This window comes from Acipenser ruthenus, chromosome 7, assembly GCF_902713425.1.
Source record: "Acipenser ruthenus chromosome 7, fAciRut3.2 maternal haplotype, whole genome shotgun sequence".
Classification (NCBI taxonomy): Eukaryota; Metazoa; Chordata; class Actinopteri; order Acipenseriformes; family Acipenseridae; genus Acipenser; species Acipenser ruthenus.
In genome coordinates this window covers 28,075,599-28,142,499 of record NC_081195.1, presented here as the reverse complement: position 1 = coordinate 28,142,499, position 66,901 = coordinate 28,075,599, and the positions used below count along the sequence as shown (strand labels likewise).

General features: G+C 43.2%; 1 protein-coding gene and 1 long non-coding RNA gene across 3 annotated transcripts; both read right to left on the bottom strand.

Annotated features, from left to right (window-relative positions):
- Positions 1-12,993: 12,993 nt before the first annotated feature.
- LOC131737583 (protein TsetseEP-like) lies at positions 12,994-17,017 on the bottom strand. 2 transcript variants are annotated; one of them, XM_059027839.1, is made up of 4 exons: positions 16,605-17,017; positions 16,167-16,220; positions 15,825-15,962; positions 12,994-14,240 (listed from the first exon to the last, which is right to left on the bottom strand). In XM_059027839.1, the coding sequence occupies exons 3-4, from the start codon at positions 15,834-15,836 to the stop codon at positions 13,656-13,658; spliced, it is 597 nt and encodes a 198-aa protein (XP_058883822.1). In that variant the 5' UTR covers positions 15,837-15,962; positions 16,167-16,220; positions 16,605-17,017; the 3' UTR covers positions 12,994-13,655. The 2 variants fall into 2 exon arrangements, 1 of the variants encoding a protein (XP_058883822.1); XR_009329225.1 differs by lacking the exon at positions 12,994-14,240 and adding an exon at positions 14,263-15,249.
- A 2,164-nt stretch (positions 17,018-19,181) lies between these two features.
- Positions 19,182-21,635, bottom strand: LOC131737586 (uncharacterized). The gene is made up of 3 exons (XR_009329235.1): positions 21,455-21,635; positions 20,734-20,870; positions 19,182-20,395 (listed from the first exon to the last, which is right to left on the bottom strand). It is a non-coding gene; the product is annotated as an uncharacterized LOC131737586 (long non-coding RNA).
- Positions 21,636-66,901: the final 45,266 nt, after the last annotated feature.

Genomic DNA, 66,901 nt, shown 5'->3' with positions numbered 1-66,901 from the left:
AGAAAACTTAAAAAAAGAACATCTCCTGCTGCTGCCTACCTAGCGACAGGTGAGGACGAGTCTGTGTGGGGGCCCCTTATGGACTCTCACGACAGCGGCGTAGGGTCTCAACCCTCCGCTGTGGTGGAGCCGAGTGCCGGGTCTGAAGGACAAGAGAAACGCGTCTCTCATCCCGCGGATCTCGTGTCTGAGGACCCGGTGCTGGAAGGGAGCGGTGTTGGGGGGGATAGCCTCGGGGCTCAGGCAGGCCCTGTTGGCGTTCCCCCCAGTGATGAGACTCCTCAGCCTGCTGGGTCGGTAGTGGAGATGCCGGCGGCTGATGGTGATTCTGCGGGCGAGGAGGAGGACGGATCGACGGGATCGGACGAGGATGGATGGGAGGACGGGCTCTCTGACACCTCGCAGCTCTCTGACATCACAGCCAGCCAAAGGGGGAAACTGTATTCACTGAAAGATATCAGAGACTTTCTTGAAAGACTTTCTTGGGCAGCAGTGTGGAGTAGTGGTTAGGGCTCTGGACTCCTGACCGGAGGGTTGTCGGTTCAATCCCCAGTGGGGGACACTGCTGCTGTACCCTTGAGCAAGGTACTTTACCTAGATTGCCCCAGTAAAAACCCAACTGTATAAATGGGTAATTGTATGTAAAAATAATGTGATTTCTGTATTAATGTGAAATAATGTATAATGTGATATCTTGTTACAATTGTAAGTCGCCCTGGATAAGGGCGTCTGCTAAGAAATAAATAATAATAATAACAAAAAGGTAAGAGGCGAGTAGACATTAAATCCATCTTCCCAGACCAGAAACTGTTTTTTGTGTTCTGCAGACTTAATATTAGGGAAATCGTCTATAAATGAGTTTGAACAGAAAAAGAGGTTCAGGCTTAAAATATATGTCAGCTTAGTTCGGAAAACGTTAGCCGCATCTAAACATTTTTTATGGCTAATTTTATTAAGAACATTTTTATTTTAACGTGTTTGTTATTTTTGAATAATCTATTTTTATCAATGGAGAAAATTATTTTAGGCTCTTTTAACGTGAACGGGTACAGGGATTTTAATAAAAAAAAACACAATTAATTGATTTTTTAAACAGCAAGCGTTCAAACGTGATTTTATTGCAGGAGACACACTCGGACAGCAGTAATCAGTCTCACTGGCAGTCTGAGTGGAGGGGAGACTGTATTTGAAGCCACAGTTCTAATTTTAGTGCTGGGGTTGCTGTTTTATTTTCTCCAGGATTTGGGGCAGATATTTTATCTATTGAGGAGATTATTCAAGGTCAACTTTTAAAAGTACAGATAAAACACGTGCGCCAAATGTTGGGGAGGAGAAGATTTTATTTTTTAAAAAGCTCAGTCAGGTACTCAGGGGTTGCAGTATGGATACTTTCCTCGTGGTGGGGAGAGATTTTAATTGTACTATGGATATCAATAAAGATTGAAACCACGGGGAACCCCATCCCCAATCTGTCAGGGAGCTGGCCACTCTATTAAAAACTTTTGACCTGGTGGACATTTGGAGGATTTTTCAACCCACAAGTAGACAATATACCTGGATCAAATGTAATCAAAATCAGCTGTCAGGGGCACGCCTGGATAGGTTCTATACTCCACAACAGCATATTAACAAATTCACTAGTAGTAGCATACAGTAGCTTTTCTGGTCATCACTTTGTTTCCGTCACTGTTTTACTACCAATCAAATCACATTCAAATTCATATTGGCACTTTAACAACAATCTGCTACAGGACAAAAACTTCACTGATTACTTTGAATTGTTTTGGAAAAATTGGCAAAATGAAAAAACAAATTATAGTAGTTTAAGACAGTGGTGGGATATAGGGAAAATTCAAATAAAACTTTTCTGTCAACAATACACACAAAATGTCACCAGGTCAGTGGATGCAGTGGTCAGTGAGCTGGAGAGAGAGATTGTTGAGTTTGCGAGCCAGCTGGCCAGCGAGAGCGATGAGGGGGCATATCGGGGCCTGCAGCAGAGGAGGCAGCTCCTGGGCAGCCTGTTAGAGAAGAAGGTGAAGGGCTTTCTGCTCAGAGCCCGCTTTACTGAACTCAAAGATATGGACGCCCCCACAGCCTTCTTCTTCGGCCTAGAGAGGAAGACAGCAGAGAGGAAGACAATGTGCTGTCTGAGGCTGCCCGGGGGGAGAGAGGTCTCCAGCCCTGCGGAGCTCAGGCATGCTGCAGTGAGCTTTTATTCTGATCTCTACAAGGCTGAGGGCTGCGACCCGGGAGAGATGGAGTGGCTTCTCCAGGGTCTCTCCAGCCTGGACAAGGAGGAGAGCAGCAGACTGGACACTCCACTGGCATTCCCAGAGCTCACTGCGGCCGTGGCGCAGCTCTCCAAAGGGAAGGCTCCCGGACTGGATGGACTGCCTGCTGAATTCTATCAGAAGTTCTGGAGCTCTGTTTGGTGAGGACCCGTACCAGGTCCTGTAGGAATGTGTTCGGGATGGGGAGCTGCCGCTGAGCTGCCGCAGGGCAGTGATAACACTGCTACCCAAGAAAGGAGACCTCTGTAACATCAAGAACTGACGCCCTGTCTCCTTGCTGTGCTCCGATTACAAGCTGCTTTCCAAGGCTCTTGCTAATCGCCTAAAGACCAACATAGGATCAGTGGTGCACACAGACCAGTCACATTGTGTGCCCGAGAGATCGATTTTTGATAATTTGTTTTTATTAAGAGATGTTTTTAATGTGTCCAAATTTTATGTTGATTTTGGTTTAATTTCGCTTGATCAGGAAAAAGCTTTTGATAGAGTTGACCATGAGTATCTGTTTCATGTTTTAAAAGCTTTTGGTTTTGGCACTGTTTTTACTTCTTTTATAAGACTCCTTTGTCACAATTTTTTTAGTGCTGTGAAAATTAATAACGGTCTGACTGTCCCCTGTGCAGAGAGGGATACGGCAGGGCTGCTCCCTCTCAGGGGTGCTCTATGCCCTCTCTATAGAGCCCCTGTTACATCAGCTGAGGGAGAAACTAGCTGGATTGGCAGCTGGGAGGATACACCCTCCCCCCCCCCTCCATTACAGCCTTCAGTTTTAAGCTGGAATAAAACTGGGGTCAAACTTTTAGGTATTTATTTTGGGAATGAACAGTTCATGCAGCAGAACTGGGAGGGGCTGCTGGACAGGGTGAAGGGTAGGCTGCAGAGCTGGCAGTGGCTCCTCTCTCGGCTCTCCTTCAGGAGCAGGGTCCTCATCATTAATAATCTTGTCGCCTCCACGCTTTGGCATTAGCTGGTGTGCCTGGATCCTCCCCTGGTTTTTTAAATGAGATACAGAAATGCCTGGTGCAGTTTTTTTGGAACGGGCATCACTGGCTGCACCCCGCTGTTTAGTATCTCCCCCTTGAGGAGGGAGGACAGGGGCTCATTGATATCCCTAGCAGGATGGCAGCGTTTAGGCTGCAGGCTGCTCAGAGACTGTTGTACACCCCACAGCTGAGCTGGAGAGACCTGGCATTTTGTTTATTGCAAAAGACAGGGAGGCTGGATTTTGACAGACATTTGTTTTTAATATCTCTTGATTGTTTTAGTGATGCAGGGTTGGAGGATTTTTATAAGAATCTGTTAAATGCTTGGAGACTTTTAAAGATCACAAGGTCAGAAGAATCACAGAGCACACAGTGGGTTTTTGAAGAGCCCCTGTTTTTTAACCCCATTTTTAAATGCAAGGTTTTTAGCTCTGTTTTTTTTTTATCCACTTTGTTTTTTAAAGCCGGTTTTACTAAACTGGGGCATTTAATTGATTTTAACCTTTTTAGTTGGAAAGCCAGCAGGGTTTTAACCCCTGCACTGAATATTAGATCAGAGTGTTTCCTGGAGAAGGTGCTGAGTGATCTCCGGGCATCCCTCTGTCCAGCACTCTCCCAGTTTCTGAGCAGGTTTCTGGAGGAGCGCGTGGGCCCAGAGCAGGAACTCCTGTTCCCCGCAGTGCTGGTCTCCCCATCAGTGACAGAGAGGGGAGGGAGGAGAGTAGATAGTCGAGTTCATCGAGAAAGTGAGCGAGAGGTCCAGGGGGGCGGTGCAGTACAATTAGCAGGAGTTGACAGCGAGAGGTTAGTTGGACGGCATGAAATTCAAAGGTATTAACAAAGAATGCGGAGAGGTCGGAGGGGACAGAAAAGAGTAAGGAGGGAGAGAGAAGAAGGCCAGTCCCACTTCCCCATCTAGTGAGATGCGGGGTATGGGACAGGACGTAGAGAGAGGACAGGGTGGCAGGAGTTACAGTGCTTTCAGGGGACAGCCAGGTTTCAGTGAGAGCAAGGAAATCGAGAGAGGTGGGAGGCAAAGGCAGAGATGAAATCAGCTTTGTTAGCAGAAGAGTGACATTTCCAGAGTGCACCAGAGAGTGTGCGGGAGCAGAGGGATGAGGTTAGAGGGGTTGGGGGAGCAGAGGCAGAGAGAGGGCAGAGGACGAGGGTGAGAGGACAGAACAGGAATGTGAGAGACAGTCATAGCAGGACAGGCAAGCCAAATAGGCACAAAGGGAGTGGTGGGGTGGAGGGTACAGACCTGACTAGTAGATGGCATCTTCCAGAGCGCCGTTAGGTTCGGATCTATTCCAACAGTGTCTCGGCGCAGGCCTCCCCTCGCTGGACTCCCACAGCTAGACTCCCACAGCTAGACTCCCGGCTCTCTTGTTGAGGCCCTTCGGTTAGCTGGTGCTTCGTGCTGGCGTGGAAATAGCCTGCCTGATTAATATAACAGCTGGGTGGGAAAAGAACAGCTAAACTGTGTGGAAACCAATCAAATAGCAAATCAACTTCTATTCAATTTAACCACTCTCACTTGGTACTAATCACACACTACCTAACCTAATTCAAACACCACCTTACAATGTTACTGAATGTAGTTAATTTAAAATTACTTGAAGTAGGAACTTACCTATCTGCCTCAGACCCTGGTTACCTGTAGACTGACCACTAGTAGATTCACAGGTTCCACCTCACTTTGCAAGGGAACTGGCACAGCTGCGTACTGCTCTAGAGACAATACTTTCACACACTTCAATAGGATCACACCACTACAGGAGGCTGTGTGGAGACCAATCCAATTGCAAAACAACCTCTATTCAAGTTAATTAACCACACTCCCTGGTACTAATCACAAATTGCAAATCAACCTCTATTCAAATAACCACAATACCTGGTACTAATCACACACACACACTACCTCACTAAATTGAAACACCAACTTAATAATGATACTTAAATAGTTGTTAGTGTAAAATCCTTAAATTAATAATATGGAAATATTCACTAAAATTAATCTACAAATACAGTTGTATTAAGCCAATATTAAGTAAATTGCAATATGTTAATGTAACATTATTCAGCAGTTATTAACATTATTCGACTATGAAGCAAAATTCTAGTGTATATTTCCGTATTATTAAAGTTTTTTTCATTTTTTTATTTATTTAGTTGCAGTGTAGATAGAGGGGCAGAAGAGAGCTGTGGGTCCTTCAAGATCTCCTTCTCCTCCGTCTGCTTGCGTTTTCCGGGCCCCTGCAAAAAAACGTCTGCCTGAAAATGAAGAGGACCACGGGGAAACTGTGGGCCCTTGACCGGGGGACTGAAGGGATTCCCCTGCTTCCTTCTTGGGCATCTTGGGTATCCGCCCGGTCCCTCCCACCAACCATTGCCTGTTCTACAGGGTTCCAAAACCGATTCCTGCAAAGAAGGCACCACCGGTTTCTGAGGCTTGAGGCCGCTTGGGTTCCGAGGCAGCTAGTCTGAGAGGCTGTTCGGGTTCTAGCACTGGGGCTGAGGCTTTGTTCGAGGCAGGGGGGGCTTGGGTTTAGGCAGCTCCTTGTACTCAGGAGCTGAGATCTCAGAAGTCGAAACCCAGGGAGAGGGAGGCAGGTTGCAGTGCAGGAGAGGGTTCGAGAGTGCTTGCCCTCAGGGTTGTAGACCTGAGGCATGCTGGCTGCTCATGCTGTAAGATCTGATCTAATAGAAGCATTCCAAATACTGAAAGGTATTGACAATGTCGACCCAGGGGACTTTTTCGACCTGAAAAAAGAAACAAGGACCAGGGGTCACAAGTGGAGATTAGATAAAGGGGCATTCAGAACAGAAAATAGGAAGCACTTTTTTACACAGAGAATTGTGAGGGTCTGGAACCAACTCCCCAGTAATGTTGTTGAAGCTGACACCCTGGGATCCTTCAAGAAGCTGCATGATGAGATTCTGGGATCAATAAGCTACTAACAACCAAACGAGCAAGATGGGCCGAATGGGCTCCTCTCGTTTGGAAACTTTCTTATGTTCTTAAGATGCATGTCCTCTGTGCCTCTGTACAGTCTGCCTCCAGGGACACCCCGCTTTGGCAAGACTGCTTTGTTTTTAAAGCTTCAACCTGCGGCTTCGCAAGGCTCTGTAAGCCGTCCCTTCAATTCCTCATTATACTCCAAGCCCGCGTCCTGCAATCCCTTTTCTCCCAGTGCCTGGAATTCCACGGACTGGATCTTCAAATTCCCGGGATAGGCGACACTTGGGAGCGTGCTCCGCGAGTGCAATGCCAAAAAGGTCCCGGATCACCGCGAGGAATGTTTCTGCTTTTGTTCTCCTGGTTGATCTCCTCCTTCTCTTTCTTCTTTTGCTCCCCTCCCCTGCTTTCTTCGCTGTCCTCCCCGCATTCCCCCACCAGCACAAACCTCTCCTTGCCCCGCACCCGGGTCACCCAGTTCTGGAACTCTTGTTCATCCTGTATCTCCGTCCTGAGGCATTTCCATATCTGTGTGTATGTGTGTGTGTGGATTGAGATCTGGTGACTGGGCAGGCCACTGCAGTAAGCTGAATTCACTGTCATGTTCGTGGAACCATTCCTGGATAATCCTAGCCTTGTGGCATGGGGCATTATCCTGCTGAAAAAATCCATTAGCAGATGGGATGCACCTGATTGGCAATGATGTTCAGATATCCTGTGGCATTCAAACGTTGCTCCACTTTTATCAAGGGGCCCAATGTGTGCCATGAAAACACACCCCACACCATCACACCACCACCACCAGCCTGCAATGTTGACACGTGGCATGATGGATGCATGTACTCATGTGGTTTTCTCCATACCCTAGTCCTCCCATCAGCGTGAAACAGCAGGAACTGGGATTAATAAGACCAGGCAATGTTTTTCCAATCCTCCAGTGTCCAGTGTTTTCTTTCCTTAGCCCACTGCAACCGCAGTTTCTTGTGTTTTGCTGAAAGAAGTGGAACTGTTAGGTCGTCGGCTGCCATACCCCATTCGTGTCAAGGTAGGACGAGTTGTGCATTCTTTTATGGGTCTTTCGGCACCAATGTTGTACTGGATTGTCAGTTGACTAACTGTAGCCCGTCTATTGCTCTGCACAATTCGTGTCAGTCTCCTTTGGCCTCTTTCATCAAGAGCCGTTTTCGACCACTGGCCTGCCGTTGGCTGGATGTCTTTTGGGTGGTGGACCATCCTTGATACACACGGGAAACTGTTGAGAGAGAAAAAGCCAGCAGCGTTGCAGTTCTTGACACACTCAAACCGGCACGCTTGGCACCTACTACCATACCCCGTTCAAAGGCACTTACTGTAAATCTTTTGTCTTGCCCATTTACCCTCTGAATAGCACACTGTGGCAAAGTGCCTGGTAAGGGTAACAGGTGTAGCGGTGATGCGGTGCAGGAGTGACAGGCCCCTGCCATTTAGCACACAGTTTTGATTCTAATGAGGGAAGTAGCAGCATTACCTTGTCCCCTGGTCGAAAGGTTCGAATCCGTGCATTTTTGTTGTAATGCTGCTGCTGTCGGTGCTGAGCCGATCTGAGGTTGTCTCGGGCCAAACGACCGACCAAATCCAGGCGATCTCTTAGTAGGAGCACATACTTCACTACATTTTTAGACGAGCCTTTGTGCTCCTCCCACCCCTCTCTCAGCAGGTCGAGAATGCCGCGAGGCTGCCGGCCGTACAGGAGCTCAAAGGGGGAGAACCCCATGAACTCTGCGGCACTTCTCTCACCGCAAAAAGGAGGTAGGGAAGAAGCGATGCCCAATGTTTCTGCTCTTGTGTTACAAATCGCCTCAGCATCGACTTTAAGGTCTGATTAAAACAACCAGACCGTCCGATTGTGGATGATAAACGGACGTCCTGATGGGACGTATTTTCAATATTTTGTACACCTGCTGTAACGTATTGGACAAAAAATTGGTCCCGTGATCGGTCAAAATCTCCTTGGGGATCCCTACTCTAGCCATAATCTGCGCTAACTCGGTGGCTATTGCAGCGGCACTAGTGGACCTCAATGGAACTGCCTCCGGGTATCGCGTTGCATAATCCACCACCACTAATATATGCATATACCCGGAGTCAGAAGGTAGCAAAGGGCCCACTATGTCGATTGCAATGCGCTCGAAAGGAGTGGAAATAATCGGCAGTGGGACCAAAGGTGCGGGGCGCACTCGACCTGGCGCTACTCGCTGGCAGTCTGGGCATGTGGCTACATATCTCGACACATCAGTATGAAGACCTACCCAATAGAATCGAGCCAATATCCGTTCCCTCGTCTTCTCGGCTCCGAGGTGCCCCGCAAAAGGGATATCATGCGCCAGCCTCATGACCTCGGTCCGACAAGACGGGGGAACCAACAATTGTGTTACAGGCTGTCCTGTGCCCGTGGCTAGATTTACCCTATACAGTAATTGCCCCTTGATACTGAAATGTGGATATACTAGCGCCCCAGCGCCGTCAACATCCTTACCTTCAATGGACCGGACCTGCCCCCAAGCGTGCACCAGTGACGGGTCGTTATGTTGGCCCCACACTAGGTCCGCGCTTGAGTACCACGGGTCCGGTACATTGAGAGGGGCTGGAATAACCTCTGCTCTAGTCGGTCCAGTAACCTCGCTCTCTCGGTCACACTGCGTTCCCACTCCCTTCGACTGGCGTTTGTTACCATTGCAGCACTCTCCCACCAGACCCCAGCCTTGTCTCAAAAACGCTCCCTCCATTTCGCAGTCCGTCTCTCCTTATTTGTTTTTCTAGGACGGAAAAGAGGGGAAAACATTTCAGTGTGAAAAGGAAACACATCACCAATCCGTTCCTTTTTTTTCTGCCACGTTTACGTGTGTGGCTGAGACTGCCATTATTTGCATCAATTCTTTGAATTTTGGCCAGTCTCGACCCAGAATAACTGGGTGTGGCAACCTTTCCGCCACCCCGACTACAAGGTGACGTTTTATCGGTCCTACCGATAAATATACTTTTAATGTGGGGTATGCCGCCGTGTCTCCATGGATACAGGAGATGGCCAACTGACCTTGTGGCCGCCACGACACACCGCCCAGGAGAGCTGTCCTAATCAAGGTCTGCTCACACCCTGTGTCCACTAATGCGTGGGTTTTCACATTCCCTAACAAAACATTAATCAAACAAGGCCCCTCCCGACCATTTTCCCCACGCTTGCCAGTTTCAGGTGCCCAATTGCACGCGGCCACGTCACACTCCATGGCAGCGGGGCATGATCTGGCCAGATGTCCCGGCTGGTGGCACCTAAAACAGATAGGAGGGACAGAGGGGGCATAGGTTAGAAATCTGTCCCGCTGCTGGTATGGCAACGGGGCAGGGGCAGCACCTCTACCCCAGCTGGGGGCCAACCTTGGTCTCCATGGGGGGGAGGCAAGGGGGCCCAATGGGGTCGGTGCTCTAGGAGGTCTGGGTCCCGGGAACGAGGGGGGTGGTGGTGGTGGTGGTGTTGGAGGAGAGGGAGGGAGAGGTCGGCTGCTCCGAAGGGCAGGGGCCGACAGGATCCCGACCCGGGCAGAAGTCAGGGAGTCTTCGAAATCTTCCGCCAACTTGACCGCCACCTCCAGAGTGTCAGGGTTGTGGTGCCGTATCCACGCCTGGGTCTCGGTGCCGACCACATGGCAGAACTGCTCTACCACAATGGCTTCCCCCATCTGCTGGGCGGTCTTCTTCCCGGGGGTCAGCCAATGCACCATGTGGTCGCACAACCGCTCTGCAACCACCCTGGGGCGTGTCCCCGGGGCTCTCTGGTACTCCCTAAACCGCGCCCGGTGAATCTCTGTAGTGATGTTTAGGCGGCGGAGGATAGCCTGCTTGACCAGGTCGTACTCGGTGGCGTGATGGTCACTCATCGCTTGGTAGGCTGCCTGAGCCTCCCCAATCAGGCAGGGTCCCAACTGGCTGGCCCAGAACTCCCGCGGCCAAGCCACCGCGGTAGCCAGCCGCTCGAACGCCACCAAATATGCCTCCGGGTCATCCTCCGCCGACATCATCATTGCCCGTGCCTTCGGGGGCGACATCAGCGGTGTTGTGGTAGGGGTCGTCACTGCGGTAACGGCCAGCCCTACCCGTTCAATGAGCGCCATGTAGCGCTCCTCCCTCTTTCTCTCCTCTGCGTCGCGTCTGCTCTCCAGCGCCTGCAGCAGCTCCGCCAGTGCGTTGCGGTCCATAATCCCAGTGCCTGGTAAGGGTAACAGGTGTAGCGGTGATGCGGTGCAGGAGTGACAGGCAGACAACGGTATTCCAGTGAAAAAGTGCTTTATTCCTTTTCCAGGTCTGGTGACCGAAAAATAACTAAATCCCCGGCGATACACAACAATGTGTAACGCACGGGGATAACAATAAACAAGGCACAGTCCTGAACAAAAACAAACAGACGGACACCAGTCCTGGGTGAGTGCAGTCGTGATGGTGCTTTAGTGCAAACACAGATAGTGCGGGGTGCAGTGGTGCTCTGGATAGTGCTGACCCTTGGCGACAGCTCCGGAGTAGTGCTTTAACTGTCTGGTGGTGAAAAACACAGACAATTACACAGACACACACAACACAACACAACACATAATTCTTTCTCTTATTCTCTATTAACAATGAGAGCTCCTCTCTCGATCCTTCTCTCTCCAAACGTTTAACCCAAACGAAGGAAAAGAACAGCGTTACCCTGGCCCCTATATGTAATCCTGCATGATATCTAGGTAAACGGTTGCAGCTGCCTTATTACTTGCAGCTGCCCCTCGTTTACCTGTCAAATCAATACGGTCTTACAACAGAGTCTCGCTTCCTTCCAGGCTGACCCACTTCCCGGTCCCGGAAACGAACTGTCAGGCCAGCCCTTCCAGATACTTCTCCTCCCGTTCTTTAGCGCCCTCACAGGTCGGGAGGAAGATTTATCACCAGAACTCATTGTATTTCTGTCACACACACATACACAATCCATGTCTCAATGGTGTGAAGGTTTAGAAATCCTTCTTTAACCTGTCTCCCCTTCATCTACATCTACATTCATCTGATTGAAGTGGATTTAACAGGTTACATCTATAAGGATTCATAGTTTTCACCAGGATTCACCTTGTCAGTCTATTTCATGGAAAGAGCAGGTGTTCCTAATGTTTTGTACACTCAGTGTATATATATAAAGACATGCTCAAATTTGTTGGTACCCTTACAGCTCATTGAAATAATGCTTCATTCCTCCTGAAAAGTGATGAAATTAAAAGCTATTTTATCATGTATACTTGCATGCCTTTGGTATGTCATAGAATAAAGCAAAGAAGCTGTGAAAAGAGATGAATTATTGCTTATTCTACAAATATATTCTAAAATGGCCTGGACACATTTGTTGGTACCCCTTAGAAAAGATAATAAATAATTGGATTATAGTGATATTTCAAACGAATTAGTTTCTTTAATTAGTATCACACACGTCTCCAATCTTGTAATCAGTCATTCAGCCTATTTAAATGGAGAAAAGTAGTCACTGTGCTGTTTGGTATCATTGTGTGCACCACACTGAACATGGACCAGAGAAAGCAAAGGAGAGAGTTGTCTGAGGAGATCAGAAAGAAAATAATAGACAAGCATGGTAAAGGTAAAGGCTACAAGACCATCTCCAAGCAGCTTGATGTTCCTGTGACAACATATTATTAAGAAGTTTAAGGTCCATGGAACTGTAGCCAACCTCCCTGGGTGCGGCCGCAAGAGGAAAATCGACCCCAGATTAAACAGAAGGATAGTGTGAATGGTAGAAAAAGAACCAAGGATAACTGCCAAAGAGATACAAGCTGAACTCCAAGGTGAAGGTACGTCAGTTTCTGATCACACCATCCGTCGCTTTTTGAGCGAAAGTGGGCTCCATGGAAGAAGACCCAGGAGGACTCCACTTTTGACAGAAAAACATAAAAAAGCCAGACTGGAATTTGCTAAAATGCATATTGACATCTTTGGACAGATGAGTCAAAACTGGAGCTTTTTGGCAAGTCACATCAGCTCTATGTTCACAGACGAAAAAATGAAGCTTTCAAAGAAAAGAACACCATACCTACAGTGAAACATGCAGGAGTTATGTTTTGGGGCTGCTTTGCTGCGCCTGGCACAGGGTGCCTTGAATCTGTGCAGGGCACAATGAAATCTCAAGACTATCAAGGCATTCTGGAGCGAAACGTACTGCCCAGTGTCAGAAAGCTCTGTCTCAGTCGCAGGTCATGGGTCCTCCAACAGGATAATGACACAAAACACACAGCTAAAAGCACCCAAGAATGGATAAGAACTAAACATTGGACTATTCTGAAGTGGCCTTCTATGACTTCTGATCTGAATCCTATCGAACATCTATGGAAAGAGCTGAAACTTGCAGTCTGGAGAAGGCACCCATCAAACCCGAGACAGCTGAAGCAGTTTGCTCAGGAAGAGTGGGCCAAACTACCTGTTAACAGGTGCAGAAGTCTCATTGAGAGCTACAGAAAACGTTTGATTGCAGTGATTTCCTCTAAAGGTTGTGCAACAAAATATTAGGTTAGCGGTCCCATCATTTTTGTCCATGCCGTTTTCATTTGTTTTCTTATTTACAATATTATGTTGAATAAAAAATCAAAAGCAAAGTCTGATTTCTATTAAATATATATATATATATATATATATATATATATATATATATATATATAGTAAAACGAATCGCACCCACACGGGTTCGTTGCCCCTTTAAAACCACGACCCAAGACACAGGAATGGATTTTTTTTCCCGCGCTGACGCGCTATTTTTAATACAAACAAAACAAAATAAACACCTAGCTCTTTCTGAGCACTGACTAAACTTTCGGGAACACCCTGACACCCCACCAAACACAACACCACAAACAGACCATATCACACAGGTTTACACCGCTTACGTTTCCTCCTGACTGCTCGGAAGCAGAGCACCTCTTCTGCCTCCTTCTATTCAGCAGCCATGAGCAGACTAACTGCCTCCCTTAAATACCCTGCACCTGGTCCTAATTTGACAATATTTACCAGGTGCAGGGGATAATTAATAATAAAACAATTAACAAATTAAATTCAACGATAAAGCAAAACAATTAAACAATAAACAAAAACAAATAAACTAAACAAATGTGCATTCCGCACATGTTTTTCTTCAGGGAGGCTTTAACCCCCTCCCTGCTGTCTCACATATCCCCCCCCCTTGTCTTTTCAAGACACCGGCCATTCGTCGGCCACCTCCTCCCCTAAAACACAACCACCCACCCTCGAGTCCATCAATGTCTCTTTTCGCCCTCTTCCATGGGCGGACTTGAGGGTGGGCCGGTCCATGTTCTGGCCCCGCCAGGTAGGGACCGCGCACCTGTGACGAGGGACCCCACCGGTTTGTCAGGGGCGACCGGCGCGACAACCGGGGCACTGGAGGTCTGCAGCCGGGGCCCGGTGCAGCGACGTCCAATCACCCAGGGGGAGCAAAGTAGTGACCAGGGGGAGCTCAAGCGCCGTCTGGGAGCTGCGCAGCGACGTCTTGGTGCTTGGGAGGAGCGGAGCATGGAACCAGGTGGAGAACTGTGACCGGTTCTGCAGACTCCTGGGCTCCAGGTCTAGCGAAGGGAGGTCCAAGCAAACCGGAAGGGTGTCCAGGAGCAAGGGGCGAGGGACCGCACACAGCGGCGGTGCCGGACTGGACCGCAGGGGTGGTGGTCGGGGCTGTGGTGCCGGCGGGCTCTTCACCTCTTCCCCCTCTTGCTCGGGCGGCGGCAGCTCCACCCCCTCTGGCTCTCGGGACGGCAGCTCCACCCCCTCTGGCTCTCGGGACGGCAGCTCCACCCCCTCTGGCTCTCGGGACGGCAGCTCCACCCCCTCTGGCTCTCGGGACTGCAGCTCCACCCCCTCTGGCTCTTGGGACGGCAGCTCCACCCCCTCTGGCTCTCGGGACGGCAGCTCCACCCCCTCTGGCTCTCGGGACGGCAGCTTGTAATAGAATATGTTACAGAAAAATAGAATTGGCTCGACATAATGTACTGGCATTTTGTACTCCTATAACCTTGCTCGCATAAGCTTGTATGCTTTGCCTAAGATAAAGTTTGTTACAAGGAACCGCAAGATGCCTACACTGCAGCTGTGGCTGTGAAGAGAAACAGGATGAGCCAGACTTGTTTCTTTGTACGTACACCCAAACCACCCATCCTGTTATCTGTTTGCTTAGCTATATGCCAGGTATGCACAGTTATAAGTTGTTTTTCCTTATATGCTAATATCTGAATCATCATTGGCTAACCCTCTGCCTTGCTGACAGTTTTAAGGTATATAAGAAACTGATCTAACTCTGTATGTTGAAACACTGCTCGATGATTATCTAGCACCCTGTGTGTTGAGAGTGTTTTCAGTTTGCAAACTTAAGAAATAAAGGCCTGTGTGTTTGGAACTCGCAGTCTCTCTTCCTTTTATTTAGAATTCCACGACATGTCGCTTTCATATTATGTTACCAAACTGTGAATTATTGGAAAATATTTTTGTTAATTTAATGAAATGTTACCAGGTATATAGCAAACAGCTGGTGTCAGTCTCATAGCCTCTAACAGGATGGCACTTGCATAAAAATGTTTTTAAAGTTTATAACACAGTGTAAGATTTTTCAATGTTAAGAAAACTCAGTTGAGCTGTTGTTTAAACTTCCTTTTCATTTATTAATTTTTATAACCAAAAACCGATTGATCTCTCTAGTTATTGTATTGGATACTGGTGTAGGTCATGTACTGCACTCAAAAAGCACCCACCCAATTATCAATATCGGAACTCATTCCAGGCCAGTAATATCTGGAGGAAATTGCCTCTCTGGTTCTGTGTTGGCCACAGTGTGCCCCTATAGCACTTGCATGAAATTCCAGGAAGAGACTGTCTGCCTCTTCAGTGCCTTTGACCACCTTCACCTTCATTGATGGCTCTGTACCCTTCTTACATATATAATAGAGCTCTCCATCTAATAAACAATAGAAAATAATAAGGAAAAAAACATGTAGACTGGGTTGTAAACACATATTCAGCTATGGCAGTGATTTTCACCCGTAGTCCTGTAGTTAGCCGTGCCTGCTTTTTTCTAAGTGAGATTGGTTACTAGGGATGAATATCTCTGAGTTTTGTTAAACGAAACGTTTGGTGAACTACAAAGTTAATATACAGCTATCCAACAATATATTATTAGGCTAATACGATTACAGTAGCATCTGTTGCTGAAAATAAGTTACGTTGGCTAATTATGTTTTCGTTGTAGTGAAGATACCTTAGACATTATTATTATTATTATTATTATTATTATTATTATTATTATTATTATTATTATTATTATTATTATTTATTTCTTAGCAGACGCCCTTACCCATTAACGAATGGTCATCAACACGGTAAAGCAACAAAAATAATATTAGCCTATTATTTATTTGGCAAATAGCGCCACCACCACCTCTCCAGGTAAGTTAGCTATACATTTTGGGGTTTTGTGAAATTTAATTTAATTTGAATTTATAGCATTTGCAACCCATCCAAGCTTTGAATTACCTTGAACCACATATTGTCCTGCACGCCTCCGGATGATGAATTTTTCCCCCTTCCTGGCCTTCTCGGGGTATTTTCCCATTGTCTTGTACAGTAATATTTCCCTGTACATTGTTGGATCCATAATCTTCGTTAAGATGACTAGATCAAAAGAGTTAAAATAGGTTTTTAATACATTTGCTACACTCATCATTATACAATCGAATATGTTGCAATGCCCTGCTGTTCATTTGATAAATTAACATAATACACTCATCTTCTCTCAGTATTTCATATGGAAATCAAACGTTACAAATCGAATCATAATTGAAACATTGTACTTCTATTTTTTTTTTTTTTACTAACCCTGTTTCTATTGTCCTCGTCACGGGCGTGACTTCACGATTTAAGAAATAATTCCTGAATAAAACAAACAAAAAGAAACTTCTCACTTAAATATTAACAGACAAAAAAACAGTACCAAGTAATATTTTAAAAGAAAAATGTGTTCTTCAATGAGAAATAAACTAAAGTATTTATGTACAAGTTTCCAGAATCTTTTCTGCTACTGCACGCTCCTCACAACACTGTCAGCAGGAATTGCTTACAAATAAATAAGTAAATAAACATTTAGAAGATTGTACTGCATTCAACTGAATTATAAAATAACTGGGTTAATTTACACGTAGTAGATTACCTCTGTAGTAATAATAATAAATAAATATAAACGAGAGTGTTTCAATGTGTTTATTGTGCTCTGTGAAACATACTGGTACAATTTGTCACAAGACTTCATTTAATTACCGTTGCGTTTTGTTTTCTTCCTCTTTTTCTTATTCATTTTCTTAGCAGACGCCCTCACTCAGGGCGACTTACAGCTCTCACAAAATATACATATTTCACAATGCAGTAAGAGCAGATAAAATATACAATAACTTCAGAGCAACGTTTACTAAAATATGTCCATGTACACAGTTCGATAATCACAATATAGTAAGAGTACATACAATACTTCCGTCCTAATAAGAGTAAGTAACTAGCTCATTTATACACATTTGAACAAACACAATATATAGTTGTTGTTGTTGTGACTGTGTTTAAACAATTTGTTCTGGATGTAGAATCGCTGAAATCACAAGCTTGCACAAACATTTTCCGTCCAGAAGCAATAAACTCGCTCCCGTTTGCAGCAGACCGCACGTTCACGTTGCAGCAGGCGCTGCTCTACAGTCTAGTGGATTGCAATGACAGGTTACGCGCTTTGCGTCGTGAGCGAGGAATCACACGCGATCCGTTGGCAGATCGCAAGGTTTGTTGCAAGCGCATGCGCACATCCGCCGAGGACACATCAATCCTAGGGGGTGTCATGGCAAATTTCGCCCCCCTGCCAAATTTGTCCCCCCCTGAGTCATGTGACATATTAGCGTACGAGTCACGTGACGATTAAGTTTCGCGATGCGAAGAGAGGATAGGGTAAAACATCTCGGCATTTTACTTACTGAAAGTTACGTTTGCTTTTTTTATTGGCATTTTTTTTTATATTTATCAATGTTTTTTGTATCATAAATGGTTGTATTTAATTTGATTGCTTTTGTTTTACTTACTGAAAATTACGTTTGCGTGTTTTTTTTACATTTATTCGTATTATTATTAGATTTATTTTTAATATTTAACAATGTTTTTTTGTATCATAAATGGTTGTATTGCATTTGATTGCTCTTCACGCGATTACATAAGAACTTTTACAGTAAATATAAAAGACATTAAATATGGTTTAATTACATATATATGCTAATAAATAATAATAATAAAGTAGAACAGCTAAATGATCACAAATGTAACGCAAACGTTATATTAAAATTGTAACTTTTCAAATAAACAAAATGTTTATAACAAACAATAAGTTAGAAGTATAGTCTGGTAATAATTTCTACACATTTGTGGGTAGTCATGTTGATGTTTAGTCTTGCTATACTTATGGATCACAATCAGGGAGTTGTCATGATTACATACAGTTGCAGACAAAATTATTGACACCCTTAACTAAAGATCATTCAAGACGCTTTTTATTTTTTTATTTTTTTATTTGAATTGTTGTCAAATGTGGTTACCATTAAGGTCGCGTATAAGCCTTTTGTGTTTAGATGACTTTGTATAGTTATTTCATACACTGCAATACCAGATGTTTCTTTAAATTCTTGGCTGTTAATGGTGGATTTTTGCGAGCTGCTCGAACAATTCTTTATGCTATAGTCGTAATTTTCCTGGAACGTCCACTTCTTTCCATCGTTTCAGTTGAATTAGTCTTCAAATACTTCTTGATTATTGTGGATTTTTGTATTACGATTTTTTTTATCCACAACGCTCTTTATCGATTCCCCTTCTGCTGTAGTAGTCACTGTAACAAGTGGTTTTCTCACATCTAGATCCAACTCCTTTGTTTTGACCATGCTGTGCTAAGTGCACAAACTATTTTGCTTCAGTTTCTGTGCATGTTTTACAGCTAATGGGTTTTTTTTGGGGTTTTTTTAAATAATATTGCTAAATTGATAAGTAGCGGTTTCTAATTGATTAATAGTGACTAACTCAATTAAGACTAACCTTAACTTACAGACTTTAATTTAAAATGTGCCAATAAGTTTGTGATCAACAAATATTGTTATTTACTCCAATAAGGCAGTATGATTAATATAGGTTATACAGTAGCTTCAGTGTATATTGTGAGAAATATTTAGGGAATGTTAAAAATTAAAGGAATTAACAGGTCAAAAGGTTTAATATTTAGCATTATTCATGCATGGTCTTGCACTAAATCTGCAAACAAATTTCTCTTAGTTTAACCATATAACTTGTCATAAAAAAATGAAGTAATACACCCTCATTGTATGTGTTGCCACTTCCTACAGTGTTTGTCAGATCATTGGCATCATCCTGGAATGGAGCCTATCATTTCTCAAAGCAGGTCTGCAGATTGGTTGTTGTTCCTTTGTTATGAGTAATACTGTATATGCATTTGTTAAATATGTATGAAGCCAAATTATATCATATGCTATAAAATAAGAATGTTTCTTCCATAACTTCGAACACTCAAAAGTACAAATTTGGAACTAGAAGCAATGTGATTGTTAACCACTACATATTGTCCCTGACTTTAGTGTCTATAATTCAGGCTCTTAACTAATGAAGCATAGAGGATGTCAGATTTGTGTAAATGCTAGAGTAGAAGTCAATCTAGATCTGAGTTGTCCAGTCTTAGTGCTGGGGAACCCTTAACAGAGCACTGCATGGCGAGCAGAAATCTGAACTCAGTCATTTTAGTGAGTTGTGTATCAGTTGTAGTAGTCAGAACCAGAAAGACATTCACAAAAAAGGCACAACATGTTGAAAAATGTAACAAACTTTATTTTCTGTATTCTTCACAATAAAACATGATCAGTACATGATCAGATTGCATATTTCCATTGTAAAGTGCTATCCAGGACTTAATGCGTAAGCAGTGGTGAAAAAAAAGCTATACTGTAGGTCAGCTTTGGTAAAAAGCCCACTCACCACGTCAAGGTCCTGACCTATGGAGTGGGGTGTTAGGAGCAGGTTTAACAGAACTTTAAAATGCCTTCTCACATAACCCACAAAAAAAGAAAGACTTTAAAGAGGCTGTCTGTCTAAAAATGACATTTCATACTGTTAACTTGTATAGTACGTAATTGTCTAATATCATTTAATAGGAATGGAAATCGAATTTGAAATTGAAGCATTACATGTACTGTCTGTAACATGCACATGTAAAATGTGAAGTTGTTTATTACTTCAGAATTACATTTACTGTACTTTTATATCATGTTACACCCACCTTATTTGGCACAAATTCACTTCAATACAGTGAATCAACCCCTCCCCCAGCTGGTTCACAATAACTACATTAAAACAAGGTGGGTGTTAGAACTGACATCCAGTTTACTTTGGATATCTCTGCCCTGGAAATACTCAAGTCAGGCAATAATTCAGTAGCTCAGAAACTAAGACTACCATACCAATTAAAAATGAAAGTGCAAAAGCATCTGCAATATTTCTCCAAATAAAAACGTCTCAATACAGAACCAAGGTCTCCTGAAAAAAAAAGTCTTCAAAATAAGTAGTTGTGTGTTCATGAAAAATAAACACTGAAGACAATGAGCCTTATTAACAATGCCCTACTGTACATATGTAAATAGTTATAAATTATGGTAAAGTTGTTTGACAGGCATTACCAAATTTTAGTGTTAGTATAATACTAAGCTGGAATGCTTAGTATAAAATGTTCAAAAAAACATATAGTAAAAAACAAAATAATAAATCTGTTTCACCTTTACTTACATGCTTACCCATGTGTGTAACTCTGCAAATGCAGCACATATACTCCTCCATACTTATGAGGTCATCTGGCTGTAGATCTTCACACTGGCCATGGAACCATTCGCCACACCTCCCGCATTCCACCATCAGCTCCAGTCCAATCCTGTATGGTCTCCTGCATGTGCAGTAGACCTCCACATCACAGAAATGTACCTCTGGGAGGGGAGTTCTCTCACAGCTCGGGAAAGGAGTAAGAGATCCAGCTACAAAACAAGAAAAAAGATATATATATATATATATATATATATATATATATATATATATACACATATATTCTTCTTTAATACAAATTCTGTTTTCTGGTACTCACATTTCTGCTATTAGTTATATATAGAGAGATGTTTTAATCTTTTAAACCTTTTCTTTCATATATATATATATATATATATATATATATATATATATATATATATATATATATATTACACACACACGTTTATCATTTATTTAAATGTCTATGTACATCTTCAAAAATACAGGACGGCTTCAATAACTTATAATGTATTAATATTAATTTTCGATATTTATTTATTTTTTTTACCTTTCAAAACGAATGTACTGGCTTTCTTTCTGATACCCCTCTTCTCTTCTTTGGTGGCTTTTTCAGGATACTCACCTGTGCTGAGGTAGCGATATACCGCTCTTAAGTGATCCATATCGATTTATAAATGTAGTTTTCTGAGGGGGAAAAAACACAGTATTACAAATTTGTACTGTAAAAAGAAAAATGATTTGATTACAATTGTATGACGGCACCAACGAACTCCAACTGTCAGTGTCAAGATCTGTGGAGCAAAAGCAGTGACGCGCATAGCAACAGAACGCTGACATGTCACATGACTCAGGGGGGGACAAATTTGGCAGGGGGGCAAAATTTGCCATGACAGGGGCACTGAATTCGTCGTAACATCGGCACGTTTTTGCCAGACCGTCGAGAATTAAACAGTTTGAAGTTGATGAACCGTATGAATATATATATATATATATATATATATATATATATATATATATATATATATATATATATATATATATGTGTATATATATATATATATATATATATATATATATATATATATATATATATATATATATATATATGTGTATATATATATATATATATATCCTTTTACGCCCCTCTTGCCCCGCCGGCGGAACACGGAACTGCACGTAAATATTATATTTCATAACTCATTTTTAATATTATTACAAAAGCAAAAGAGAAAAAAGCTGACTCGATATCAAAATCGTTGTTTTCCTACCGTCAAACAGCGAAGGAATTTTTCGAATCCGTCATTTCACCGCTGAGATATCCCATTCGCAATGTGTCTAGTACCCCCATGCATTCAAAACAAAAGCAATCGACTAGCTTGCGTTTTGCTGCTGCCTTTACTGTGTTTGTAACCCAATGCATCACAGAGTAATTGATGTGCAAACAAACACGCCCACCTCTTGAATGAGATAAGGGAAAAAAAAAAAAAAAAAAAAAAAAAAAAAACCTTTCAAAGGCAAATGCTTGTGGCAATGGCTAGCCTGTGAGGTGCCAGAAGATAACATCCCTTTTAGAACTTAGTATATCAATTGACATAAAGATTTACACAATGTTTATTTTTGGAGAGGTTTGGGGACCCTTGGGCTTAGCTTTGTAAAAACTCCTGTAGAATTTGATCCCTTTGTTCAAACAGTTCCAAATTTTTACCCAGTATTAGACATGTTGGTGAAGCACTGGAAAAAAAATCTGGCTCTTTTCATATGCTACAAGTTGAAAAAATGACTATAGAACATAAAAAAATGAAAAGCGTTTGTTGTTTTTTTATGTATTTTTTCTGGATATCTCCTTCCAGTGTGGTACTGAGTAAGACTTTTATCACACCTGAGGTTTTAGTCTTGATGCCCAAGGGGTTACCTTGAATTCAAGCCCTGAACCATGCCTGTGCTGTCTATACTTTGGAAGATATTGTGATTTATTTAAGGGCACAGCCTCCCAGGCGGAAATTGTCTGTGAGGGGCTGGGGTTTTGAGAGGAGATATATATATATATATATATATATATATATATATATATATATATATATATATATATATATATATATATATATATATATTGTTGCAAACAATAACTGCATACCATGGGCAATAAAAACGTTTTCCTGTTCCGGCAATTGAATAACAAATGCTTTCTGTAACAATATGTTTTAGGATGAGATGTCAACGAGTAAGAAATTTGCTATTTTTTATTAAAACTGCCCAAAACTTCTGAAAAACTTCTGAATGGCAAAATAGCACCACCTTGTGGACCGCAGTGGAACTTGTGTTTTTCTTCGTTTTAACGTTCTTCATATATTACCAAATGCAAGGATGGAGCTGATTCAGCAAACAGGAGGAGAACGCTTCTGAGAGAGAGAGAGAGAGAGAGAGAGAGAGAGAGAGAGAGAGAGAGAGAGAGAGAGAGAGAGAGAGAGAGAGAGAGAGAGAGAGAGAGAGAGAGAGAGAGAGAGAGAGAGAGAGAGAGAGAGAGAGCCTGCAGTAATGTGGTGAGCAAGATACTCAGGATTAGAGACCATGTGGTAAAAAAACAAAAACAAAAAACAAACAAACAAACAAAAAAAAAAAACAACGTACTGACGGACAGACTGACCCAACTTAATGACGGATATAATTAACCCCGCCCCTCGACTCAAGGCTTAAAAGTGCCAGTAAAAAAGTGATACCTGCACTGGACCAAAAATATCAATATTACTGCAGAAATGTTCGATTCGGTACCACAGAACATCTTTGACTGGACTGTGTTTGGCAAGTTTGAGTCGGGCAGCGGTAGGCAGCCCTGTCCTAGGAGCTAGAGGGGTCCTTGCGCGGCTGTCTCTGTCAGTGCCTGAACCATCCGGGCCACTTTGGTTAACCCTTCGTTTTCCAGGATGTGCTGCGGGTGACAGATGAGGTCCTGGAGAGAGAGAGAGAGAGAGAGTGAGATGAGAGGAGAGAGGAATGTTAGGAGGCTGGACTACACAGCATGGGCAGCTCTCTGTTCATTAATGAGTAGATAATGCTGACCATGCAGCTCCTCCCCAAAGCTAATCTACAATGCTTTGGTTGCAGGCAAACACCACTGCTTACTCACCCAACCATTTTTGTTTATAGTGTTTGAGGACTGTACATTGACTCTTCTATAGTGTAGGGGATCAATGCTATATATATATATATATATATATATATATATATATATATATATATATATATATATATATATATTCAAATTAGAATGAAACCCACAACCACCAACTTGTGACAAAACTAAATAAACTCAAACCACCAGGAAACAGACAGAAGACTTTAAATCTGGGATTCAAGCTGGCCTTTTGGTGCTGATGTCCTTATAGCGGTAGGTTAGTCAGTTAGTCAGTTTTAAAAACAGATCTTTTTTTTTTTTTTGATTATTCTTCAAGTAATCGAGCTCTTCAGCTCTGTCTGGCTGTCGGTGAAACACACAGCTGGATACCGACGAGCGAGTGAGCAAGTCGAAACCGCCGATAGCTGGAGTTCGTTGATTATTGATCAAAGAAGATTAGTTCACAGATTGTAGATCCCACTAGAGTTTTCGTACACTGTGTTGTATGCGCTCCGTGCGCTACCATTGCTGGTAGAGTCACGTGAGCTGTTCAGTGTGTCGATCTGTAAATAAACCCTCTTCACCTGCGGGGGGCGTATCAACTTCAACCTCAGTCTCGATCTCCTGCCTGTCACTCAGCAACGAATGCACGCGCCCACACGGCAGACAACTACTCTGTCACAAGCATTTATACCCTGTATCTTTCTAAACCAGGTTTTTAGGGAGCTTCCTAATAAAAGCTTAATCTCAAAACAAGAATTGGGTGACTATAGTAACAGGATTCATTTATCTGACTTTTTACATATCCGCCCTTACCCTGGTCCCACCGCAGTACAGGACAGCAGCACCATAATAACATTTTTTTTTAAATCTCACTTTCTTGTCAGCCGTTTTATTAAAACAGACTGGCTATACCTCAGAATGCCAACAAGATTTTTTTTTATAATGCAATACTGACATCTTGTGGCCATAAACAGCGTTGTACCATCATTTGAAAGATGGATTTTTCATGTTCCTCTAGGAATGTGCTCATTTCAATATTAATAAAAGCAGACTTCATTGAGGGGAGCTCTGAACCCCAGGACTGGGTGCAGCAGCAGCAGCAGGGCTAGTGTGAGTTTGTAACCCTGCTCAAACTCCTGGATCCTGATCATTTCAATATTACTAATAATAACAGACTTCATTGAGGGGAGCTCTGAACCCCAGGACTGGGTGCAGCAGCAGCAGGGCTAGTGTGAGTTTGTAACCCTGCTCAAACTCCTGGATCCTGATCATTTCAATATTACTAATAATAACAGACTTCATTGAGGGGAGCTTTGAACCCCAGGACTGAGTGCAGCAGCAGCAGCAGGGCTAGTGTGAGTTTGTAACCCTGCTCAAACTCCTGGCTCCTGATCATTTCAATATTAATAATAATAACAGACTTCATTGAGGGGAGCTCTGAACCCCAGGACTGAGTGCAGCAGCAGCAGGGCTAGTGTGAATTTGTAACCTTGCTCAAACTCCTGGCTCCTGATCATTTCAATATTACTAATAATAACAGACTTCATTGAGGGGAGCTTTGAACCCCAGCACTGAGTGCAGCAGCAGCAGCAGGGCTAGTGTGAGTTTGTAACCCTGCTCAAACTCCTGGCTCCTGATCATTTCAGTATTACTAATAATAACAGACTTCATTGAGGGGAGCTCTGAACCCCAGGACTGGGTGCAGCAGCAGCAGCAGGGCTAGTGTGAGTTTGTAACCCTGCTCAAACTCCTGGCTCCTGATCATTTCAATATTTCTAATAATAACAGACTTCATTGAGGGGAGCTCTGAACCCCAGGACTGAGTGCAGCAGGAGCAGCAGGGCTAGTGTGAGTTTGTAACCCTGCTCAAACTCCTGGCTCCTGATCATTTCAATATTACTAATAATAACAGACTTCATTGAGGGGAGCTCTGAACCCCAGGACTGGGTGCAGCAGCAGCAGCAGGGCTAGTGTGAATTTGTAACCTTGCTCAAACTCCTGGCTCCTGATCATTTCAATATTACTAATAATAACAGACTTCATTGAGGGGAGCTTTGAACCCCAGCACTGAGTGCAGCAGCAGCAGCAGGGCTAGTGTGAGTTTGTAACCCTGCTCAAACTCCTGGCTCCTGATCATTTCAATATTTCTAATAATAACAGACTTCATTGAGGGGAGCTCTGAACCCCAGGACTGGGTGCAGCAGCAGCAGCAGGGCTAGTGTGAGTTTGTAACCCTGCTCAAACTCCTGGATCCTGATCATTTCAATATTACTAATAATAACAGACTTCATTGAGGGGAGCTTTGAACCCCAGGACTGAGTGCAGCAGCAGCAGCAGGGCTAGTGTGAGTTTGTAACCCTGCTCAAACTCCTGGCTCCTGATCATTTCAATATTACTAATAATAACAGACTTCATTGAGGGGAGCTCTGAACCCCAGGACTGGGTGCAGCAGCAGCAGCAGGGCTAGTGTGAGTTTGTAACCCTGCTCAAACTCCTGGCTCCTGATCATTTCAATATTACTAATAATAACAGACTTCATTGAGGGGAGCTTTGAACCCCAGGACTGAGTGCAGCAGGAGCAGCAGGGCTAGTGTGAGTTTGTAACCCTGCTCAAACTCCTGGCTCCTGATCATTTCAATATTACTAATAATAACAGACTTCATTGAGGGGAGCTCTGAACCCCAGGACTGGGTGCAGCAGCAGCAGGGCTAGTGTGAATTTGTAACCCTGCTCAAACTCCTGGCTCCTGATCATTTCAATATTACTAATAATAACAGACTTCATTGAGGGGAGCTCTGAAATCCAGGACTGGGTGCAGCAACAGCAGCAGGGCTAGTGTGAGTTTGTAACCCTGCTCAAACTCCTGGCTCCTGATCATTTAAATATTAATATTAATAACAGACTTCATTGAGGGGAGCTTTGAACCCCAGCACTGAGTGCAGCAGCAGCAGCAGGGCTAGTGTGAGTTTGTAACCCTGCTCAAACTCCTGGCTCCTGATCATTTCAATTTTAATAATAATAACAGACTTCATTGAGGGGAGCTCTGAACCCCAGGACTGAGTGCAGCAGCAGCAGCAGGGCTAGTGTGAGTTTGTAACCCTGCTCAAACTCCTGGCTCCTGATCATTTCAATATTAATAATAATAACAGACTTCATTGAGGGGAGCTCTGAACCCCAGGACTGGGTGCAGCAGCAGCAGCAGGGCTAGTGTGAATTTGTAACCTTGCTCAAACTCCTGGCTCCTGATCATTTCAATATTACTAATAAGAACAGACTTCATTGAGGGGAGCTTTGAACCCCAGCACTGAGTGCAGCAGCAGCAGCAGGGCTAGTGTGAGTTTGTAACCCTGCTCAAACTCCTGGCTCCTGATCATTTCAATATTAATAATAATAATAGACTTCATTAAGGGGAGCTCTGAACCCCAGGACTGGGTGCAGCAGCAGCAGCAGGGCTAGTGTGAGTTTGTAACCCTGCTCAAACTCCTGGCTCCTGATCATTTCAATATTTCTAATAATAACAGACTTCATTGAGGGGAGCTCTGAACCCCAGGACTGAGTGCAGCAGGAGCAGCAGGGCTAGTGTGAGTTTGTAACCCTGCTCAAACTCCTGGCTCCTGATCATTTCAATATTACTAATAATAACAGACTTCATTGAGGGGAGCTCTGAACCCCAGGACTGGGTGCAGCAGCAGCAGGGCTAGTGTGAATTTGTAACCTTGCTCAAACTCCTGGCTCCTGATCATTTCAATATTACTAATAATAACAGACTTCATTGAGGGGAGCTTTGAACCCCAGCACTGAGTGCAGCAGCAGCAGCAGGGCTAGTGTGAGTTTGTAACCCTGCTCAAACTCCTGGCTCCTGATCATTTCAATATTAATAATAATAACAGACTTCATTGAGGGGAGCTCTGAACCCCAGGACTGGGTGCAGCAGCAGCAGCAGGGCTAGTGTGAGTTTGTAACCCTGCTCAAACTCCTGGCTCCTGATCATTTTAATATTAATAATAATAACAGACTTAATTGAGGGGAGCTCTGAACCCCAGGACTGGGTGCAGCAGCAGTAGCCGGGCTAGTGTGAGTTTGTAACCCTGCTCAAACTCCTGGCTCCTGATCATTTAAATATTAATATTAATAACAGACTTCATTGAGGGGAGCTCTGAACCCCAGGACTGGGTGCAGCAGCAGCAGCAGGGCTAGTGTGAGTTTGTAACCCTGCTCAAACTCCTGGATCCTGATCATTTCAATATTAACAATAATAACAGACTTCATTGAGGGGAGCTTGAACCCCAGGACTGAGTGCAGCAGCAGCAGCAGGGCTAGTGTGAGTTTGTAACCTTGCTCAAACTCCTGGCTCCTGATCATTTCAATATTACTAATAATAACATACTTCATTGAGGGGAGCTCTGAACCCCAGGACTGGGTGTAGCAGCAGCAGCAGGGCTAGTGTGAGTTTGTAACCCTGCTCAAACTCCTGGCTCCTGATCATTTCAATATTAATAATAATAACAGACTTCATTGAGGGGAGCTCTGAACCCCAGGACTGAGTGCAGCAGCAGCAGCAGGGCTAGTGTGAATTTGTAACCTTGCTCAAACTCCTGGCTCCTGATCATTTCAATATTACTAATAATAACAGACTTCATTGAGGGGAGCTTTGAACCCCAGCACTGAGTGCAGCAGCAGCAGGGCTAGTGTGAGTTTGTAACCCTGCTCAAACTCCTGGCTCCTGATCATTTCAATATTAATAATAATAACAGACTTCATTAAGGGGAGCTCTGAACCCCAGGACTGGGTGCAGCAGCAGCAGCAGGGCTAGTGTGAGTTTGTAACCCTGCTCAAACTCCTGGCTCCTGATCATTTCAATATTTCTAATAATAACAGACTTCATTGAGGGGAGCTCTGAACCCCAGGACTGAGTGCAGCAGGAGCAGCAGGGCTAGTGTGAGTTTGTAACCCTGCTCAAACTCCTGGCTCCTGATCATTTCAATATTACTAATAATAACAGACTTCATTGAGGGGAGCTCTGAACCCCAGGACTGGGTGCAGCAGCAGCAGCAGGGCTAGTGTGAATTTGTAACCTTGCTCAAACTCCTGGCTCCTGATCATTTCAATATTACTAATAATAACAGACTTCATTGAGGGGAGCTTTGAACCCCAGCACTGAGTGCAGCAGCAGCAGCAGGGCTAGTGTGAGTTTGTAACCCTGCTCAAACTCCTGGCTCCTGATCATTTCAATATTAATAATAATAACAGACTTCATTGAGGGGAGCTCTGAACCCCAGGACTGGGTGCAGCAGCAGCAGCAGGGCTAGTGTGAGTTTGTAACCCTGCTCAAACTCCTGGCTCCTGATCATTTTAATATTAATAATAATAACAGACTTAATTGAGGGGAGCTCTGAACCCCAGGACTGGGTGCAGCAGCAGCAGCAGGGCTAGTGTGAGTTTGTAACCCTGCTCAAACTCCTGGCTCCTGATCATTTCAATATTAATAATAATAACAGACTTCATTGAGGGGAGCTTGAACCCCAGGACTGAGTGCAGCAGCAGCAGCAGGGCTAGTGTGAGTTTGTAACCTTGCTCAAACTCCTGGCTCCTGATCATTTCAATATTACTAATAATAACATACTTCATTGAGGGGAGCTCTGAACCCCAGGACTGGGTGTAGCAGCAGCAGCAGGGCTAGTGTGAGTTTGTAACCCTGCTCAAACTCCTGGCTCCTGATCATTTCAATATTAATAATAATAACAGACTTCATTGAGGGGAGCTCTGAACCCCAGGACTGAGTGCAGCAGCAGCAGCAGGGCTAGTGTGAATTTGTAACCTTGCTCAAACTCCTGGCTCCTGATCATTTCAATATTACTAATAATAACAGACTTCATTGAGGGGAGCTTTGAACCCCAGCACTGAGTGCAGCAGCAGCAGGGCTAGTGTGAGTTTGTAACCCTGCTCAAACTCCTGGCTCCTGATCATTTCAATATTAATAATAATAACAGACTTCATTAAGGGGAGCTCTGAACCCCAGGACTGGGTGCAGCAGCAGCAGCAGGGCTAGTGTGAGTTTGTAACCCTGCTCAAACTCCTGGCTCCTGATCATTTCAATATTTCTAATAATAACAGACTTCATTGAGGGGAGCTCTGAACCCCAGGACTGAGTGCAGCAGGAGCAGCAGGGCTAGTGTGAGTTTGTAACCCTGCTCAAACTCCTGGCTCCTGATCATTTCAATATTACTAATAATAACAGACTTCATTGAGGGGAGCTCTGAACCCCAGGACTGGGTGCAGCAGCAGCAGCAGGGCTAGTGTGAATTTGTAACCTTGCTCAAACTCCTGGCTCCTGATCATTTCAATATTAATAATAATAACAGACTTCATTGAGGGGAGCTTTGAACCCCAGCACTGAGTGCAGCAGCAGCAGCAGGGCTAGTGTGAGTTTGTAACCCTGCTCAAACTCCTGGCTCCTGATCATTTCAATATTAATAATAATAACAGACTTCATTGAGGGGAGCTCTGAACCCCAGGACTGGGTGCAGCAGCAGCAGCAGGGCTAGTGTGAGTTTGTAACCCTGCTCAAACTCCTGGCTCCTGATCATTTTAATATTAATAATAATAACAGACTTCATTGAGGGGAGCTCTGAACCACAGGACTGGGTGCAGCAGCAGTAGCCGGGCTAGTGTGAGTTTGTAACCCTGCTCAAACTCCTGGCTCCTGATCATTTCAATATTAATAATAATAACAGACTTCATTGAGGGGAGCTCTGAACCCCAGGACTGGGTGCAGCAGCAGCAGCAGGGCTAGTGTGAGTTTGTAACCCTGCTCAAACTCCTGGCTCCTGATCATTTTAATATTAATAATAATAACAGACTTCATTGAGGGGAGCTCTGAACCACAGGACTGGGTGCAGCAGCAGTAGCCGGGCTAGTGTGAGTTTGTAACCCTGCTCAAACTCCTGGCTCCTGATCATTTAAATATTAATATTAATAACAGACTTCATTGAGGGGAGCTCTGAACCCCAGGACTGGGTGCAGCAGCAGCAGCAGGGCTAGTGTGAGTTTGTAACCCTGCTCAAACTCCTGGATCCTGATCATTTCAATATTAATAATAATAACAGACTTCATTGAGGGGAGCTTTGAACCCCAGGACTGAGTGCAGCAGCAGCAGGGCTAGTGTGAGTTTGTAACCCTGCTCAAACTCCTGGCTCCTGATCATTTCAATATTACTAATAATAACAGACTTCATTGAGGGGAGCTCTGAACCCCAGGACTGGGTGCAGCAGCAGCAGCAGGGCTAGTGTGAATTTGTAACCTTGCTCAAACTCCTGGCTCCTGATCATTTCAATATTACTAATAATAACAGACTTCATTGAGGGGAGCTTTGAACCCCAGCACTGAGTGCAGCAGCAGCAGCAGGGCTAGTGTGAGTTTGTAACCCTGCTCAAACTCCTGGCTCCTGATCATTTCAATATTAATAATAATAACAGACTTCATTGAGGGGAGCTCTGAACCCCAGGACTGGGTGCAGCAGCAGCAGCAGGGCTAGTGTGAGTTTGTAACCCTGCTCAAACTCCTGGCTCCTGATCATTTTAATATTAATAATAATAACAGACTTAATTGAGGGGAGCTCTGAACCCCAGGACTGGGTGCAGCAGCAGTAGCCGGGCTAGTGTGAGTTTGTAACCCTGCTCAAACTCCTGGCTCCTGATCATTTAAATATTAATATTAATAACAGACTTCATTGAGGGGAGCTCTGAACCGCAGGACTGGGTGCAGCAGCAGCAGCAGGGCTAGTGTGAGTTTGTAACCCTGCTCAAACTCCTGGATCCTGATCATTTCAATATTAATAATAATAACAGACTTCATTGAGGGGAGCTTGAACCCCAGGACTGAGTGCAGCAGCAGCAGCAGGGCTAGTGTGAGTTTGTAACCTTGCTCAAACTCCTGGCTCCTGATCATTTCAATATTACTAATAATAACATACTTCATTGAGGGGAGCTCTGAACCCCAGGACTGGGTGTAGCAGCAGCAGCAGGGCTAGTGTGAGTTTGTAACCCTGCTCAAACTCCTGGCTCCTGATCATTTCAATATTAATAATAATAACAGACTTCATTGAGGAGAGCTCTGAACCCCAGGACTGAGTGCAGCAGCAGCAGCAGGGCTAGTGTGAATTTGTAACCTTGCTCAAACTCCTGGCTCCTGATCATTTCAATATTACTAATAATAACAGACTTCATTGAGGGGAGCTTTGAACCCCAGCACTGAGTGCAGCAGCAGCAGCAGGGCTAGTGTGAGTTTGTAACCCTGCTCAAACTCCTGGCTCCTGATCATTTCAATATTAATAATAATAACAGACTTCATTAAGGGGAGCTCTGAACCCCAGGACTGGGTGCAGCAGCAGCAGCAGGGCTAGTGTGAGTTTGTAACCCTGCTCAAACTCCTGGCTCCTGATCATTTCAATATTTCTAATAATAACAGACTTCATTGAGGGGAGCTCTGAACCCCAGGACTGAGTGCAGCAGGAGCAGCAGGGCTAGTGTGAGTTTGTAACCCTGCTCAAACTCCTGGCTCCTGATCATTTCAATATTACTAATAATAACAGACTTCATTGAGGGGAGCTCTGAACCCCAGGACTGGGTGCAGCAGCAGCAGCAGGGCTAGTGTGAATTTGTAACCTTGCTCAAACTCCTGGCTCCTGATCATTTCAATATTACTAATAATAACAGACTTCATTGAGGGGAGCTTTGAACCCCAGCACTGAGTGCAGCAGCAGCAGCAGGGCTAGTGTGAGTTTGTAACCCTGCTCAAACTCCTGGCTCCTGATCATTTCAATATTAATAATAATAACAGACTTCATTGAGGGGAGCTCTGAACCCCAGGACTGGGTGCAGCAGCAGCAGCAGGGCTAGTGTGAGTTTGTAACCCTGCTCAAACTCCTGGCTCCTGATCATTTTAATATTAATAATAATAACAGACTTCATTGAGGGGAGCTCTGAACCACAGGACTGGGTGCAGCAGCAGTAGCCGGGCTAGTGTGAGTTTGTAACCCTGCTCAAACTCCTGGCTCCTGATCATTTAAATATTAATATTAATAACAGACTTCATTGAGGGGAGCTCTGAACCCCAGGACTGGGTGCAGCAGCAGCAGCAGGGCTAGTGTGAGTTTGTAACCCTGCTCAAACTCCTGGCTCCTGATCATTTCAATATTAATAATAATAACAGACTTCATTGAGGGGAGCTCTGAACCCCAGGACTGGGTGCAGCAGCAGCAGCAGGGCTAGTGTGAGTTTGTAACCCTGCTCAAACTCCTGGCTCCTGATCATTTTAATATTAATAATAATAACAGACTTCATTGAGGGGAGCTCTGAACCACAGGACTGGGTGCAGCAGCAGTAGCCGGGCTAGTGTGAGTTTGTAACCCTGCTCAAACTCCTGGCTCCTGATCATTTAAATATTAATATTAATAACAGACTTCATTGAGGGGAGCTCTGAACCCCAGGACTGAGTGCAGCAGCAGCAGGGCTAGTGTGAGTTTGTAACCCTGCTCAAACTCCTGGCTCCTGATCATTTCAATATTACTAATAATAACATACTTCATTGAGGGGAGCTCTGAACCCCAGGACTGGGTGCAGCAGCAGCAGCAGGGCTAGTGTGAGTTTGTAACCCTGCTCAAACTCCTGGCTCCTGATCATTTCAATATTAATAATAATAACAGACTTCATTGAGGGGAGCTTTGAACCCCAGGACTGAGTGCAGCAGCAGCAGCAGGGCTAGTGTGAGTTTGTAACCCTGCTCAAACAAGAGAAAAACAAAAAAGAGAGAAAAAGAGAGACAAAAAACACAGAGGCGTTAACGATAAGCAAAGCACGATTAATCACATGGATGTTAATTTCCATCAGGATTAAACACGTTTTTAAACGTTTACATTTTAACGTTACAGGGATGGAAAGAAGGACAACCCATTGCATAGCAGCTTGATCCATCCCTGGTTTTACTGCGAGTCTAAATCAGACACACCTGAGCTTGTTACCTAGACACACTGGGGCTCATCAAGCTCGTAGTAAAACCTGGAATGGGTGAAACTGCTGTGTAACAGGAGTCTTAGAAAATCCATTCCTTTTTATACATCACTGCAACATGTATTTGTGTGTAAGTGTACAGCATTTCATAAAGAAATACTGTCTGTGAAATTCACTTGCACTGTACACCATCGTATGGCAACACCAAGATGGACGCCTACGTTTGGGCTGCAAGTTTCTGACAACCCTTAAATGCCTGAGCAAAATTCAAAATTTCTAAACATGGGTCGAAGATTTAAACTTTAGGCTATTAACACCTCTGATTCAACACACACGCACACACACTCTCTCTCTCTCTCTCACACACACACACAGCATTTTGATTGGTGGCATTTATATATCAATTCTTACTTCCAGCTCTGTACTAGACTGTACTTTAGCTAGAACTAAAAAGGGCGCTTCAAAAAACCGAGAGTACTGTGAGATTACAGTCCTCTGAAAACAAATACTGTAAAACCTACGTCTGTGACCAAAAGTTTCGCACCCCCCTCTAGAATGAACACATTTTGCTTCATAAAGTCGAATGAAACCTGCTGAATAATGTTACGTTAACATATTGAAATTACACACCGCTTTGTAGTTTTCCACGTATACTTAACGAAAAAGAAATAGAAAAATGTGGCATTTTTCAAATCGAACATGAAATACTACTGTACTGCTGTTATGTTAGGCTATTTTTGTGATATCATCGATTCTTCAGTTACACAATGTTAAATAAAAGATCTAAATGATGTTCATGTAGTTTTAATTTTTTATTTATTTTTTTTAATGTCTCAATCCTAAAATTCTAGGTGATGCAAAACTTTTGGCCAGAGCTGTAGTTTTAGGTGCTTCGATGGCCATTAAGCTAACTGTAAATGGCTTGCTGACTGTGCAGTGTGTTGTGTATACTGCTCAGTACATACAGAATATCATAATCTGGTTCTGTGCGATACAAATAGAGACCTTTTCACCTTTCTGGAAGCCGTGACCTGGAGTGGGTGAACATCACTGTGTCTCTTACACTGCACCCCTAATACTATATATATTTAATTGTACAAAGTTCACTAAGAATAATCAAACAGCACAGCTGATCTTAATGGCTCGTCATTGCCATCGGACGCTAACTATTTGTTACACAGAGATTTCAGACGGCTGCATCACATTCATATCGGGGTCTGCTACATGTTACAGCATCTTTGTCCTTTGGATATTTATAGTGGTTCATTTTGAGGTCCTTGACAATTAAAAAAAAAAAAAAGAAATAGGAGGCAGTGGATATGAAGAGCTTTTTAGTGTTTACATTTGTCACACAGACACATATATACATATACATCCCCATTCTGACTGCGTGACTCCCCCCTGCACACCACACGGCCGTGCCTTTACCAGGGGAGACCCTCGGTGAACTGTTTATGTAAACCATTGGTACGAAAAGTTGCACTGCCATGGTTCTGAAAAAATAGGTCAGCATTAAAAAAAAAAGTATAGCATAGCTGGAAAACTTAATATGGTGCAATTATAGATATTGAATGACAAGCTTATTGCTTCGGCCCCCTGTGAATGAAGAGACCAGGACAGGAGGGAAGTGGATGACCAGCTCACCTCAGACACTCCCAGGTTTCTGCAGGCGTCGATGAAAATTCTGCACATTCCGTCTGCTTTTGGCAGCGCTGATCTTCGGCTGAAGGACAAACAAACAAACGAATTAATTCCAGTACAGACACAGTGGTGTCGTGGAGCCGGCACGCAGCTCCTCTGGTTTTCTCTAGGCAGCTCGGACATCCTCGCTCTGCCACCTGACTGACACACTGACCCGTAAAGTAAAGGCATTCTGACAAGAGGGAGAAAGACACTGTGTGGAAACACTCACCATGGCGGGGGAGGGCACGTGGATGATGGCCACACTCCGTGGCCTCACGTGGTTGGCCAGCTGGCAGAGGGTGGCTCTGTTTGAGAGAGCCTCGCCCTGATCTTCGTGCAACGAGCGCCGTAACCTTGACACGAGGGGCTGAGAGAGAGAGAGAAAGAAAGAGAGAGAGAAGAAAGAAAGAAAGAAAGGGAGAGGGAGCGAGAGAGCGAGAGAGAGAAGGAAAGAAAGAAAAACATTAGAGAGAGTGAGACAGACAGAAAAAGAGAGAGAGAAGAAAAAACTTAATAAAAGACATCGAGACACAGGGGTATTCCGTTACTGAACCACTGCAAAGCTACACAGAGCTGACATATGCATCGCCATCAATTTGTAGATCTCACATTTTCAAATATGTGATTATTTAAGGCAATACACAGAAGTAGGCTATTTAAATTGTATTTGGATGCACACACAATTCTAAATAGTATGCTGTCATATAGTCTTTGAAAATAATGCATATAAGAGGCTAACATTGTTCTAAATTCTAGATCACTCTTTGTTTGAGTTTGTGTGCGTGTGTGTGTGCGTGTGTGTGCGTGTGTGTGAGCGTGTGGTGCCCTATTCTTCATTTTGCAATATAAAATAAAGTCTACAGCATGTATTGGTTTTTGTATATTTTAATGCCACTATCATTTAATGTGCATTTTTTTAAAGCAATATAAAGTGATAATAGTGTAACGATTGGCTATCAGGGGTTCCTGGCAAATACACAATTCACCATATTTAATTGTGACCAAACCGCTACTAGGACATAACATGTGCACGATTTATGAGTAACACCACTCGAATCCTATGCCAAGGAATTATAAACAGGACAGAGGAGAGAAGAAGCTGGAACAGAACCCAGAGAGACAGTACAAATTGAGCAGTTATTGTGCTCTGCAGGTAATAGACCTTTTGGAGAGTTGGCTCAAATACAGAACAAATTATTTCATAATAAATCACATGATGATTTCCATTACACGAGAGTAGATGTTAAAACATCATGCTGATTTGAACTCGGCTCTCACCAAGATAAGCACCAACTAAGATGTAGCTTTACAGTAAACTAATGTGATCCATCTGTGTCTCCATCCATTTACGTTTCCTTCCATATGATGATGTAGATATCCTTCTGTCTGGTGTTGATGGCTGAAGTGTAATGCTGGCTCCAGGGATCAGCTTATTTTGCCTCCCTGGCGCATCAGCACACACAAAGGTTGCGATGCCGGCCTCCGGGGATCAACCACAGTGCGGTCTCCCCAGCGGATCAGCATGACAACCGTCTGGATTGAGCTAAGTAGGGTACATCTCTGGGGTCTTCAAGTGGGCACCTTCTATCCTCAGTGTTTCGTCGACTAGCCCACGACACCTCAAGAGGGCTCGACGGTGATTCTGGCGTCCCAGCATCACCCCCCTCCGTCCCCCACTCAACTCAGCCCAGCTTACTTACCTGTACATCAGCGTTTCTTTCTTTCTATTGTGAGATCCCCAGCTAGAATCTTTCCGTCTCAACCACAGCCAGTTGCTGCTCTGGGTTGTAGAGTGTGCCACAAATCCTCGACAACCCACCTCCACTGGGTAAACCCGAACTCTCCATCCTCACTGTTCCACTTCAGTGGCTAGTTGAGCATACCGCAGTTTCTTCCTCTCATACGCCTCATCTACAGCGTCCTCCCATGGCACTGTTAACTCTACCAGATGAACAAGGCGTGCTGATCCAGACCACAAGAGAAGAAGATGTTTGAATTTTGATGATTTTATATGTTTATGGTAATTTTATGCCATTAATCAATGTGGTTGCCAAACCACAGAACCAATCAGCTTCATATTAACAACAGTTAATCATGGACTATCCCTCAACATGTATAGCAATTTTCAGAACTCTGCAGTAAGCGGTTTCCGACACATAATTCTGCAAAATCCAATATGGCTGCCGAACCATGTGACTTGTGCAGATTTGCTGAATATCACCGACTATCATCCATAGGCATCTACCGGTGTACCGAATCTCGTGAGTTTTTGAGCATGTTTTGGCAGAAAACAAAATAGAATAAATAATAATAATAATAATAATAATAATAATAATAATAATAATAATAATAACTAGAGTTGCGAGCAACTTTACGGCTTCCAAGCAGTTATCGTGAAATTTAAGCGCATTGGTTATTATAAATGAAGCGCTATCACAACTGTGATAACTGTGTCAAATTTGGCACACATATTGGAATTATTGGATAGTAGAAAATTTAAATTCTGCAAAAACCAATATGGCTGCCGAACCATGTGACTTGTGCAGATTTGCTGAATATCACCGACTATCATCCATAGGCATATACCGGTGTACCGAATTTTGTGAGTTTTTGAGCATGTTTTGGCAGAAAACAAAATAAAATAAATAATAATAATAATAATAATAATAATAATAATAATAATAATAATAATAATAATAATAATAATAATAAGTGCAGTCATATAGACTTTGAAAATAATGCATATAAGAGGCTAACATTGTTCTAAATTGTAGATCGCTCTTTGTTTGAGTTTGTGTGCGTGTGCGTGTGTGTGTGTGAGCGTGTGTGAGCGTGTGGTGCCTATTCTTAATTTTGCAATAGAAAATAAAGTCACAGAGGAGAGGAGAGAAGAAGCTGGAACAGAACCCAGAGAGACAGTAGAAATGGAGCATTTATTGTGCTCTGCAGGTAATAAACCTTTTGGAGAGTTCTCAAATACAGAACAAATTATTTCATAATAAATCACATCCAAAGTTATATGATAGCACTCAATAGTTAACCATCTGGCCCAACAAACATTATATCTGGCTGAATCAAAAACATCATATTGCACACTTGATAAACTCATTATAGTTTGCACATAAATACTAATTATTGCACATCAACAGTAGCCCAGTTATATTGCACACCTTGGTTAATCATGTATATTTTGATCAGTGAAAAAAAAACTCCACACGTCTTTTAAATACACTGGCTGCTTCATTGCCACCGATTGAGGATTTGCGATTGTGGTTTTTATCAGTTTATTCTTAATTATAACTACAAATGTAGTTATGAAATAGAATTTAAAAAAAATAACAGACGCCATATCAGTAATTAGTTTTGTCAGTACAGTATACCCATTCACTTGAATTCCGTATGTAGATACTACTGAATCAGAGCCGATTAATCTGTAAATGCAGCCCTATAAATAAACCTTAATATAATTAAAATAAACGGTAGAACGTAAGAACATAAGAAAGTTTACAAATGAGGAGGCCATTCAGCCCATCTTGCTCGTTTGGTTGTTAGTAGCTTATTGATCCCAGAATCTCATCAAGCAGCTTCTTGAAGGATCCCAGGGTGTCAGCATCAACAACATTACTGGGGAGTTATTTCCAGACCCTCACAATTCTCTGTGTAAAAAAGTGCCTCCTATTTTCTGTTCTGAATGACCCTTTATCTAATCTACATTTGTGACCACTGGGCCTTGTTTCTTTTTCAGGTCAAAGAAGTCCCCTGGGTCGACATTGTCTATACCTTTTAGGATTTTGAATGTCTGAATCAGATCGCCGCATAGTGGTCTTTGATCAAGAATGAATTGATTGAATTCTTTTAGCCTGTCTGCATAAGACATGCCTTTTAAACCCGGGATAATTCTGGTTGCTGCTCTTTGCACTCTATCTAGAGCAGCAATATCCTTTTTGTAACGAGGTGACCAGAACTGAACACAATATTCAAGGTGAGGTCTAACTAATGCATTGTAAAGTTTTAACATTACTTCCCTTGATTTAAATTCAACACTTCTCACAATATATCCGAGCATCTTGTTGGCCTTTTTTATAGCTTCCCCACATTGTCTAGATGAAGACATTTCTGAGTCAACATAAACTCCTAGGTCTTTTTCATAGTTCCCTTCTTCTATTTCAGTATCTCCCATATAAAATGTATAGTGCAATACTTTACACTTTTCTCTATTAAATGTCATTAGCCATGTGTCTGCCCAGTTCTGAATGCTGCCTAGATCATTTTGAATTACCTTTGCTGCTGCAGCAGTGTTTGCCACTCCTCTTATTTTTGTGTTGTCTGCAAACTTAACGAGTTTGCTTACTATACCAGAATCTAAATCATTAATGTAGATTAGGAATAGCAGAGGACCTAATACTGATCCCTGTGTTACACCACTGGTTACCTCGCTCCATTTTGAGGTTTCTCCTCTAATCAGAACTTTCTGTTTCATGCATGTTAACCACTCCCTAAGCCATGTGCATGCATTTCCTTGAATCCCTACTGCGTTCAGTTTGAGAATTAATCTTTTATGGGGGACTTTGTCAAAAGCTTTCTGGAAATCTTAATAAACCATGATGTATGCTTTGCAATTATCCATTTTCAATGTTGCATCCTCAAAAAAGTAAGTTAGTTAGACATGATCTCCCTTTCCTAAACCCATGCTAACTTCTGCCTCTGTTATGCTAAAGTTATTTAAAATTGGATAGGAACAGGTCGACATGTTGGGGCATGTTGGTGTCCTCCTTTGTAAAAACCTGTCAAAAGTAATCATTTAATATATTTGCTATTTTTTTTTTCTTCATCTATGATTTTGCCATTTGTGTCTCTTAGACATTTAACCTACTCTTTGAATGTTCTCTTGCTGTTATAATATTGGAAAAATATTTTGGAATTGGTTTTAGCCCCCTTAGCAATATTGATTTCTATCTCTCTCTTGGCCTTTCTAACTTCCTTTTTGACTTGTGTTTGCAGTTCCAAGTACTCTTTCTGTGTACATTGTTTTTGGTCACTTTTAAACTCTCTGTAAAGTGCCTTTTTTCACTGAATTTTTTCTTTAATTGATCTATTAAACCATTTTGGCCATTTTGTTTTAGATTTAGATTTGTCTACTTTCGGGATGTAATTGTTTTGCGCCTCTAGTACTATATTTTTAAAAAACAGCCATCCTTTTTCTGTGGATGTGTTCTCTATTTTACTCCAATCTACTTCTGTTAGTCTCTGTTTCATACCTTCATAGTTTGCTTTTCTAAAATTGTAAACCTTAGCTTTAGTCATTACTTTTGGGGTTTTAAAAAATATTTCAAATGAGACCATGTTGTGGTCTGTGTTTGCCTCTGTTTTTGTTATTCTGTCTTCATTATTTGAAAAGACTAAGTCAAGGCATGCTTCCCCTCTAGTCGGTGCCTTCACAAATTGCGTTAGGAAGCAGTCATTTGTCATTTCCACCATTTCAATTTCGTCTGTCGTGCCCCCCATCGGCTTTTCCCATTTTATACGGGGAAGTTGAAATCCCCCATTAGTATGGCTTCTCCTTTGCTGCACGCATTTCTAATGTCATTGTATAACAGATTATTTTGTTCAGCGTCTGAATTTGGCAGTCTATAGCATGCTCCTATTATTATGCCCTTTGAATTTGTGTCCATTATTCTGACCCATATTGATTCTGCATTGTTTTCTTTGTCCTGATTTAACACCTGGGCTTCAAGAGTATTTCTTATGTATAGCGCTACCCCTCCGCCTCTTCTGTCCTGCCTGTCTTTCCAATATAGTGTGTACCCACTAATATTATATTCGTCTCCATCACTCTCAGACAAGTTTCTGTAACACCTATCACATCGTAGTTACTTGTTAGTGCAGTAGCTTCAAGTTCTAACATTTTGTTTCTGAGACTTCTAGCATTAAGATAAATACATTTAATGGTTGTCTTACCTGAGTTGTTGCCCTTGTTTTGATGTGGTCTCCCTTCTGTTTTTTTTTATTTTCTCTCCCCTTCCTTTCTAGTTTAAATGCTTCTGGACCTCCTCAAGGATCCTTTCTCCAAGTAGATTTGTTCCCTTTCTGTTTAAGTGCAGTCTGTCCCACCTATATAGATAGTCCTTGTTGTAGAATGTGATGCAATGTACAAGAAAGGTGAAGCCTTCCAGTGTGGACCACGATTTCAGCCATGCATTTTGATTTTGTATTTCCAGCTGTCCATATGGTCCTTTGCAAGGTGCCTGCAGTATCCCAGAAAATACCACAGTTTTGGTCTTGTCTTTTAATTTCCTTCCTAGCTCTCTGAATTTGTTTTGCAGGGATCTTGGCCTGTCTCTTCCAATGTTGTTTGTACCGATGTGGACGACTACTACCGGGTCGTCTCCTGTTTGTTCTAGGAGCCTGTCCATATTCTCAGTGATGTGCTTGACTGAGGCTCCTGGAAGGCAGCACACTGTTGTAGTAAGGGGGTCCAAACTGCGAACTGAACTTGCTGTGTTTCTCAATATGGAGTCCCCAACAATCATGACCTCCCTCCTTTTTCCTGCCTGGCCAGCACTGTTTATAGGGTCCTGGATGTTGTTCCTTTCATTCTCTTGATATTGGTTTTGGTCATCTAAATGTTGAAGTGGCTCAAATTTGTTGGATGTCTGGATTTCTGGTGGTTCTGTTTGACAAAGTTTCTTTTTTGCCTGCTTCTGCCTATCTGAACCCAGCTGTTTCGACTCTCTTCCATCTCCCTGGTGGCATAAAAAGGGGATGGTTTCTGTGGCCTTGGGCCAGCACTACTCGAAACAACAACACTGTTATTTGTTATCACCCACCTTGAGCACTACTGCACGCACCCGGACCGGTGATTTGTGTTAGTAGCATTGTGGGAGCGGATAATGTGTTATTATTTGTTTTGTTTACAAATCATTATTATTTTCCTGCCAAGCTTTACACCAGGGGTGTATTGCCGGAGGATTATTGTTTAGTCGCCAGACCAGGATTTGTGTAAAAATAAAAAATAACAATAAAAAGAACATTTCCAAATTGGATTACAGTTTTCACGTGTGATTGTTTCTGCACTGCATCACCTCTGCATCCGGTCTGAATCAGCAGCCACTTTGCCACAGTTCCACTTTGTTCTTTACCTACTGGTGGTACCAAAATATCGTTTCCAATCGGCTGGACTTAAAGCCTTTAGCTATGCTGCCCGTTTTTGGGATTCTCTTCCAATTATGATTAGAAATGCTAAAACTCTGGAATCTTTTAAAGTCAAATTGAAAAAGTTTATTTTTGTATGTGCCTTTTATTTTTTAAAATTTGGAATCGCCAATTATTTTACCCCCATTTTCTACCCAATTTGGAATTGCCAAATCTTTTTCACCACTGCAACTCCTGCAGTGACTTGGGAGAGGCGAAGACAAGCGTCCTCTGAAACGTGCACTGTCAGACCGTCTGCTTTCTTTCACACTGCAAGCCGGCAGTGAATCCAACCAGACCCATTTGTACATGCCTTATGAGACTGTAACAGGATCTGTATTTTATATGTATATGTGTTTGCTATTCTACATCTGGGTGATACTGTACTGTGGCTCGTTGGGTAATGCTGATGGCTAATATGGTTCCTGAACCACTAAAGTGTGAGGATCACTGCTTTAAACATATCTCTCAACCTCCAAGCCACTACTGCCTGTACCATCTGGCTGGGGCAGCAACACATTTACAATAGGTCACATCCTCTTTGAAACCTACTGGTAACAACAACACTCTTAAGCACTCAGAATGTTAATGATGGTGTTCAGTGGCTGATCTAAACAAGTTGAGAGCTGTGTACTTTCCCTTATTCAAGTTTACTATGGTGAATTTATCATAGTATTTTCACACTTTTCCCATGGTGAATTTATCATAGTGTTTTCACACTTTTCCCATGGTGAATTTATCATAGTGTTTTCACACTTTTTCCCATGGTGAATTTATCATAGTGTTTTCACACTTTTTCCCATGGTGAATTTATCATTGTGTTTTCACACTTTTCCCATGGTGAATTTATCAGTGTGTTTTCACACTTTTCCCATGGTGAATTTATCAGTGTTTTCACACTTTTTCCCATGGTTTTACTTTACTTTGACCATGGTTACCTACCGTTTTAACATGCTTTCACTGTGTTACTGTACCATGATATATATCATAATAGATGTTTCTAAGAAATGTTTACTACAGTACACCATGGTTAACCATGGTCCAGTATAGTGAAGCACAATGAAAGCATGTTAAAATAGTAGGAAACCATGGTCAAAGTAAAAACATGGTAAAGTGTGAAAACACTGATAAATTCAACATGGTAAAAGTGTGAAAACACTGATAAATTCAACATGGTAAAATTGAATAAGGGTTCTCTTGCACTCTCTTGCTTCACTCTCTGGCCTGACTCAGCAGAGTCCTTGAGAAACAACTTGATAAGAGGGAGATACCAGATATCTGTATTTATATTCTGAAAGATTTTATATGATTTATTTGTTATGTTGGGATTCCTGGTGCTTTTTTGTTTCCTTACAGTACATAATACAGTATAATCAGATAAAGACACTATATAATATGCAGCTATGGGAAATACTGTCAGGTGTGGCTAGTAGAATCCAAACAGAAGGGCAACAGTAAAGTTCACTGTTTATTTCATGAACTCTTTGACAGTAGCACAGTTAGTTACAGCAGCCAGGTTAAATTCAGAAAAACAGTTGAAATAATGACTGTTGCCATCATTTATATGTTAGGATAGTCTAGGTATACAGTTGAGCAGGGAGGTAGGGTGTCACTTCCAGTATCGTCAATACAGCAGCACGACCCATGTTGTACAAAAACACACAAGTCACTTGGGTAGGGCAGCAGATCCTTCCTATAACTGCACGGATTGATAGAGATAATAAAGATAAAACATGATTGATAGAGATAATAAAGATAAAACATGCTCTGACAGTTCAGTTGTGCTTTTCCTGTTCCACTTGGCTTTCTACTCTGCTCCAGTTCCCCAGCTTGACTAACTCCTGGCCTGACGTGGATCACTTTATATACCACACTGCCACTCAAATCAGTCATGCACCAATCCTGAATGGATGGATAGAAAATACACTTTCAATATATTTCTAATAAATATATTAAAATATATGTTCAAGTTATATAAAATATATATTTCATTGTACATATGGACTGGAGAGGAGGGATAGAGTGGAGAATTACTGACCCGAGGGAAGACTATTGTTACCAACAGGGAGGAGGTAACAATAGTCTTCTCCAGGGGTGCATTTCATTTTCCACTGCATCCCGAGTCTGCAGTACATATTTACCAGGAGTGTGTTTCCATGGGTATCGTATTTTGTTTACATTACGGTCGAGCGGAACTTGTTTGAATTTCAGGAAGTCTGAAAACAGTGATGGTAACATTTTAGTTTTAGTGTTTGGAGCAAATTCTGTATTTTTTTTGTAATTCATTTTTTGTTAAGTTACAGAAATGCTGTTTCTCACTGTGAGTTGGGTCTGTTTATAAAGGGGCAACAAACCGCGGAGGTGCGATTCTTTTACATATATATATATATATATATATATATATATATATATATATATATATATATATATATATATATATATATATATATATAGATATATATAGTGGGCGTGTGGGTGCACACAGACAAAGCAGACAGTAGTTTCCAGTCCAAGTTTGTTTATTAAACTTCACAAAAGTAAAAAAAATAAACTTGCTAACTTACTTCACAAAAGAAAATACCATCCTGGTTGCGAGATGAGATGTAAAGAAAATAAACAGTTCAAACAGGATTTGTATAACAAAAAAAAACACAACAACAATGTAAACTAACTGGACAGTTAACCACGTCCAGTTGAATTAATTGGTTCCTGGGTTTTACCAGGTTGTTTGTTGGCTTCAGCTTGTCTCCAGCCTGTGAAAACCAGCGGCGCCTCTTTCCCCGTTGCTGTATTCCCTTCCAACAGCGCCAACCCAGGAAAGAAGGTTTCAGTCGCAAAGGCAGTTTTAGCTTCTCTTTCGTATTCCCGGTCAGTCTTGGTTGTAGATAAGCTCACGCTGCCCACTGGTTGGAAGCCAACCTTGACTGGCTGTGAAGGCTTTCTTTTAAAGGTGCTGGATCATCTGGTAATTGAACGGTTACAGGCTACAGGTGCGGGCCAATTAAGGCTAATGAGAATTAACCATGGTACAACCTTGATCACCTAGCTAACCACACCTGTAGCCTGTTTACCCTTTAACTCCTTGGCATCATGGCAGGCAAGTATGCTGACCACAGGTCTAGCATTGTGTTATCTGCAACACCTGTGCGCTTGTTCCTAGCCTGCCATGAACGCCTCCTGCTGGTAAACCTGTGAGCTGGATCACAATATATATATATATATATATATATATATATATATATATATATATATACAGTGCCTTGCGAAAGTATTCGGCCCCCTTGAACTTTGCGACCTTTTGCCACATTTCAGGCTTCAAACATAAAGATATGAAACTGTAATTTTTTGTGAAGAATCAGCAACAAGTGGGACACAATCATGAAGTGGAACGAAATTTATTGGATATTTCAAACTTTTTTAACAAATAAAAAACTGAAAAATTGGGCGTGCAAAATTATTCAGCCCCCTTAAGTTAATACTTTGTAGCGCCACCTTTTGCTGCGATTACAGGTGTAAGTCGCTTGGGGTATGTCTCTATCAGTTTTGCACATCGAGAGACTGAAATTTTTGCCCATTCCTCCTTGCAAAACAGCTCGAGCTCAGTGAGGTTGGATGGAGAGCATTTGTGAACAGCAGTTTTCAGTTCTTTCCACAGATTCTCGATTGGATTCAGGTCTGGACTTTGACTTGGCCATTCTAACACCTGGATATGTTTATTTGTGAACCATTCCATTGTAGATTTTGCTTTATGTTTTGGATCATTGTCTTGTTGGAAGACAAATCTCCGTCCCAGTCTCAGGTCTTTTGCAGACTCCATCAGGTTTTCTTCCAGAATGGTCCTGTATTTGGCTCCATCCATCTTCCCATCAATTTTAACCATCTTCCCTGTCCCTGCTGAAGAAAAGCAGGCCCAAACCATGATGCTGCCACCACCATGTTTGACAGTGGGGATGGTGTGTTCAGGGTGATGAGCTGTGTTGCTTTTACGCCAAACATAACGTTTTGCATTGTTGCCAAAAAGTTCGATTTTGGTTTCATCTGACCAGAGCACCTTCTTCCACATGTTTGGTGTGTCTCCCAGGTGGCTTGTGGCAAACTGTAAACAACACTTTTTATGGATATCTTTAAGAAATGGCTTTCTTCTTGCCACTCTTCCATAAAGGCCAGATTTGTGCAGTATACGACTGATTGTTGTCCTATGGACAGAGTCTCCCACCTCAGCTGTAGATCTCTGCAGTTCATCCAGAGTGATCATGGGCCTCTTGGCTGCATCTCTGATCAGTCTTCTCCTTGTATGAGCTGAAAGTTTAGAGGGACGGCCAGGTCTTGGTAGATTTGCAGTGGTCTGATACTCCTTCCATTTCAATATTATCGCATGCACAGTGCTCCTTGGGATGTTTAAAGCTTGGGAAATCTTTTTGTATCCAAATCCGGCTTTAAAATTCTCCTCAACAGTATCTCGGACCTGCCTGGTGTGTTCCTTGTTCTTCATGATGCTCTCTGCGCTTTAAACGGACCTCTGAGACTATCACAGTGCAGGTGCATTTATACGGAGACTTGATTACACACAGGTGGATTCTATTTATCATCATTAGTCATTTAGGTCAACATTGGATCATTCAGAGATCCTCACTGAACTTCTGGAGAGAGTTTGCTGCACTGAAAGTAAAGGGGCTGAATAATTTTGCACACCCAATTTTTCAGGTTTTTATTTGTTAAAAAAGTTTGAAATATCCAATAAATTTCGTTCCACTTCATGATTGTGTCCCACTTGTTGTTGATTCTTCACAAAAAATTACAGTTTCATATCTTTATGTTTGAAGCCTGAAATGTGGCAAAAGGTCGCAAAGTTCAAGGGGGCCGATACTTTCGCAAGGCACTGTATATATGTATATACACACACTAATGTATATATATGTAAAAGACCGTATCAATGCATCAAGTACAGAAACATTGGTCTCTCTACTCAAAGCATTTTAAGAAGTCACAGCACACATGCTTAATATGTATAGTTGTTGTGTGTGAGGAAATCGTACTTCATCACTTGCATTTTATGTCAACATTTACAGCTTTAAAAAAAAAATGATGCTAATACAAAATGTGCAAACAATGAGTATAGAGGCCATTGAATATCCCTCACTGTACCAATATACATCAGTGTTTTCTAAATTTCACATTAGCTACAGATCAGTATTATTATTTATTTCTTAGCAGACGCCCTTATCCAGGGTGACTAACAATTGTTACAAGATATCACATTATTTTTACATACAATAAAAACAATTTTATTTTTTTACACATTATTTTCATCCAATCTCAATGTAGATACACTGATGTATATTAATTGTAGGTTGTTTATCATGTTGTAATTTGCTCTTTGTATTTCAGTTACATATAACAGCAGTGAAAGGAGGAGTGTTGCCTGAGGTGAAACGGTGTACCCAATGCTGCAGATTGTACCACTGTTCATTTTGCCAGCCAAGCAAATATAAACCAAATAAATGCCTCAATTTAAAAAAAGCACTTGGATGTCCATCTAAAGGGTGCAGTGCAGTGTGATGGTTTGTTATTTAATGGGTTTTACATCTAACATTGTTGAAGGGTGTTTAATATATTTAGTGAATGATATGCATTTCAAGTAAAATATTGTGCATAAAGTCATTAATACTTATTGTTTACATATGTTTATTTAAATGTTAATAGAGAATGCTCAGGAATACTAACTTGCAAATACAGTAGGCTCCATAATTATTCATACCCTTTATTCAGTGTAAATGAAATGGGGGAATTAAATTAAAACTTGACCCACCAGCTAATCACAAAGTCCGAATTTAATGGTGGTTGTATTTATTAGAAGAAGAAAGTGCCCACTTATGATAAATCAAACTGCTATTAAGTACATATTTCTAATTTGGTTTTAGTGGATGGGTCTAAATGTTGATTTAATCCCCCCAAAGTTGGTTTTAAAATATCAACAAAAAGCAAGTTTACATTCATTATTTCTTGCTATATCATAAAAACATATCTGTCAAAAACAACTGCATTTTAATTTTTAATATCCAAACTGCATTATATATTTAGTAATAAAGTTCTTTGTTTGCAGTTTTGATCTCCTTGTTTGTTTTCATAGTACTTTTGACAGGAAAGCAGGACTTCAATCAAAACAGATAAATAAGTGCTTTAAAAAAAAAACACGTGAATGAATGACTGTTACATCTACTTTGTCAGGGGTGCAGAACTCTGGGGCAAGAAGGTTTCCATTTTTTGATCCCCCTGAGGCCTTCATTACCTGATTTGAATTAATTTGCTTAATTGGACAAGTTTACCCTTTTATTTGCTCTTAAGCAGTTGGAGATTTACAGACAGCTACAAAAACCTGCTGGACTGACTGCGACTTTAGAGGAGCAGAATTGTGCACCACTAAATGTATATATTTACTTGATGTGGGATTTTGACAATTTATGTGTGGGAAAATGAAACACGTTCAGTCCAAATGTTTATTAATCAGAGAACATGTGTATGTCAATAAATGCATTATTACAAATATTAACCATCCATCCATCATCAATAACCACTTCATCCAATACAGGGTCATGGTGAGCTGGAGCTTAACCCGGCAGACACGGTGCAAGGCAGGACTACACCCAGGATGGGACACCAGTCCATCACTGGCCAGCTCTCACACTCACACAAACATGCACACAGAGGGCAATTTAGAGTGACCAATCAACCTGACCAGTATGTTTTTGGATGAGGGGAGGAAACTGGTGTGCCTGGTGAAAACCAACACGAACACGGGGAGAACATGCAAACTCCCCTGAAACGGGAATCAAACCTGGGACCCTGGAGCTGTGAGGCAGCAGCGCTAACCACCACACCACCACACCACAAACTATAACCTATGAATCATAAGAGCAAAGATTGTAATCAAGTTCTTCATTAAAACCTCCAGTGGTTACAGAACTCCTTGTTATTATTATTATTATTATTTCTTTCTTAGCAGATGCCCTTAGCCAGGGTGACTTACAATTGTTACAAGATATCACATTATTTTTACATACAATTCCCCATTTATACAGTTGGGTTTTTACTGAAGCAATCTAGGTAAAGTACCTTGCTCAAGGGTACAGCAGCAGTGTCCCCCACCTGGGATTGAACCCACAACCCTCCGGTCAGGAGTCCAGAGCACTAACCACTACTCTACACTGCTACCCTATGTGTATGTTGTGTATGTAATCAAAAAATCTTCCAATTTTAATAGGAACAGATAAATTCCACTCCCTCTCTACTAATTCATTTCTATACCAACAAACATCACAGATGTGTTCAATGATTATAATCTTTAATACAAGGCTGTAGTTGGATTTTTATTAGCATCACAGCTTGTTATTTAGGGTTTGGGGTTAGGGTTGGATTGTCTTCAATTCCACTTTTAGCCACCAACTGTACCTATAGGCAACCACTTTCACTTCAATACAACTGCACCTTGCTAAAAGAGACCCATTTAATCACCACCTCTATGTGACTACATGATAAATTGCTGTATTTTGTGTGTGTGTGTGTGTTTCACATATGGACATAAATTGCTATAGGTAATTTTTTAGCTGATGCTTTATTCAAAGTGACTTGTATTTGTGCCTATTTATAGAGCTGGGTATTTTACTGGAGCAATCTGTGAAGTACCTGCTTGCTCAAGGGTACAGCAGCAGTGCCCCACCTGGGTTTGAACCCTCAACTCCCCGGTAAAGAGTCCAGAGCCCTAAACACGAATCCACATGCTGGTTTATCTATGTGAACATGTTCAGGGGTGAATGTACCCTACATCTAATTCACTTTGTGCATGCTGCAAATTAACATCCATCCATCCATCCATTATCATTAACCGCGTACTCCTTTACAGGGTCGCAGTGAGCCGGAGCCTAACCCGGCATACACAGGGCGCAAGGCGAGGACTACACCCTGGACGCCAGTCCGTCGCAGAGCACCACACACTCACACAGAGGGCAATTTAGAGTGACCAATCAACCTGGACAGCATGTCTTTAGACTGTGAGAGGAAACCGGAGTACCCGGAGAAAACCCACACGAACACGGGTAGAACATGCAAACTCCACACAGACTGCAAATTAACAGTTATAGAATGAATATATATATATATATATATATATATATATTGCACAGTGGTTTACGCAAGCCTGTATTTTTATTTTACATTTACATTGAAATTCTAATTTCAGTTTGTATTTCATTTAGGACATGTAAATACATTATTATTATTTATTTCTTAGCAGACGCCCTTATCCAGGGCGACTTACAATCGTAAGCAAATACATTTCAAGTGTTACAATACAAGTAATACATGGCACAGGGATATTTAGCTGTGACATACAAACTCCATTGGCATATGTGACACACAAATCCATGTTGGGCCAGGTTACATGCACTTGTAGAAGGGATGATCCTTGTGGGATACTCACTGACAAAAAGCAGGTCAACATGATATGACCAAAGGGATTTAAACAAAAGGATAACCATTCAACTTTAATAAATCAATTGGCATATGAGCTTAAAGGACAGAACCAAAACTGGGATGCAAATAATATGAGTGACTACCTGAACTTCAGCTTCCTATATTTTATTGCGTATACTTAGGCTAACCTATACAGACATGTAAGCATGTCAATTTTACATTGTAAATAAGATGAGAATGACACACATAATTCTTACTTTAATACGATTAAGTAAATGTAGATTGTGTGAAGCTATAACCCTATAAAAATGTACCACGGCTCTATAGTGTAGCTATACTATTATTATTATGGTTGTACTGCATTATTGTAACACAGGGAATTGTACATTGATTGTGTAGGATACATATATTATACAATACAATTGTACTTTCAGAGATACCATCGTACCTTGTTCCAAAATCCAGTGGTACATTTTTATAGGGTTCCGTTCTTACAGTATTGTTGCAATAGAAACAAACGGATAATTGAACAGTTTCCAAAGAAGCGGAGGGCAGTATATTAATCAGAGAGTATCAAGCAATATTTTTAAATTACGCTGACATCAAGACCATTCCCAACAATGCTTGCAGATTGTATTTTTTTTACATACATTACATACCGCAAATAGCTAACGATTACTACTTTTGTATATATTATATGGAAACGTAAGCGCATTAATTAATACTGTCTTTATAAATGTAATGATGATTAAATGGTTTATTTAGAACACAATGTTGATGTATTCATTATTTGAAAAACATAAATAAAATGGGCATATTACATGTTACGACATTGACAATACAGAGAAAAGTAGATTCCTTAAACAAAAAAAAACGACTTCACATGGGTGGGGTCAGTGCATCAATGTGAGGACTTGGAAATTGAGTCCCTGTAGAGGTGGAGTTAGAGGCAGAGTTATAAGTGTGTCAGGCTTGAAAAAAATATTCAGTGAAAAAAGGCATGTGACGGGGGACGGCCCCGTCTTTATGAACGTGGTTGGGACTGGCAGGGAGGGGGTTAAAATTCCTCCCTGCCAGGAAAACATGTGAGAATGTGGCTGGAGCCCTAATTGAATAATCCGCAATTATTGATTAATTGGGCTCCAGCCACAGGGGATAAAAGCCAGGGGAGAGGCCCTGGCTGGAGAGGAGAGTTCTAGAAGGAGAAGCAAGAGTGTTTTTTGTGTGTGCTGTTTGTGTAAGTTTGGTAATCCAGTGAAGGCAACGCCCAGCCTGCTTTTTGCTTTGTGTTTATCTTATGTTTAAAACCTTTTTGTTTGGCCCTTGTGCCTATTTATTTTGTATTTTTGTTTATTAAAAAGCTTTATTTTTTAACTTTATAGTGTCTCTGAGTCTCAAACCTCGGTCAATCCTGTCACAGTTGGTGTCAGAAACGGGATAGCGCCACCTGGAGGCTTAGAGCAGTATTTATTTTTTTTTTTCCTTTTTTGGGAGTTTTTTTGGAAACTTTATTTAAATGGGGAAGAAGAGCAGACAGCGGCAAAGGCAGGAGATGCAGCAGCCGAAGAAATGTAAGCTGCTGCAACAACAGCCACCCCAGCTGGAGGACCCAGCCAGCCTTTTTCCCTGGTGCTCTTGGTGCGGGAAGGTGGATCATCGGTGGAGGTCCTGTCCAGATGGGCCACCAGCTGACTGGTGTGGGCACTGTGAGGTGGATGGCCACAACTGGGCAGGATGCCCCCACAATCGGGACCAGGAGCAGCTGCAAACCCCGTCCTCGGCAGCCACCCCACCACTTCCAACATCACCGCCTTCACCACCATCCCAGGAAATATGGGACTGGTTGATGCACCCTGAGGCGGACCTCTTCCATGACCTCCCCATAGTTATCAACACGCTGTGGCGTCGAGATGGGGGGAGGTGGGAAAAGTGGAATGAACAGCATCACCCGGCATCCTTCGCAGAGCTGGCCCTGATGGTCGTTAATTACCTGGCGGTAGATATGGGAGATGCCCCAGTCATTCCAATAAAGAAGGTGGAGCTGTCGTCCCAAGAGCCAGAGAGGGGTGAGTTGTCGTCCCGAGAGCCAGAGAGGGGTGAGCCGTCGTCCCGAGAGCCAGAGAGGGGTGAGTCGTCGTCCCGAGAGCCAGAGAGGGGTGAGTTGTTATCCCGAGAGCCAGAGAGGGGTGAGCTGTCGTCCCGAGAGCCAGAGAGGGGTGAGCCGTCGTCCCGAGAGCCAGAAGGGGAGGAGCCGCCGTCCCGAGAGCCAGAAGGGGAGGAGCCGCCGTCCTGAGAGCCAGAAGGGGAGGAGCCGCCGTCCTGAGAGCCAGAAGGGGAGGAGCCGCCGTCCTGAGAGCCAGAAGGGGAGGAGCCGCCGTCCTGAGAGCCAGAAGGGGAGGAGCCGCCATCCCGAGAGCCAGAGGGGGGGGAGCCGCCATCCCGAGAGCCAGAGAGGGGTGAGCTGTCGTCCCGAGAGCCAGAGAGGGGTGAGCTGTCGTCCCGAGAGCCAGAAGGGGAGGAGCCACCGTCCCGAGAGCCAGAAGGAGAGGAGCCATCGTCCCGAGAGCCAGAGAGGGATGAGCCGTCGTCCCGAGAGCCAGAAGGGGAGGTGCCGCCGTCCCGAGAGCCAGAAGGGGAGGAGCCGCCGTCCCGAGAGCCAGAAGGGGAGGAGCCGCCGTCCCGAGAGCCAGAAGGGGAGGAGCCGCCGTCCCGAGAGCCAGAAGGGGAGGAGCCGCAGTCCCGAGAGCCAGAAGGGGAGGAGCCGCAGTCCCGAGAGCCAGAAGGGGAGGAGCCGCCGTCCCGAGAGCCAGAAGGGGAGGAGCCGCCGGCCAGGCCGCCGTTCCCGTCTCCGCCACCAGAGGGAGCCGGGCTGCCGTTCCCGTCTCCGCCTCCCGAGGGTCCGCTGCTGCTGCCGTCGCCTCCCGAGGGTCCGCTGCTGCTGCCGTCGCCTCCCGAGGGTCCGCTGCTGCTGCCGTCGCCTCCCGAGGGTCCGCTGCTGCTGCTGTCACCTCCCGAGGGTCCGCTGCTGCTGTCGTCGCCTCCCGAGGGTCCGCTGCTGCTGCCGTCGCCTCCCGAGGGTCCGCTGCCCCTGCCGTCGCCTCCCGAGGGTCCGCTGCTGCTGCCGTCGCTTGGGGTCTTCGGGGATCCTGCTTCGCCTGGGGTTGTTAGGGATCTTGCTTTGCCTGGGGTCGCTACACTGTGGCCGGAGCCCCACGGAGGGGAGTTGCCAGCCATGAAGAGGGGGAGGGAGGTCAGGAGACCAGCTCCCCCAGCGGCACTTTCGCGGCAAGATAGTGTGTGGCCGGAGCCCCGGAAGAGGGAGCTGCCGGCCACGAAGAATTGGGTGGTGCCGGACGTCCCACCATGGCCACCCCCATGGACACTGTGCATCCCCCTCTTCCGGGACTGAGACTGAGGGGGGAGGTGGCCATTTAGGCCATGTTGTGCTTGGCACAAGGGGGGGGATATGTGACGGGGGATGGCCCCGTTTTTATGAACGTGGTTGGGACTGGCAGGGAGGGGGTTAAAATTCCTCCCTGTCAGGAAAACATGTGAGAATGTGGCTGGAGCCCTAATTGAATTATTGATTAATTGGGCTCAAGCCACAGGGGATAAAAGCCAGGGGAGAGACCCTGGCTGGAGAGGAGAGTTCTAGAAGGAGAAGCAAGAGTGTTTTTGTGTGTGCTGTTTGTGTAAGTTTGGTAATCCAGTGAAGGCAACGCCCAGCCTGGAAATCTTTATTTTTGTAAGTTTTGCTTTTTGCTTTGTGTTTATTTTATGTTTAAAACCTTTTTGTTTGGCCCTTGTGCCTATTTATTTTGTATTTTTGTTTATTAAAAAGCTTTATTTTTGAACTTTATACTGTCTCTGAGTCTCAAACCTCGGTCAATCCTGTCACAAGGCACTTTACAGAGCGTTTAAAAAGGGACCAAAAACAAAGTACACGGAAAGAGTACTTGGAACTGCAAAGTCAAAAAGGAAGTTAGAAAGGCCAAGAGAGAGATAGAAATCAATATTGCTAAGGGGGCTAAAACCAATTCCAAAATGTTTTTCCAATATTATAACAGCAAGAGAACATTCAAAGAGGAGGTTAAATGTCTAAGAGACACAAATGGCAAAATCACAGATTAAGAAAAAAAATAGCAAATATATTAAATGATTACTTTTCACAGGTTTTTACAAAGGAGGACTCGGAGAACATGCCCCACATGTCGACCTGTTCCTATCCAATTTTAAATAACTTTAGCATAACAGAGGCAGAAGTGTTAAAGGGACTAGGAGCTCTTAAAATAAACAAATCCCCTGGGCCGGATAAGATCCTCCCAATAGTACTCAAAGAAATGAAAGAAGTTATTTACAAGCCGCTAACCAAGATCATGCAACAGTCTCTTGACACAGGGGTTGTACCGACAGACTGAAAAATTGCAAACGTAATACCGATCCACAAAAAGGGAGACAAAACCAAACCAGGTAACTACAGACCAATAAGCCTGACTTCTATTATATGTAAACTTATGAAATCTATAATAAGATCTAAAATGGAAAATTACCTATATGGTAACAATATCCTGGGAGACAGTCAGCATGGTTTTAGGAAAGGGAGATTGTGTCTAACTAACCTGCTTGACTTTTTTGAGGATGTAACATTGACAATGGATAATTGCAAATCATACAACATGGTTTATTTAGATTTCCAGAAAGCTTTTGACAAAGTCCTGCATAAAAGATTAATTCTCAAACTGAACGCAGTAGGGATTCAAGGAAATGCATGCACATGGATTAGGGAGTGGTTAACAGGTAGAAAACAGAAAGTACTGATTAGAGGAGAAAACTCAAAATGGAGTGAGGTAAACAGTGGTGTACCACAGGGATCAGTATTAGGTCCTCTGCTATTCCTAATCTACATTAATGATTTAGATTCTGGTATAGTAAGCAAACTTGTCAAATTTGCAGACGACACATAGTGGCAAACACTGTTGCAGCAGCAAAGGTCATTCAAAATGATCTAGACAGCATTCAGAACTGGGCAGACACATGGCAAATGACATTTAATAGAGAAAAGTGTAAGGTAAAGTATTGCATGCAGGCAATAAAAATGTGCATTATAAATATCATATGAGAGATACTGAAATTGAAGAAGGGAACTATGAAAAAGACCTAGGAGTTTATGTTGACTCAGAAATGTCTTCATCTAGACAATATTGGGAAGCTATAAAAAAAGGCCAACAAGATGCTCGGATATATTGTGAGAAGTGTTGAGTTTAATCAAGGGAAGTAAAGTTAAAACTTTACAATGCATTAGTAAGACCTCATCTAGAATATTGTGTTCAGTTCTGGTCACCTCGTTACAAAAACGATATTGCTACTCTAGAAAGAGTGCAAAGAAGAGCAACCAGAATTATCCCGGGTTTAAAAGGCAATTTCAACCTTGGGGACTTTTTTGACCTGAAAAAAGAAACAAGGACCAGGGGTCACAAATGGAGATTAGATAAAGGGGCATTCAGAACAGAAAATAGGAGGCACTTTTTTACACAGAGAATTGTGAGGGTCTGAAACCAACTCTCCAGTAATGTTGTTGAAGTTGACACCCTGGGATCCTTCAAGAAGCTTCTTGATGAGATTCTGGGACCAATAAGCTACAAACAACCAAACGAGCAAAATGGGCCAAATGGCCTCATTTCATTTGTAAACTTTCTTATGTTCTAGTGTAAGACAGACAAACAGTTACAACAAACACTAACAAACACAAGACACAACTAATGGTTTTCAGCAAATAACACAGGCTCCTTGTAGGTTGTATCTAACCATTTCCAAGGAACAGATCACTTATACTAGGACCCCTTATATACCCTCCACCATGACCCCTGGGTTAACGAGCACATCCGCTCCTCCAATCCATGGATGCCACGCTGTTTTTCTTCCGGGTCATTGAGTTTGGGTACCGTAGCTCCGCTGTTCTCTTTACACAGCACCCTCACAGGTCGGGAGGGAGATCTAACACCAAGAATCATTCAGTCTTTGTCACAAGGATATATAGAGGGTTGTGACAGAAATGTAATGAGTTCTGGTTGTAAATCTCCTTCCCGACCTGTAAGGGCGCTAAGTAGCGAAAGGGAAAGGCTTTGGACGGGTTGGCCTGACAGTTCAGTCAGCCTGGAAGAAGGCAAGACTCCATTGCAGGAACGTATTGACCCGGAAGGTAAACGAGGTAGCAGCTGCAGGCCATAGAGTCAGCTGCAATTGTTTACCAAGGGGTCATACATGATCGCATAAAGGGGCCAGAGAACTGTAAATCTTTTCCTTCGCTTGGGTTTCAGAGAGATGAGGAACTGGAAGGACCGGGAGATTTCCCACAGTAAAAAGAAAAGAGTTTGTGAGTGTTTTGTTTGTTTTGTCTGTTTAGTAACTGTCTGTGTTTTTGTTATATAGCGCTAGACGGCTAAACACAAATCCGGAGCTGTCGCCAAGGGCCAGCACAAAACCAGATCAACACTGCACTAGTCACGATTAACATTGTTATCAGCACTTGTTTCACTGCTATAGCACGTAATATATTGTACTTCACCACAAGCGCTGAGAGCACTCACTTTGGACCTGTGATCGTGTGTGTGTCTAATTGTGTCTGTTTAGTACTGTGCTTATTGTTTACAGGACAGCAACCCTTTTCATTTCTGTGCAATACATTTTTGTGTATTGCCAGCTCATTATTATTCCCTGGCTGGTCATCAGACCATTGGATTTACAATCATTAAAACAACCATTTCACCTGTACTTTGTTGTCTGTTTGTTCTTGGGATTACTGCATCCGCACTGCATCTTCTATACACCTGCTACTAATGGCCACTTTGTCACAAGGATATATGTATGTTAATTATGATTTGGAAATGAGTATGTATTGTAGCTTTTATAGGTAGCTAACATTCATATAATGTCAATTTACGGATTAATAAACCTTACTGGAGTTTGGGAAATCATGTAGAACCCACGTTATTGAAATAATGCACACACTCACGTCTTTTGGTGAAATTAAAGACAGATTTATTAAAGTGAATAAAAGAAAACGTGTAGTCTCTAGGTTCCAGAAAGGAAAAATCTATGTAATTATATATTGCAACAACACAATCGGTTATATATATATTTCAACAACAAAATCAGTTTGGTGACTGAGATCAGGTTATACAACACATACTGTATACACAATAATCCCTGTTTCAACGTATTGCTGTGTTTACTAATCAGGTTAATGATGTGATCACTAATTTGATTAGTATTATCAATCTATGTTATCAATGTGTGTTAATAACAGAATCTCATTTTAATCAGTCTCATTTATTTATCAGAACGAAGGCAGACAACACTATTACGTCTGGCTATTTCTTACGGAAATTGTTAATAGTATGTTTATAGAATTTGTCGTTCTAGTAAATACTAAGCGTCTAATGGTGTTTGCCTTCACTCACACAGTAATTGGTTTACAATTACATGCATACACACACACAACAATAATACATTTCACGCACTCCAAACACTACATTAACACTGCACTACTCTTCCTTAAGCATGGCTCCCAGAATTTACTTTTACAATGGTTACAAAGTTTATCTCAAGCTCATAAATGAATGCATATTCTTTCACAGCTCATTTCTATTCAGTTGGTCAGACCGGGTCATCAGCTGGACACTTTGAAAAAAAAGTTCTTACTAGTATTTCTTAGATGTTCAGGTCTTGCAAGCGGTCTTCCCTCAGCAAGGTCAAAGTTTGTAAATATGATCTTGTGTGTCAAAGACTACGAAAGGTATTCCGCAATGTTCACAGATTAAAGATGGTGAGCTCTTTGTTGTATTTCACAAGAATTTAATTCTTGGTTCAGAGGGGAAGCACAGGTTTGAACTTCGCGCCAAAATAAATAGGAAGTCCGCCCACAATCTCGATTGGTCTGCTGGAAATCACAGGCGTGACTGAGACCCCACGTGTAACGTGTTCCCATCATATGGAAGGAAACGCAAATGGATGGAGACACAGATGGATTACATTAGTTTACTGTAAAGCTACGTCTTAGTTGATGCTTATCTTGGCGAGAGCCGAGTTCAAATCAGCATGAAGTTTTAACATCTACTCTCGTGTAATGGAAATCATGTTAAGTGGAGTCGACCCTGCTTGGGTGTGACAACTGTTATCACACCCAGGCCAGCTCAGGATATCCACAGATTACTATCTACAGAGCACTTAGCATCAAGCTTGAATTTAAATCAAGGGAAATAATGTTAAAACTTTACAATGCATTAGTAAGACCTCACCTAGAATATTGTGTTCAGTTCTGGTCACCTTGTTACAAAAAGGATATTGCTGCTCTAGAAAGAGTGCACAGAAGAACAACCAGAATTATCCCGGGTTTAAAAGGCATGTCGTATCTAGACAGGCTAAAAGAATTGAATTTTCATGCTAGAATGTACTGTTGTGGCAAAGGAATGTCCCTCTCTCTTTCCTTTGTCCAGCTTTTATTGAAGAAATTAAATTAATATATAGGTTTTCCCTACAATATTGATTAAATATAGATATAGATAAAGACTATAGAGAGTAATAAGAGCATATAAATCAGGTGTTCAAGATTTCTTTACACAGGCTAGAAAATAAAACTAAAATAACAAAGACAAAACAACAAACTAAAATAAAGTACTCGATGGGGAAAAGCAATGACACAGTTTTCTCTTTATGCTTCTTTGGTTGTCAGTTGATTTCTCCAGTCCCTTTTCTCTCCTGCTGCTCACCCTTCTCTTCTGACTGAGCAAAACTACTGTGGGGAGAGAGAGAGCTTTTATGAGCACAGTGCACCTGTGGCTCATCAGGCTGACCATATCAGCCACAGGTTTGCCGAATGACTTCCCCCTTCTTCTGTAGGCCTGGTGGCTGCAAACACAAACACATTGGGTGCGTTCTTGTATTGCACCAATTTCTGCAGTTCTGCACAGATCTGCGTAGTTCACATCATAGATTCCGATGGGCATAACTGCACATCTGTGCAAAATTGCAGAAATCTGCGCTCACTCATATATGCTCTTGTGCAGCGCTCGCACATATATATGAGAGGTGAAAGTGACAAAAAGTAAATAATATAATGAAAACAAATAAACAAAACAAACTCATCAAATAAACAAAAAACACTTCCCTCAGATTGAAATTCAATTTATGCTTGTTCAATTTATGCATAATTACTTTAGTTAAGCTGTGTAGTTTATTTAAACACATTTTTATTAAACTGTGCAAGCACAAAGTGTCAATCAATCTCCCCAGTCTCGCCCATTTCCGTCAAGGAAATCGAGGCTTGCTTTTGCTGTCTGCTGACATGTTCAGCCAATAAGAGGCTTTCAAACTGATACAATAGGGACATTTTATCTCTTGTCACAAGTCTAAGGCCTAAGTATAGTCTAAGTATAGAAAATGGCTATTATTCCCCACAAACTTTGCTTTTGTGACCAGGACAGTGATATTTTGAAATTTACCTATTTTCCAGAACATTCCAGATAGATTCAGTGCTGAGTAAACTTGGAGTAACTTCTAGAACTTTCTAGAACTTTCCAGTAATATAAATAGCAGTATAAATACAGGGGCCTTAAGCCCACCAGTTCAGTTTAGTTCCAGCTGCCTAAGTGGATACATATCTGCATTTTTCTGAGATGGCATCAAGGTCATAGGAGACTTCAAAATGGTGGCATTCCTGATGGGTCTCCAAGGCGGTTTTACCAAGTTTCCCTGCTATCTTTGCCTTTGGGACAGCAGGGACACCAAGGCGCACTACCACAGGCGGGACTGGCCACAGCGGACCGAGTTCTCTGTGGGGAGGAACAACGTCAAGTGGGAGCCACTGGTGGACCCCCGGAAGGTGCTGATGCCACCACTGCACCTCAAATTGGGCCTTATGAAACAATTTGTCAGAGCTCTAGATAAGGAGTCGGAAGCCTTCAAGTACCTTCAAGACTTCTTCCCTAAGCTGTCTGAGGCAAAGGTCAAAGCCGGTGTCTTCGTCGGACCACAGATAAAGAAGATCCTGGAGTGCAATGAATTCCCCAAGAAGCTCGCTAGTAAGGAGAAAGTGGCTTGGAACAGCTTTGTCGCAGTGGTTCGGGGCTTCCTGGGCAATCACAAGGCCGAAAACTATGTGGAGCTGGTTGAGACTCTGGTGAAGAACTACAGCACAATGGGCTGTAGGATGTCCCTCAAAGTCCATATCCTTGATGTTCATCTTGATAAATTCAAGGAGAACATGGGAGCGTACTTGGAGGAGCAAGGCGAGCGCTTCCACCAGGATATACTGGACTTTGAACGCCGCTACCAAGGACAGTATAACGAGAACATGATGGGAGACTACATTTGGGGGCTGATTCGTGAAAGTGATTTACAGTATAATCGTAAATCTCGAAAAACTACTCACTTCTAAATCTTTTGTAGTCATTTTTGTATTACTTTAGTATAAATACATGTTAATTTGGATTCATATGTTGTTTTTTTCTGACTTTATGTGAACGAAAAGACACAAATTCGCCCGTTTTCTCATTGGAAATAGGTACATTTCAAAATATCACTGTCCTGGTCACAAAAGCAAAGTTTGTGGGGAATAATAGCCATTTTCTATACTTTTGAGGCATAAGCAATTAGGAAATAACACTTACTACCCAGGAACTAAAATTGTGTTACATAGTGTTATTATTGTAATGTAAATGGCCTTGTGTCAGTAACTTCCACAGTGCATCCAAGTATTTATTTATTTATTTTTAAATTTGGAATCACTAATTATTTTACCCCATTTTCTCCCGAATTTAGAAATTCCCAATTATTTTACGATCCTGTCTCACTGCTGCGACCCCCCCAGTAACTCAGGAGACGCGAAGACAAGCGCACGCATCCTCCGAAATGTGTGCTGTCAGGCTGCCCACTTTCTTCCACTCTGCAAGCCGACAGGGAAGCCAACCTGACTTGTCGTGTCGGAGGAAATACAGTTCCGGCTACAACACAGGCAACTCACAGGGGCCCGACCACCACAGGAGTCACTGGTGCACACTGGTGAGACAAGGATTACCCAGTCGACTTAAACCCTCCCACCTGTGCGGCACTCGGCCAATTGTGCACCACCTCCTGCGAACTCCCGGCCATAGTCGGAACTCCCAGCTATAGTCAGGCTATAGGACACATCCTGCACTCGCGCGAGTGCCTTCACTGGATGTGCCACTCAGGAGAATTATTTTGAATTCATTTAATTTATTCGGTTTACACGCTTGTCCTTCTTTCTGTTTCATTTATTGTCTTCTTGATAGTTTCCCTCACTGTTTCCAATGCTATTAACTTCATATACTCACTGCAACTTGTTTTTTTGTCTCTGTGTGTGTGTGCCTGTGTGACAGGATTGAAAGGAATCCCTGTCGTAATTTGCCCTCCCGACCACCGGCAGCGCTGTGTAGGGTTGACCGTGATTGGCTCAGGAGGCTGAACTCTGACCGGACAGGAAGTTCCGGGTCAGGCGGCCATCTGGGCCCAAGGTGGAACCATGCGGCCGTCAGGTCCCATCATTGCAATCAGCTGTGCTGTTCTCGTCGATTGGTTGACGTGAGGCAGCGTGCTGATTGCAGGGGTGGGGCTTGGCAGTATTTAAGAAGTATGGTTTTGCCATTCAGCTCCCTGTCCTGAACTGAAAACACACGCTGTGCTTTGTTGTTTTGTTTTTATCAAACTGCTGTAATTCACAGAAACTTAAAACTTTGGGAAACTTTGGTGGATTACCGCAGTGAGGAAAACCCAGGACAAGCCAGTAATCCATGGAAGGGAGCCAAGAGGCGGTGAGAGGAAACCCACTGCAGTAGCACGGAGAAACCCAGTGTTTCCTTTGTTGCTGTTTTTGTAACCGCAACGTTTTTGTTTACTCTTTTTATTTGAAACCTGGGTTTACCATTGCTGGTATTCCAGGTGGTTTTCTTGTTTCTATTTTGCAATACTGGACTGTTCTATTTTCATTGTTTGTTAAAATAAAATCCTGCCCCGATACCATTGATGGTACAGGGCTCCAAGGACTAAACGTCATTTCCGGCTCCTGTGTGCTGTCATTTCTGGTCCTTCCCTCAAGCTCCACCCACTACCCTCTCACAGCCAGGTTTAGACAAAGTTTGGTGTGAGGTTGTGATCAGGTGCAGTGGTGCAGTAAATAAATCCAGTCCACACAATCCTTTTCTCCCAAAACAGTCTGTGGACTTTAATAATAATAAAAATAATAACAACGAACACAAAATAAGTCCACCCCTTTACCAGCGATGGTATTGGGGGGTACACGGCAGCTTTTCTAAAAATAAACAAAAACGGGACTTTGTCCGTCCCCGCGTTCTCTGTGCGTGCAGTGCTCTCGCTCCAGAGAAGCGTGGTGCCGTGAGTGGTGCTGTGCTGTGCTGTGCTGTGCAGTGCAAGGACGTGCTCTTTATAAATCGCCGGTCCGCAGCTCACTCCTCCTCTGCAACATAAAACACACGTAATCCAAAATCATAAAAACAATACAGGCTCCGGCCGTTTGCATTTCATTCTCAGCGCAAGGGGAGGTTTTGACATAGCTGCTTCCCCTTTGTACCCAGCAAACTCCTCCCTGCAGCCCACGCGTCGCCATGATTTCTCCAATAGAGGGCTGCCCCGCAGCTGACTGCAATGGAATCGTCCTGAGTACTTGCAGCTACGCGCCCCTCCTAATATGGTCACCTTCCGGTTTCCACCTACCACCGAGGTGGCAGATCTAGGAGGCAGCTTACCTTCCCCCTTACACAGCGCCCTTTCTAATCGGGAGGGAGATTTGCAGCATCGATCCTTTCTCTCTCCATCACATATCTCACCCCTCAGAGTGATGCCGAAGGAACACTCGGCCAACACTACATTCCCCAATGGTCCCCCCTCCCTTGAAAAAAAATCTGCATTTTGATGCTCCTTACCCGCACGATGTTTCACTGTATAGTGGAAGGGTTGCAGCGCCAGATACCACCGAGTTATCCGAGCGTTATTGTCCTTCATCGTGTGTAACCACCTTAAAGGAGCATGATCAGTGACAAGCGAGAAAGAACGCCCCAACAAGTAATAGCGAAGAGCATGAGTAGCCCATTTGATGGCTAAACACTCCTTCTCAATGACGGAGTAGTTAATTTCCCTAGGAGCCATTTTTTTGCTCAAATAAATGATAGGGTGTTCCACTCCGTCAACTTGTTGGGACAGGACCGCCCCCAGACCAATGTGGGAGGCATCAGTCTGAAGGATGAACTCTTTGCTGAAATCTGGTGAAATCAGAGCGGGAGCTTGACAGAGTCGCTTCTTAATCATATCAAATGCTTCCTGACACTGCCCTGTCCATTTAACTAATTTTGGAGCAGCCTTTCGGGTGAGATCGACCAGGGGGTTGACTATGGTGGCATACTCGGGGATAAAACGGCGATAATAGCCGGCTAACCCCAGTAGTGATCTCACCTGTGACTTGGTTCTCGGGATCGCCGTCTCCACCAGCGCCTGGACTTTGGAGGCAATAGGCTTTACCCGGCCATTACCCATAATATAGCCAAGATACTGGGTCTCCTGTTTGCCAAATGCACACTTGCCCAGCTTGGCTGTTAGCCCAGCCCCCCTTAGAGACTGTAGGACGGCTGAAAGCCTAATAATATGCTCCTTCCAGGTGGAGCTACAAATCACTACATCATCGATGTATGCGGCTGCGTACTGATGATGAGGAGCTAAGACCTGGTCCATCAGTCTCTGAAAGGTGGCGGGAGCTCCATGCAACCCGAAGGGCATGGTCTGGAAATGGAACAAGCCATCTGGGCTAGAGAAAGCAGTTTTCTCTTTTGAGCTCTGAGTGAGTGGAATCTGCCAGTACCCCTTCGTCAGATCCAAAGTCGAAATTAACCGCGCCTTACCCAGTCGGTCGAGGAGCTCGTCCACTCGGGGCATTGGATACGCACCAAACTTAGAGATGGCATTGACCTTCCGGAAATCCACACAGAACCGAGTGGAGCCGTCCTTTTTGCCCACCATCACGATAGGACTGCACCACTCACTCCGGGAAGGCTCAATGACTCCAAGCCTGAGCATATCCTCCACCTCCTCGTGAACGGGACCCCTGCGACTCTCCGGGATCCGGTACGGTCTCTCTCGGACCCTGACACCTGGCGGAGTAATAAAAGCATGAGAAATAACATTAGTCCTGCCGGGCAAATCAGAAAAAACATCACTAAACCTTTCCACCAACTGGAAGAGCTCACGTTTCTGATCCGGAAGTAACTGTTCTCCCATCGGAATGTTAGTTGCAGCTAATGGATTGACAGTGGGACCAAAATCCTCTTCTAAACTGTCACCAGCTATAAACAGGGCCTCCCTTTCATTCCAGGGTTTTAGCAAGTTAATGTGATAAATTTCTGTCTTATTTCGGCGATTGGGTTGTCTAATTTCATAATTCACATTACCAATTCCCCGTATCACCTCATATGGCCCCTGCCATTTAGCATACAACTTAGACTCTGATGAAGGAAGTAGCAGCAGTACTTTATCACCTGGCCGAAAAGTCCGAATTCTTGCTTGTTTGTTGTACTGCTGCTCTTGGCGATGCTGAGCTAGTTTTAGGTTTTCTTGTGCCAAACGACCAACCAATTCCAGGCGGTCTCTTAACAGGATTACGTATTTGACTATGTTTTTGGAAGTTTTTGTTTGCTCCTCCCACCCTTCTTTCACAAGATCCAGAATGCCCCGTGGTTGCCTCCCATACAGCAGCTCAAAGGGAGAGAACCCGGTCGAACTCTGAGGCACCTCTCTCACTGCAAACATCAGGTAGGGGAGGAGTTTAGCCCAATGTTTCTGCTCTTGGGTGACAAACCGCTTCAGCATCTGTTTTAAAGTCTGATTAAAACGTTCCACCAAACCGTCCGTCTGCGGGTGATAAACAGAGGTTCGAATGGACTTAATTTGCAACAATTTATACAATTCTTTCAAACACTGTGACATGAAGTTCGTTCCGTGATCAGTGAGGATTTCTTTTGGAATCCCTACTCTCGTTATAATCTGTACTAACTCTCGAGCAACTGCTGCGGCACTAGTAGATCTCAATGGTACTGCCTCTGGATATCTGGTCGCGTAGTCCACCACTACCAAAATGTGCGTGTATCCAGAGTCAGACTGGCTCAAGGGACCCACTATGTCCATAGCAATGCGTTCAAAGGGAACTGAGATCAGGGGCAGTGGGACCAGCGGGGCCGGGCGAACCCGCCCCGGCGCTACTTGCTGGCATTCCGGACACCCCGCTACATATCGCGTCACCTCACTATAGACTCCCATCCAATAAAATCGAGCCAATATTCGTTCCCGAGTCTTATCGCTACCTAAATGGCCTGAACATGGGACATCGTGAGCCAACCGCATGATCTCGAGTTGAAAAGACTGAGGAACGAGTAATTGTGTTACAATCTGGCTTGTGCTCGTGGCTTGGGATACCCTATACAGCAAATGCCCGACAATAATGTGGTGAGGATATGTAAGCGGCCGGTTATCCTCTACATCCTTCCCCTCGATAGACCGAACCTGCCCCCAGATGTGTGCCAGCGAAGGCTCATTCTTTTGTTCCAACGCTAGGTCCACATCTCGGTCCCAGAACTTCGGGATATCGAGCGGAGCTACAGTAGCTTCAGCACTGGGGGCCCCAGTAACCTGCCCCCGCAGGTCACACTGAGTCCCAATCCCCTTTCCCTTACATTTAACAGACTCTGAAGTTTCCCCCACCAAACCCCAGCCTTGTCTTATTGACATTCCTTCCCATTTTTCGACCCTTCGCTCTTTTTTTGTTTTTTCGGGCGAAATCGGGAATAGAACAAATCAGCTTGCAGCGGGAATATTTTCCCAATAGTTTCCCCCGCTGCTCCCATGGTCTTACCGGAGACTGGCGTTACCGTTTTATTAATCATTGTTTCAAAATATGGCCAGTCTCGACCTAAAATAACTGGATATGGCAACTTTGCAGCCACTGCCACGATTACGAGGTGGGTATGACATCCAATCGTCACATCTAATTTAGTGAGGGGGTAGTCCTTGTTATCCCCGTGAATACAGGAAATGACCACGACCCCGCGTGACCACCAAGGTACCCCCGCCAACAGAGCTTCTTCAATTAAAGTCTGCCCACATCCTGAGTCCACTAACGCGTGGGTACTCACATCACCAACCCGTACATCAACAATGCAAGGCCCCTCCCAATC